Source organism: Somniosus microcephalus, chromosome 12 (assembly GCF_052327205.1).
Source record: "Somniosus microcephalus isolate GS21.2 chromosome 12, FLI_Smic_1.0, whole genome shotgun sequence".
Taxonomy (NCBI): Eukaryota; Metazoa; Chordata; class Chondrichthyes; order Squaliformes; family Somniosidae; genus Somniosus; species Somniosus microcephalus.
In genome coordinates, this window is record NC_140998.1 from 219,102,765 (window position 1) to 219,155,264 (window position 52,500).

General features: G+C 52.7%; 1 protein-coding gene and 1 gene segment (V, D, J or C); one reads left to right on the forward strand and one right to left on the reverse strand.

The window, feature by feature from the left end:
* LOC147110137 (T-cell receptor alpha chain V region 2B4-like) overlaps positions 1–2,042 on the reverse strand; it is a 47,352-nt gene extending 45,310 nt beyond the window's left edge. The window contains exon 1 of the V gene segment in view: positions 1,960–2,042.
* A 2,978-nt stretch (positions 2,043–5,020) lies between these two features.
* LOC147110138 (uncharacterized) lies at positions 5,021–29,500 on the forward strand. 3 transcript variants are annotated; one of them, XM_086004071.1, is made up of 8 exons: positions 5,021–7,074; positions 8,753–8,788; positions 9,858–10,118; positions 12,590–12,739; positions 19,138–19,198; positions 21,866–21,901; positions 23,511–23,552; positions 23,732–29,500. In XM_086004071.1, exons 1-8 carry the CDS (start codon positions 6,435–6,437, stop codon positions 23,826–23,828), a joined length of 1,323 nt encoding a protein of 440 aa, XP_085860197.1. In that variant the 5' UTR covers positions 5,021–6,434; the 3' UTR covers positions 23,829–29,500. The 3 variants fall into 3 exon arrangements, with proteins under 3 accessions (XP_085860197.1, XP_085860198.1, XP_085860199.1); XM_086004072.1 differs by lacking the exon at positions 19,138–19,198 and having other exon boundaries at positions 5,024–7,074; XM_086004073.1 differs by lacking the exons at positions 19,138–19,198; positions 21,866–21,901; positions 23,511–23,552; positions 23,732–29,500 and adding an exon at positions 14,598–16,558 and having other exon boundaries at positions 5,024–7,074.
* The last annotated feature ends 23,000 nt before the right edge of the window (positions 29,501–52,500 follow it).

Here is a 52,500-nt window from a genome sequence, read left to right on the forward strand (position 1 = left end):
TCTAAGGAGAACAGCCCCAGCTTCTCCAGTCTCTCCATGTAACTGAAGTCCCTCACCCCTGGAACCATTCTGGTCAATCTCCTCCTTAACCTTCACTGCTCTAAGGAGAACAATCCCAGCTTCTCCAGTCTCTCCATGTAACTGAAGTCCCTCACCCCTGGAACCATTCTGGTCAATCTCCTCCTTAACCTTCCCTGCTCGAAGGAGAACAACCCCAGCTTCTCCCGTCTCTCCACGTTACTGAAGTCCCTCATCCCTCGAACCATTCTGGTCAATCTCCTCCGCACCCGCTCCAAAAAAGGAGGCACTTGTATTTCAGTCGCGCCCTTCACGACCTCAAGACGTCCCAAAGCGCTTTGCAGAAGTGCTTTTTTTGAAGTGTAGTCGCTGGTGAATTGTAGGAAACGCGGCAGCCAATTTGCGCACAGCAAGCTCCCACAAACAGCAACGGGGTAAATGAGCAGTTCATGTTTTTTTTAGTGAATGCGAGTTGCTGCTGTGTTAACTCTGCAGTTGATTAGAAACGTTCGCTTGTTCGCAGTATCGCACCTATTGTGTCAAGACAGCTCGATGTGTAAATACATCGCACCCCTTGGTGTGTAAACAACATCGCAAAAGCACTTCACACCCCCAAACTGAATTTTGAAGTGGATTGTGTGGTCCTTTCTGCATTCGCAACACCCTGCAAACAGCGACAACAACAATTTACATTTATATAGCGCCTTTAACGTAGTAAAACGCTTCACAGGAGCGATTATCAAACAATATTTGACACCGAGCCACATAAGGAGATATTAGGACAGGTGACCAAAAGCTGGGTCAAAGAGGTCGGTTTTCAAGGAGCGTCTTAAAGGAGGAGAGAGGCAGAGAGGTTTAGGGAGGGAATTCGACAGGGACAGGAGGAGGCCATTCAGCCCCTTAGAAACATAGAAGATAGGAGCAGGAGTAGGCCATTCGGCCCCTCGAGCCTGCTCCGCCATTCAATGAGATCATGGCTGATCATCCAAATTCAGTACCCTGTCCCTGCCTTCTCCCCATATCCCTTGATCCCTTTAGCCTTAAGAAATATATCCAACTCCTTCTTGAATATATTTAATGAATTGGCCTCAACTGCCTTCTGTGGTAGAGAATTCCACAGGTTCACCACTCTCTGGGTGAAGAAATTCCTCCTCATCTCAGTCCTAAATGGCTTACCCCTTATCCTTAGACTGTGGCCCCTGGTTCTGGACTCCCCCGCCATCGGGAACATCCTTCCAGCATCTAGTCTGTCCAGTCCTGTTAGAATTTTATAAGTTTCAATGAGATCCCCTCTCATTCTTCTAAACTCCAGCGAATATAAGCCCAATCGACCCAATCTCTCCTCATACGTCATTCCTGCCATCCCAGGTGAATCTTCGCTGCACTCCTTCCATGGCAAGAACATCCTTCCTCAGATAAGGCAACCAAAACTGCACACAATACTCAAGATGTGGTCTCACCAAGGCCCTGTACAACTGCAGCAAGACATCCTTGCTCCTGTTCTCAAACCCTCTCGCTATTTCGAGCCTCGAGCCTGTTCCGCCATTCAATAAGATCATGGCTGATGTGCGACCTAACTCCATCCAGCCGCCTTTGCCCCGTGTCCCTCAATACCTTTGGTGAACAAAAATCTCAGATTTAACATTAACAATTGACCCCGGCATCGATTGCCGTTTGCGGAAGAGAGTTCCAAACTTCTACCGTCCTTTGTGTGTCGAAGGGTTTCCTCACTTCACTCCTGAAAGGTCTGGCTCTAACTTTTAGACACTGCCCCCTAGTCCGAGACTCCCCAACCAGCAGAAATAGTTTTTGGGGGAACTGGGCAGCTGAAGGCACGGCTGCCAATGGGGGAGCGATGGAAAGATCAGGGGAAGCAAGTTGTTGAGCTGCCCAAACGCACTCCGCGATCATGCTTAAGCGTCTCCAGAGGACCTCTGTTACCTGCTGCAGTTTCCCCTGGGTTCTGGTCGGTCAGTGAGAGTTGCAGTCGCAAGCTGGCTCTCGATGGAGTTCGGAATCTTAGAGAGGCAATAAAGGATTCAAGTGTACAGGGTTTGATCACAGAAAACAGGAAGCGCGAAGACGACCAAAATAACAACGGGTAGTTTCCTGTCCACAGTAACCCTCATTGGTTTCAGCCTGACTCGGGGTGGCACGCTCGTTTCTGAGTCAGAGGTTTGTGGGCTGGAGTCCTCACTCCAGAGACCCGAGCCCCATAATCCAGGCCGACACTCCCCAGTGTCAGTCCTGAGGGAGGGCCGCACTGTCGGAGGGGCAGTACTGAGGGAGCGCCGCACTGTCGGAGGGGCAGTACTGAGGGAGCGCCGCACTGTCGGAGGGGCAGTACTGAGGGAGCGCCGCACTGTCGGAGGGGCAGTACTGAGGGAGCGCCGCACTGTCGGAGGGGCAGTACTGAGGGAGCGCCGCACTGTCGGAGGGGCAGTACTGAGGGAGCGCCGCACTGTCGGAGGGGCAGTACTGAGGGAGCGCCGCACTGTCGGAGGGTCAGTACTGAGGGAGCGCCGCACTGTCGGAGGGGCAGTACTGAGGGAGCGCCGCACTGTCGGAGGGGCAGTACTGAGGGAGCGCCGCACTGTCGGAGGGGCAGTACTGAGGGAGCGCTGCACTGTCGGAGGGGCGGTACTGAGGGAGCGCCGCACTGTCGGAGGGGCGGCACTGAGGGAGCGCCGCACTGTCGGAGGGGCGGCACTGAGGGAGCGCCGCACTGTCGGAGGGACAGTACTGAGGGAGCCCCGCACGGTCGGAGATGCCGTCTTTTGGATGAGACGTTAAACCGAGGCCCCGTCTGCCCCCTCAGGTGGACGTAAAAGATCGCACGGCCACTATTTTGAAGAAGAGCAGGGGGGAGTTCCACACGGTGTCCTGGGTACCAACATCACTAAAAACAGATGATCTGGTCATTATCACAATGCTGGTTGTGGGAGCTTGCTGTGCGCAAATTGTCTGCCGTGTCGTCCACATTACAACAGTGACCACACTTCAAAAAAAGTCCTTCATTGGCTGTGAAGCGCTTTGGGACGTCCTGAGGTGGTGAAAGGTGTGGGAGAAATGTGAGTCTTTTGTCTATATGTAAGGACTTAATGTTTACAGCACAGGAGGCCGTTCAGCCCGTGCTGGCTCTCTGCAGGAGCAGTTCAGCCAATCGTTCTCCCCGCAGCCCTACAAATTCTTTCCCCTGCAGGTGCTTATCCAACTCCCTTTTGAAAGAAATGACTTTTGAACTGCAGTAACAACAGAAAATGCTGGAGATACACAGCAGGTCAGGCAGCATCGAGGAGAGAGAGAAACAGAGTTAACGTTTCAGGTCGAGGACCCTTCGTCAGTACTGGCCCCTGCCCTCTCACCTGTCCTCAGGCCCCTCCGTCTAACCTGTCCTCAGGAGCCCGCCCCCTCACCTGTCCTCAGGAGCCCGCCCCCTCACCTGTCCTCAGGCCCCCGCCCCCTCACCTGTCCTCAGGCCCCCGCCCTCTCACCTGTCCTCAGGCCCCTCCGTCTAACCTGTCCTCAGGAGCCCGCCCCCTCACCTGTCCTCAGGAGCCCGCCCTCTCACCTGTCCTCAGGCCCCCGCCCCCTCACCTGTCCTCAGGAGCCCGCCCCCTCACCTGTCCTCAGGCCCCCGCCCCCTCACCTGTCCTCAAGCCCCCGCCCCCTCACCTGTCCTCAGGCCCCCGCCCCCTCACCTGTCCTCAGGAGCCTGCCCCCTCACCTGTCCTCAGGCCCCCGCCCCCTCACCTGTCCTCAGGCCCCCGCCCCCTCACCTGTCCTCAGGCCCCCGCCCCCTCACCTGTCCTCAGGAGCCCGCCCCCTCACCTGTCCTCAGGAGCCCGCCCCCTCACCTGTCCTCAGGCCCCCGCCCCCTCACCTGTCCTCAGGCCCCCGCCCTCTCACCTGTCCTCAGGAGCCCGCCCTCTCACCTGTCCTCAGGAGCCCGCCCCCTCACCTGTCCTCAGTCCCCCGCCCCCTCACCTGTCCTCAGTCCCCGCCCTCTCACCTGTCCTCAGGAGCCCGCCCCCTCACCTGTCCTCAGGAGCCCGCCCCCTCACCTGTCCTCAGGCCCCCGCCCCCTCACCTGTCCTCAGGAGCCCGCCCCCTCACCTGTCCTCAGGAGCCCGCCCCCTCACCTGTCCTCAGGCCCCCGCCCCCTCACCTGTCCTCAGTCCCCGCCCTCTCACCTGTCCTCAGGAGCCCGCCCCCTCACCTGTCCTCAGGAGCCCGCCCACTCACCTGTCCTCAGGAGCCCGCCCCCTCACCTGTCCTCAGGCCCCCGCCCCCTCACCTGTCCTCAGGAGCCCGCCCCCTCACCTGTCCTCAGGCCCCCGCCCCCTCACCTGTCCTCAGTCCCCGCCCCCTCACCTGTCCTCAGTCCCCGCCCCCTCACCTGTCCTCAGTCCCCCGCCCCCTCACCTGTCCTCAGTCCCCGCCCCCTCACCTGTCCTCAGTCCCCGCCCTCTCACCTGTCCTCAGGAGCCCGCCCCCTCACCTGTCCTCAGGCCCCCGCCCCCTCACCTGTCCTCAGTCCCCGCCCTCTCACCTGTCCTCAGGACCCTCCCCCTCATCTGTCCTCAGGACCCTCTCCTCACCTGTCCTCAGGACCCTCGGTCTCACCTGAGCCCTCACCTGTCCTCAGGACCCTCGGTCTCACCTGAGCCCTCACCTGTCCTCAGGACCCTCGGTCTCACCTGAGCCCTCACCTGTCCTCAGGACCCTCCCCCTCATCTGTCCTCAGGCCCCTCCCCCTCACCTGAGACCACACCTGTCCTCAGGACCCTCGGTCTCACCTGAGCCCTCACCTGTCCTCAGGACCCTCGGTCTCACCTGAGCCCTCACTTGTCCTCAGGCCCCAAGCCCCTCCCTCCCACTCAGGCCCCGCCCCCTCTCTGAAGCCCCTCCCTCCCCCTCAGGCCCCGGCCCCTCTCTGAAGCCCCTCCCTCCCCCTCAGGCCCCGCCCTCCCCTCTCTCCACAGCCGGTGGACCACAGGTGGGTGCGCGGAGCGGAGCGGCGCGGCTTTTTTCGGCTTCTCACTGTCCCCGGGGCCCCGCGCTCACTCTCCCCGCTCCCCCCCCCGTGTACCCGCGGTCAGTGTCCCCCCGGGGCCCGGTTCACCCCGCCCTCGACCCGCGGTCTCTCTCTGTTTCTCTCACCGGGGAAACACGCGGGATGAGCGGCGCCGGTAGGCCGGAGGCTCTCTCACTCTCTCTCTCTCGGCTCCCCCGGCTCTCTCTCTCCCACAGTCTGTCCCCCGCTGGCCGGCCGGTCGGTCCGGGTAATCCCCCCCGCGGGCCCCCGCTCTCTCTCTCTCCCCTCCCCGGGCTCTCCTCACAATCCATGGCCGGGCTGACCGGCCACATTGCCCCTTTAGCGCCGCCCTCTGACCCCGGCGCACACAGCGCCCGGCGGTGACTGGGAGGAGAGGGAGAGGCAGCCCAATATTACCGCCCCGCCCAAGATTACAGCCCCGCGCCCCGCCCAAGATTACAGCCCCGCGCCCCGCCCAAGATTACAGCCCCGCGCCCCGCCCAAGATTACAGCCCCGCGCCCCGCCCAAGATTACAGCCCCGCGCCCCGCCCAAGATTACAGCCCCGCGCACTGCCGCCCCATATTACAGCCCCGCGCGAAGCCGCCCCATATTACAGCCCCGCGCGAAGCCGCCCCATATTACAGCCCCGCGCGAAGCCGCCCCATATTACAGCCCCGCGCGAAGCCGCCCCATATTACAGCCCCGCGCGAAGCCGCCCCATATTACAGCCCCGCGCGAAGCCGCCCCATATTACAGCCCCGCGCGAAGCCGCCCCATATTACAGCCCCGCGCGAAGCCGCCCCATATTACAGCCCCGCGCGAAGCCGCCCCATATTACAGCCCCGCGCGAAGCCGCCCCATATTACAGCCCCGCGCGAAGCCGCCCCATATTACAGCCCCGCGCGAAGCCGCCCCATATTACAGCCCCGCGCGAAGCCGCCCCATATTACAGCCCCGCGCGAAGCCGCCCCATATTACAGCCCCGCGCGAAGCCGCCCCATATTACCGCCGCGCGCGCCACCGCCCAATATTACAGCCCCCGCGCACCGCCCAATATTACAGCCCCCGCACACCGCCCAATATTACAGCCCTGTGCCACCGGCCAATATTACAGCTCCGCGTACCGCCCAATATTACAGCCCCGCGCACCGCCCAATATTACAGCCCCGCGCACCGCCCAATAATACAGCCCCGCGCACTGCCGCCCAATATTACCGCCCCGTGCCACCGCCCAATATTACCGCCCCGTGCCACCGCCCTATATTACCGCCCCGTGCCACTGCCCAATATTACAGCCCTGCGCACCGCCGCCCAATATTACCGCCCCGCGAACCGCCGCCCAATATTACAGCCCCGGGCCGCTGAATATTACCGCCATGCGGAGCCGCCCCCTATTACCGCCGGGTGGAACCACCCGATATTACTGCCGGGCGGAGCCGTCCCATATTACCGCCGAGCGGAACCACCCAATATTACCGCCCCGTGCCACCGCCCTATATTACCGCCCCGTGCCACTGCCCAATACTACAGCCCTGCGCACCGCCGCCCAATATTACCGCCCCGCGAACCGCCGCCCAATATTACAGCCCCGGGCCGCTGTCTTCTGTGACCATTACCTCTCTTGCCAATGGTGCTGTCTTCCTTCTGACTCTTTCCCCGCACCCCCCCCCTCAGTTCCAAATATATGGTCCCAACATCCTGTTCCACCTCTCTCTCTGTCCGAACCTTTTGCACCCTCTGCTGCTCTGTGTCAGGCTCTCACGCTCTCTCCCAGGACATCGAAACAGTGGAACTCCTCCCCTGAGCTGCTTTCCTTCTACAAGCTTACAGGCTTTGGCATCGCTATCTTGTGGGCACCTCCGTGCCAATTTCTGGCGCTGCCCTGCACTCTGGACTGTGAGCTCTCTCCTAAAAAGACAACGTGTGTTTCTCTCCCTACGTTTAGGAGTCTCGCCGTCTTCCCTATGCTTAGCATTCTCGCCTTCTTCACGATCTTGTGCTTTGCCGGTGCCTCTGGTAAGTACAAAGTCAAGAAACTGGGGGAACAAACGGGAGATCTCCCGGAGCTTTGCGGGATCATCCTACTTCTGCGCGTCTAGGGGGCGGACTGGGAGCGATGTCCGGTGACGCTCACTCTCTCGTCTCTGTGTCTCTGCCTGGCTCTCTCTCTCACTGGCTGCCTGTCTCTCTCTCTCTCTCGCTGGCTGCCTGGCTCTCTCTCTCTCTCTCTCTCTCTCTCTGTCTCTCTGTCTCTCTCTCTCTCTGTCTCTCTCTCTCTCTCTCTCTCTCTCTCTCTGTCTCTCTCTCTCTCTCTCTCTCTCTGTCTCTCTGTCTCTCTCTCTCTCTCTCTGTCTCTCTGTCTCTGTCTCTCTCTGTCTCTCTCTCTCTCTGTCTCTCGCGCTCTCTCTCTCTGTCTCTCTCTCTCTCTCTCTCTCTCTCTCTCCCTCTCTGCCTCTCTCTCTGCCTCTCTCTCTGTCTCTCTCTCTCTCTCTCTCTCTGTCTCTCTCTCTCTTTCCAATTCCAATTCCAATTCAAATGCTTTATTGGCACGAAAGTTTACAGAGAACCATATTGCCAAAGCTTACATAGCAAAAAGGTACAGTTTTCCAACATTCTGTAGGTGTCAATCGATTTGACATTTGTTGGGTACATACAATATTACTTTTAAACAATATTAATTTTAAACAGTCTTTGTACTTCATTTGGTACGTTCAATACTAATTTTAAACAGTCTTAATTTTAAACAGTCCTCAGGTTGTGACATGTTGTTACATATTTGGCCCCAAGGTATGGTCTGTCTCCTTCTCCTAGGACTAATCTCAATTTTGACAGGTCATCCAATTCCTTGAAATCTGGGGTTGTTTGGCTTAGCTTGTTGAATAATATGTTTCTTGATGTGTTGAATTTTTCGCATTTTAGGAGGAAATGCATCTCTGTTTCAACCTCGCCGGCCAGACATTGATCGCATATTCTATTCTCTCTAGGCTGCCAGGATTTCTTGTATCTGCCTTTTTCAATTTCCAGTTGGTGGTCGCTTAGTCTGTACCTGGTGAGGGTCTGTCTCTCTCTCGCTCACTCTCTCTCTCGCTCTCTCTCGCTCTCGCTCTCGCTCTCGCTCTCTCGCTCTCGCTCTCGCTCTCGCTCTCTCTCTCTCTGGCTCTCTCTCTCTCTGGCTCTCTGTCTCTGTCTCTCGCTCTGTCTCTGGCTCTCTCTCTCTGTCTCTGTCTCTCGCTCTCTCTCTGTCTCTCGCTCTGTCTCTCGCTCTCTCTCTCTCGCTCTCTCTCTCTCTCTCTGGCTCTCTCTCTCTGTCTCTCTCTCTCTGTCTCTCTCTCTGTCTCTGTCTCTCTCTCTCGCTCTCTCTCGCTCGCTCTCTCGCTCTCTCTCGCTCTCTCTCTCTCTCGCTCTCGCTCTCGCTCTCTCGCTCTCTCGCTCTCTCGCTCTCTCTCACTCTATCGCTCTCTCTCACTCTCTCCCTCTTGTCGCTGTCTCCGGTGTAGCAGCAGAATATTTCTGTATCTGTGTCGCTCGCATCGCGATCAAACAAGTTCTGCCGAAGGGTCACCGACCTGAAACGTTGACTCGGTTCCTCTCTCCGCTAATGCTGCCCTGACGTGCTGAGTGTTTGCAGCATTTTCTGTTTCATATCAAACCATTATCAGGCTTCTCATTAATGCTTGTTTCTATTTACTGTTAGCTGACACTGGAGGAAATAAGACACCGAGACATATCGGTAAGACATTTATCACTAACTTAATCCACCCTGGGCTTATAGATATCGATGTAGGCCAATGTGAGGAGCAGAAACAGATAAAACAGGGCATTTTCTAAATGGTGAAAGCTAAAAACAGTGGAGGTCCAAAGAGACTTGGGGGTTGCATTGGAGGCAGTTCAGAGACGGTTCATGAGGTTAATTCCTGAGATGAGGGGGTTGTCCTATGTGGAAAGGTTGAGCAGGTTGGGCCTATACTCATCGGAGTTTAGAAGAATGAGAGGTGATCTTATTGAAACATATAAGATACTGAGGGGGCTCGACAGGGTAGATGCAGAGAGGATGTTTCCCCTCGTGGGGAAATCTAGAACTCGGGGGCATAGTTTCAGAATAAAGGGTCACCCTTTTAGAACTGAGATGAGGAGGAATTTCTTCTCTGAGGGTCGTAAATCTGTGGAATTCTCTGCCCCAGAGAGCTGTGGAGGCTGGGTCATTAAATATATTTAAGGTGGAGATAGACAAATATTTGCAAGATAAGGGAGTGAATGTTGAAGGTGGTGGATGGGGTGCCGATCAAGCGGGCTGCTTTGTCCTGGATGGTGTCGAGCTTCTTGAGTATTGTTGGAGCTGCACTCATCCAGGCAAGTGGAGAGTGTTCCATCACACTCCTGACTTGTGCCTTGTAGATGGTGGAAAGGCTTTGGGGAGTCAGGAGGTGAGACACTCGCCGCAGAATACCCAGCCTCTGACCTGCTCTTGTTACCACAGTATTTATGTGGCTGGTCCAGTTAAGTTTCTGGTCAATGGGGACCCCCAGGATGTTGATGGTGGGGGATTCGGTGATGGTAATGCTGTTGAATGTCAAGGGGCGGTGGTTAGACGCTCGCTTGTTGGAGATAGTCATTGCCTGGCACTTGTGTGGCGTGAATGTTACCTGTCACTAATCAGCCCAAGCCTGAACGTTGTCCAGGTCTTGTTGCATGCGGGCATGGACTGCTTCATTATCTGAGGAGTTGTGAATGGTGCTGAACAACTTCGACCTCCACAGCCCCATACGTAGAAACATTTTTCTGTAACTTTTTTCTTACAGCGCCGCACTGCAAGTTTGATGAGGTGAATCTGACATGTGAGTGTAGTCCACAGCCCAATGGTTGCCTCTCCATTCGCGATCCCTCAAGAGACCATCTTCATGTTCAGTGCTTCGCACCTCAAGGGAACACCCTCGTCTGCAGCAAAAACATGACTGGTTCCATCACGAAGGATCCCATCACGAAGGATTACATCACTATCAAGCATAATGGGATTTTAAACAGCGGTTCCTACTCCTGCGAACTCCATCAGTGCCCCTCGGGTAACTCGCTTCACTTTGCTGCGCTGTGTTTGTAGGGAGGGTGTGACAAACTGCGCACTTTACTCTGTATCTAACCCGTGCTGTACCTGCCCTGGGAGTGTTTGACGGGACAGTGTAGAGGGAGCTTTACTCTGTATCTAACCCGTGCTGTACCTGCCCTGGGAGTGTTTGATGGGACAGTGTAGAGGGAGCTTTACTCTGTATCTAACCCGTGCTGTACCTGCCCTGGGAGTGTTTGATGGGACAGTGTAGAGGGAGCTTTACTCTGTATCTAACCCGTGCTGTACCTGCCCTGGGAGTGTTTGATGGGGACAGTGTAGAGGGAGCTTTACTCTGTATCTAACCCCGTGCTGTACCTGCCCTGGGAGTGTTTGATGGGACAGTGTAGAGGGAGCTTTACTCTGTATCTAACCCGTGCTGTACCTGCCCTGGGAGTGTTTGATGGGACAGTGTAGAGGGAGCTTTACTCTGTATCTAACCCGTGCTGTACCTGCCCTGGGAGTGTTTGATGGGACAGTGTAGAGGGAGCTTTACTCTGTATCTAACCCCGTGCTGTACCTGCCCTGGGAGTGTTTGATGGGACAGTGTAGAGGGAGATTTACTCTGTATCTAACCCGTGCTGTACCTGCCCTGGGAGTGTTTGATGGGACAGTGTAGAGGGAGATTTACTCTGTATCTAACCCGTGCTGTACCTGCCCTGGGAGTGTTCGATGGGACAGTGTAGAGGGAGCATTACTCTGTATCTAACCCGTGCTCTACCTGCCCCGGGAGTGTTTGATGGGACAGTGTAGAGGGAGCTTTACTCTGTATCTAACCCCGTGCTGTACCTGCCCTGGGAGTGTTTGATGGGGACAGTGTAGAGGGAGCTTTACTCTGTATCTAACCCCGTGCTGTACCTGCCCTGGGAGTGTTTGATGGGACAGTGTAGAGGGAGATTTACTCTGTATCTAACCCGTGCTGTACCTGCCCTGGGAGTGTTTGATGGGACAGTGTAGAGGGAGATTTACTCTCTATCTAACCCGTGCTGTACCTGCCCTGGGAGTGTTTGATGGGACAGTGTAGAGGGAGCTTTACTCTGTATCTAACCCGTGCTGTACCTGCCCTGGGAGTGTTTGATGGGACAGTGTAGAGGGAGCTTTACTCTGTATCTAACCCCGTGCTGTACCTGCCCTGGGAGTGTTTGATGGGGACAGTGTAGAGGGAGCTTTACTCTGTATCTAACCCGTGCTGTACCTGCCCTGGGAGTGTTTGATGGGACAGTGTAGAGGGAGCTTTACTCTGTATCTAACCTGTGCTGTACCTGCCCTGGGAGTGTTTGATGGGGACAGTGTAGAGGGAGCTTTACTCCGTATCTAACCCCGTGCTGTACCTGCCCTGGGAGTGTTTGATGGGACGGTGTAGAGGGAGCTTTACTCTGTATCTAACCCCGTGCTGTACCTGCCCTGGGAGTGTTTGATGGGACAGTGTAGAGGGAGCTTTGCTCTGTATCTAAACCATGCTGTACCTGCCCTGGGAGTATTTGATGGGACAGTGTAGAGGGAGCTTTACTCTGTATCTAACCCCGTGCTGTACCTGCCCTGGGAGTGTTTGATGGGACAGTGTAGAGGGAGCTTTACTCTGTATCTAACCCATGCTGTACCTGCCCTGGGAGTGTTTGATGGGGCAGTGTAGAGGGAGCTTTACTCTGTATCTAACCCATGCTGTACCTGCCTTGGGAGTGTTTGATGGGACAGTGTGGAGGGAGCTTTACTCTGTATCTAACCCATGCTGTACCTGCCCTGGGAGTGTTTGATGAGACAGTGTAGAGGGAGCTTTACTCTGTATCTAACCCGTGCTGTACCTGCCCTGGGAGTGTTTGATGGGACAGGGTAGAGGGAGCTTTACTCTGTATCTAACCCCGTGCTGTACCTGCCCTGGGAGTGTATGATGGGACAGTGTAGAGGGAGCTTTACTCTGTATCTAACCCGTGCTGTACCTGCCCTGGGAGTGTTTGATGGGACAGTGTAGAGGGAGCTTTACTCTGTATCTAACCCGTGCTGTACCTGCCCTGGGAGTGTTTGATGGGACAGTGTAGAGGGAGCTTTACTCTGTATCTAACCCCGTGCTGTACCTGCCCTGGGAGTGTTTGATGGGACAGTGTAGAGGGAGCTTTACTCTGTATCTAACCCGTGGTGCTGGCTCCTGCCCATTGTAGTGTGTTAGGTTTTCAATGTGTGTAGGTACCTGTGGGTGGAGCTGCATTGTATCCAGTCAGTACCTGAGGCAGGGAATGAGTTACAGTATCTTGCAGCACAGGGCTCTCACACCTTCTCCCCATATCCCTCAATCCCATCTTCTCCCCACATCCCTCAACCCCATCTTCTCCCCATATCCCTCAATCCCACCTTCTCCCCATATCCCTCAATCCCACCTTTATGTTTTCTTTCCCACCAATCCCTGTATTATTTTAATTTTGATTTTGTGACTTTCAGATGCAGGAGCTCGGGGACAGGAGGGAGACGGGAAAAGAACATCTGCTGCGCCGTCGATCATTACCACGCCACCAGGGAAAAGCAGGGATACCCTAACCAGTGCACATCCAATCCAGAACGACACCAAGAACGGGAGCAACACACACAGCGGTCAGTAAAATACACGCAGTTCGGTTTCTGTATCCAACGGTCCCTCAGTACTGCCCCTCCGACAGTGCAGCGCTCCCTCAGTACTGCCCCTCCGACAGTGCAGCGCTCCCTCAGTACTGCCCCTCCGACAGTGCGGCGCTCCCTCAGTACTGCCCCTCCGACAGTGCAGCGCTCCCTCAGTACTGCCCCTCCGACAGTGCGGCGCTCCCTCAGTACTGCCCCTCCGACAGTGCGGCGCTCCCTCAGTACTGCTCCTCCGACAGTGCGGCGCTCCCTCAGTACTGCCCCTCCGACAGTGCAGCGCTCCCTCAGTACTGCCCCTCCGACAGTGCGGCGCTCCCTCAGTACTGCCCCTCCGACTGCGGCGCTCCCTCAGTACTGCCCCTCCGACAGTGCGGCGCTCCCTCAGTACTGCCCCTCCGACAGTGCGGCGCTCCCTCAGTACTGCTCCTCCGACAGTGCGGCGCTCCCTCAGTACTGCCCCTCCGACAGTGCGGCGCTCCCTCAGTACTGCCCCTCCGACAGTGCAGCGCTCCCTCAGTACTGCCCCTCCGACAGTGCGGCGCTCCCTCAGTACTGTCCCTCCGACAGTGCGGCGCTCCCTCAGCACTGCCCCTCCGACAGTGCGGCGCTCCCTCAGCACTGCCCCTCCGACAGTGCGGCGCTCCCTCAGTACTGTCCCTCCGACAGTGCGGCGCTCCCTCAGCACTGCCCCTCCGACAGTGCGACGCTCCCTCAGCACTGCCCCTCCGACAGTGCGGCGCTCCCTCAGTACTGCCCCTCCGACAGTGCGGCGCTCCCTCAGTACTGCCCCTCCGAATGTGCGGCACTCCCTCAGTACTGCCCCTCTTGAGAAGCTGAATGTCCCTCCTCCTGTTCCTAGTGTAACATGCTCGAGGGGCTGAATGGGCCTCCTCCTGTTCCTGTGTAACAGGCTCGAGGGACTGAATGGGCCTCCTCCTGTTCCTGTGTAACAGGCTCGAGGGACTGAATGGGCCTCCTCCTGTTTCTGTGTAACAGGCTCGAGGGGCTGAATGGGCCTCCTCCTGTTTCTGTGTAACAGGCTCGAGGTGCTGAATGGGCCTCCTCCTGTTCCTGTGTAACAGGCTCGAGGGGGCTGAATGGGCCTCCTCCTGTTCCTGTGTAACAGGCTCGAGGGACTGAATGGGCCTCCTCCTGTTCCTGTGTAACAAGCTCGAGGGGCTGAATGGGCCTCCTCCTGTTCCTCTGTAACAGGCTCGAGGGACTGAATGAGCCTCCTCCTGTTCCCAATGTAACAGGCTCGCGGGACTGAATGAGCCTCCTCCTGTTCCCAATGTAACAGGCTCAAGGGGCTGAATGAGCCTCCTCCTGTTCCTGTGTAACAGGCTCGAGGGACTGAATGGGCCTCCTCCTGATCCTCTGTAACAGGCTCGAGAGACTGAATGAGCCTCATGTGGCGGTACCACTGGTTGTCCCTTACATTGAGACACATAATTCCCTTTAACTTACCTTTTGGGGCCGTTGCCCTTTTAACTTAGCTGTTAGGGCCATTGCCCTTTTAAGGCGCGCCTTAGCGCGCTGACGTCACGTCACGTACAATGTGATGTGCGTGCGCCGGCACAGCCCGGCCTCCCGACTTCGGCCTCAACGGCCAACGACGCGCATCACGTGACGCCCTAAGCACGGGAAACGCAAACAACGTGATGACGTCATCACGCTCCCCACAGGACTGCGAACTCAGTCCTCGTGGAGTCCCCGCTGGGACAAGACCTACAGCACGGTGCTCCTAGTCAGCCATCTTGCCTGCTGTAATTAGCCTGTTCCTGTAAATAAACAACTTATTTATAGTTCGTCGAAGTCAAACTCTCTTATTTAGTGGCGACCTACACGAACCGCTACATTGGTGACCCAACGACGTGAGTACGGGAGCTCATCAATTCCAACGCTACAATTGGTGAACCCGTATCCGTGAACGATTTTCACGGTAGCAACGCGCAGCCTGACCCTCGTCTTCCCACGAGACGACCAACGCACAACCACGGAACAGCAACCGCCTAACACCGATTCCACCACAAGCGACCCCGTCTTTGCGAACGTCTTCGCAACGGAAGCGCAGCTTGGAGGTGAGCCCGTTTTTCACGAACGATTTCACAGAGGTAGAGCACGACCAACGGCAACCGTCATCCACCAGCGCTACAATTGGTGGGTTTGTGAACGTCTTTCACAAACGAAGCACGCTATGGAAGCATAAGCCGTTCTGCTCTTGCTACCGCAATCCAAGGAGCCACGGTCTCCCTCATGCTTTATGCAGGTAGAAGCCCTGTTCGCCGAGAACATCGATGCGGCACAGACCACGCACGTGCTCACGGTCTCCGTATTCGACTCTTCTACCGCCACACGGATCGTCCGCCTCTACGTCCAAAGCAACAGCAAGTATACATCTCTCCAAGCGCGGGGTACAGCATGTTCGGGCCCACAAGATCGGAGCGCGCCCCGCGGGGATACCACGAGGACTCACCCCCGCAAAACACGAGGACGCACTCCTCGCGCACGAGGACACATCCCTCGTGAACACCGACGACGCACCAGCCCTTCAGCCTGCTGGTTGTGTTACCTACTACACGATTCGGCCTGAACAAAAGCGTGCCGCCCTCCCGGCTGTTTTCTCCTAAATCTACAACAGTTTCAAGTGTTGCCGCCCTCCAGGCAGAGTTTACCCCGCCCGAAAGCAACAACAACCTGGACCGTTGCTGCCCTTTATCCAGGTTTCCCATTAACAAACGCAAATGTCTACTGAAGCTGCACACGTCGAGGACGGGTCCAACGGGCATCCTGCGGCCGCGATCAGCCACGTGAAAGTTGCTGGCCTCACCGATCACTGATCAACGCAGCAGCTCTTCACCCTCCGTTGTGTTATCGTCGTAGCACTATGGCACGCACCGTTCCGTGCGTTCCAGCCTCCCGAAGGTTTCGCTCACCTGTCGGCGAGTTCACCGACCTCACCAGTCAAGTCCTCCTGGATCGCCCGTCTGCGTTCCTGCAGATTTCGTCGGAACAAGGACTTGTTTCAACATCAACGGAGACATCGCCCGCGTCCGCCCAACCTGCCCGTCACTCTGACAAGGCCTGCTGTTTCACACGTCTCCACGGTCCTTCGCCTGACGGATACGTTTTATTCGCCACGACGCGCGTAAGGATCCGCTCACGAGCAGCATCTTCAGACCTCACCTACCAAGTCGAGACAGCACGACCGCCGTGACCACCAGCTCGTCAGACCATCTCATCCTTGGACTTTCATTAAAGCGAATTCTGGGGGGGCCTATGTGGCGGTACTACTGGTTGTCCCTTACATATAGACACATAATTCCCTTTAACTTACCTTTTGGGGCCGTTGCCCTTTTAACTTACCTGTTGGGGCCATTGCCCCTTTAAGGCGCGCCCTAGCGCGCTGACGTCACGTCACATACAACGTGATGTGCGTGCGCCGGCACAGCCCGGCCCAGCGTCTTCGGCCTCAACGGCCAGCCGACGGGAGCGACGCGATCTTCCGCTCCCGCGGCAAGCACCGGCACAGCCCGGCCTCCCGACTTCGGCCTCAACGGCCAACGACGCGCATCACGTGACGCCCTAAGCGCGGGAAATGCGAGCAACGTGATGACGTCACAACACAAACGCGATGACGTCATCACGCTCCCCACAGGACTGCGAACTCAGTCCTCGTGGAGTCCCCGCTGGGACAAGACCTACAGCACGGTGCTCCTACAGTCAGCCATCTTACCTGCTATCTTACCTGATGTAATTAGCCTGTTCCTGTAAATAAACAACTTATTTATAGTTCGTCGAAGTCAAACTCTCTTATTTATGTGGCGATCTACACGAACCGCTACACTCCTCCTGTTCCCAATGTAACAGGCTCAAGGGGCTGAATGAGCCTCCTCCTGTTCCTGTGTAACAGGCTCGAGAGGCTGAATAGGCCTCCTCCTGTTCCTGTGTAATCGGCTCGAGGGGCTGAATGGGCCTCCTCCTGTTCCTGTGTAACAGGCTCGAGGGGACTGAATGGGCCTCCTCCTGTTCCTGTGTAACAGGCTCGAGGGGCTGAATGGGCCTCCTCCTGTTCCTGTGTAACAGGCTCGAGAGGCTGAATAGGCCTCCTCCTGTTCCTGTGTAATCGGCTCGAGGGGCTGAATGGGCCTCCTCCTGTTCCTGTGTAACAGGCTCGAGGGGCTGAATGGGCCTCCTCCTGTTCCTGTGTAACAGGCTCGAGGGGCTGAATGGGCCTCCTCCTGTTCCTGTGTAACAGGCTCGAGGGGCTGAATGGGCCTCCTCCTGTTCCTGTGTAACAGGCTCGAGGGGCTGAATGGGCCTCCTCCTGTTCCTGTGTAACAGGCTCAAGGGGCTGAATGGGCCTCCTCCTGTTCCTGTGTAACAGGCTCGAGGGGCTGAATGGGCCTCCTCCTGTTCCTGTGTAACAGGCTCGAAGGGCTGAATGGGTTACCCCTGTTCCTGTGTAACAGGTTCGAGGGGCTGAATGGGCCTCCTCCTGTTCCTGTGTGACAGGCTCGAGGGGGCTGAATGGGCCTCCTCCTGTTCCTGGGTAACAGGCTCGAGGGGCTGAATGGGCCTCCTCCTGTTCCTGTGTAACAGGCTCGAGGGGCTGAATGGGCCTCCTCCTGTTCCTGTGTAACAGGCTCGAGGGACTGAATGGGCCTCCTCCTGTTCCTGTGTAACAGGCTCGAGGGGCTGAATGGGCCTCCTCCTGTTCCTGTGTAACAGGCTCGAGGGGCTGAATGGGCCTCCTCCTGTTCCTGTGTAACAGGCTCGAAGGGCTGAATGGGTTACCCCTGTTCCTGTGTAACAGGTTCGAGGGGCTGAATGGGCCTCCTCCTGTTCCTGTGTGACAGGCTCGAGGGGGCTGAATGGGCCTCCTCCTGTTCCTGGGTAACAGGCTCGAGGGGCTGAATGGGCCTCCTCCTGTTCCTGTGTAACAGGCTCGAGGGGCTGAATGGGCCTCCTCCTGTTCCTGTGTAACAGGCTCGAGGGGGCTGAATGGGCCTCCTCCTGTTCCTGTGTAACAGGCTCGAGGGGCTGAATGGGCCTCCTCCTGTTCCTGTGCAACAGGCTCGAGGGGCTGAATGGGCCTCTTCCTGTTCCTGTGTAACAGGCTCGAGGGGCTGAATGGGCCTCCTCCTGTTCCTGTGGAACAGGTTCGAGGGGCTGAATGGGCCTCCTCCTGTTCCTGTGTAACCGGCTCGAGGGGCTGAATGGGCCTCCTCCTGTTCTTGTGTAACAGGCTCGAGGGGCTGAATGGGCCTCCTCCTGTTCCTGTGTAACAGGCTCAAGGGGGCTGAATGGGCCTCCTCCTGTTCCTGTGCAACAGGCTCAAGGGGGCTGAATGGGCCTCCTCCTGTTCCTGTGCAACAGGCTCAAGGGGGCTGAATGGGCCTCCTCCTGTTCCTGTGTAACAGGCTCAAGGGGGCTGAATGGGCCTCCTCCTGTTCCTGTGTAACAGGCTCGAGGGGCTGAATGGGCCTCCTCCTGTTCCTGTGTAACAGGCTCGAGGGGCTGAATGGGCCTCTTCCTGTTCCTGTGTAACAGGCTCGAGGGGCTGAATGGGCCTCCTCCTGTTCCTGTGTAACAGGCTCAAGGGGGCTGAATGGGCCTCCTCCTGTTCCTGTGTAACAGGCTCGAGGGGCTGAATGGGCCTCTTCCTGTTCCTGTGTAACAGGCTCGAGGGGCTGAATGGGCCTCCTCCTGTTCCTGTGTAACAGGCTCGAGGGGCTGAATGGGCCTCCTCCTGTTCCTGTGTAACAGGCTCGAGGGGCTGAATGGGCCTCTTCCTGTTCCTGTGTAACAGGCTCGAGGGGCTGAATGGGCCTCTTCCTGTTCCTGTGTAACAGGCTCGAGGGGCTGAATGGGCCTCTTCCTGTTCCTGTGTAACAGGCTCGAGGGGCTGAATGGGCCTCTTCCTGTTCCTGTGTAACAGGCTCGAGGGGCTGAATGGGCCTCCTCCTGTTCCTGTGTAACAGGCTCGAGGGGCTGAATGGGCCTCCTCCTGTTCCTGTGTAACAGGCTCGAGGGGCTGAATGGGCCTCTTCCTGTTCCTGTGTAACAGGCTCGAGGGGCTGAATGGGCCTCTTCCTGTTCCTGTGTAACAGGCTCGAGGGGGCTGAATGGGCCTCTTCCTGTTCCTGTGTAACAGGCTCGAGGGGCTGAATGGGCCTCCTCCTGTTCCTGTGTAACAGGCTCGAGGGGCTGAATGGGCCTCTTCCTGTTCCTGTGTAACAGGCTCGAGGGGCTGAATGGGCCTCTTCCTGTTCCTGTGTAACAGGCTCGAGGGGGCTGAATGGGCCTCTTCCTGTTCATAGTGTTACTGGAAGATCTTTTCAATGACTGATTGTTACTCTTTGTAATTACAGATGTTGATATGCATGTTGCTATTGCTGCCGTTGCTGTTGCTTTTTCTGCTTTTATAATATGGTAAGCCCTCTCTCCCTTTCATGGGTGTCTACATTGGTTTTAACGTAAACATCTGTTCCCGGTCTTCCAGCAGTCTCCTGGAATTCCGTGGGATCAGCACGTAGATTCTGCAAGGAGTTTCTGATATTACTCCTCGGGTCTGGCGAAGCCTCGATTTTGAAACTCATCCTCGTGTTCAAATCCCTCCTCGCTCCCTCCCTATCTCTGTAACCTCCTCCAGCCCCTACAACCCTCCCTATCTCTGTAACCTCCTCCAGCCCCCTACAACCCCCCCTATCTCTGTAACCTCCTCCAGCCCCCTACACCCCTCCCTATCTCTGTAACCTCCTCTAGCCCCTACAACCCTCCCTATCTCTGTCACCTCCTCCAGCCCCTACAACCCCCCCTATCTCTGTAACATCCACCAGCCCCTACAACCCTCCCTATCTCTGTAACCTCCTCCAGCCCCTACAACCCTCCCTATCTCTGTAACCTCCTCCAGCCCCTACAACCCTCCCGATCTCTGTAACCTCCTCCAGCCCCTACAACCCTCCCTATCTCTGTAACCTCCACCAGCCCCAACAACCCTCCCTATCTCTGTAACCTCCTCCTGCCCCTACAACCCTCCCTATCTCTGTAACCTCCTCCAGCCCCTACAACCCTCCCTATCTCTGTAACCTCCTCCAGCCCCTACAACCCTCCCTATCTCTGTAACCTCCTCCAGCCCCTACAACCCTCCCTATCACTGTATCCTCCAGCCCCTACAACCCTCCCTATCACTGTAACCTCCTCCAGCCCTTACAACCCTCCCTATCACTGTAACCTCCTCCAGCCCTTACACCGCTCCCTATCACTGTAACCTCCTCCAGCCCCCTACACCCCTCCCTATCTCTGTAACCTCCTCCAGCCCACTACAACCCTCCCTATCACTGTAACCTCCTCCAGCCCCCTACAACCCTCCCTATCTCTGTAACCACCTCCTGCCCCTACAACCCCCCCTATCTCTGTAACCTCCTCCAGCCCCTACAACCCTCCCTCTCTCTCTAACCTCCTCCAGCCCCTACAACCCTCCCTATCTCTGTAACCTCCTCCAGCCCCTACAACCCTCCCTATCTCTGTAACCTCCTCCAGCCCCTACAACCCTCCCTATCTCTGTAACCTCCTCCAGCCCCTACATCCCTCCCTATCTCTGTAACCTCCTCCAGCCCCTACAACCCTCTCTATCTCTGTAACCTCCACCAGCCCCGACAACCCTCCTTATCTCTGTAACCTCCTCCTGCCCCTACAACCCTCCCTATCTCTGTAACCTCCTCCAGCCCCTACAACCCTCCCTATCTCTGTAACCTCCTCCAGCCCCTACAACCCTCCCTATCACTGTAACCTCCTCCAGCCCTTACAACCCTCCCTATCACTGTAACCTCCTCCAGCCCTTACACCGCTCCCTATCACTGTAACCTCCTCCAGCCCACTACAACCCTCCCTATCACTGTAACCTCCTCCAGCCCCCTACAACCCTCCCTATCACTGTAACCTCCTCCAGCCCCCTACAACCCTCCCTATCTCTGTAACCTCTTCCAGCCCTTACACCCCTCCCTATCACTGTAACCTCCTCCAGCCCCCTACACCCCTCCCTAGCTCTGTAACCTCCTCCTGCCCCTACAACCCTCCCTATCTCTGTAACCTCCTCCAGCCCACTACAACCCTCCCTATCACTGTAACCTCCTCCAGCCCCCTACAACCCTCCCTATCTCTGTAACCTCCCCCAGCCCCTACAACCCTCCCTATCTCTGTAACCTCCTCCAGCCCCTACAACCCTCCCTATCTCTGTAACCTCCTCCAGCCCCTACAACCCTCCCTATCTCTGTAACCTCCTCCAGCCCCTACACCCCTCCCTATCTCTGTAACCTCCTCCAGCCCCTACAACCCTCCCTATCTCTGTAACCTCCTCCAGCCCCTACAACCCTCCCTATCTCTGTAACCTCCTCCAGCCCCTACAACCCTCCCTATCTCTGTAACCTCCTCCAGCCCCCTACAACCCTCCCTATCTCTGTAACCTCCTCCAGCCCCTTACAACCCTCCCTATCTCTGTAACCTCCCCCAGCCCCTACACCCCTCCCTATCTCTGTAACCTCCTCCAGCCCCTACAACACTCCCTATCTCTGTAACCTCCTCCAGCCCCCTACAACCCTCCCTATCTCTGTAACCTCCTCCAGCCCCTACAACCCTCCCTATCTCTGTAACCTCCTCCAGCCCCTACAACCCTCCCTATCTCTGTAACCACCTCCAGCCCCTACAACCCTCCCTATCTCTGTAACCTCCTCGAGCCCCCTACAACCCTCCCTATCTCTGTAACCTCCTCCAGCCCCTACAACCCTCCCAGATCTCTGCACTCCACCAATTCGGGCCTCTCGCACATCCCCCGATTTCCATCGCTCCACCATTGGCGGCCGTGCCTTCAGCCGCCTGGGCCCCGAGCTCTGGAATTCCCTCCCTAAACCTCTCCGCCTCTCTCTCCTCCTTTAAGACACTCCTTAAAACCGACCTCTTTGACCCAGCTTTTTGTCGCCTGTCCTAATATCTCCTGATGTGGCTCGGGGTCAGATGTTGTTCGTTAACGTTCCTGTGAAGCGCCGAGCGCGTGCCGAGTATTGATGCCTTCACTGATGTTTGTTTCTATATTAATCTCAGGTGCTGCTGGAAGAAAAAAGCCTGGATTGACAAACAGTAAGTTTAATTTTGTTACGTCAAACGTGCTGGATCAATGCCTGTCTGCTGGATCCCACAGGCAGATGCGTACAGCATGATCCCACAAGCAGCAATGACAAGATAATCTGTTTTAGTCATGTTTAACATCCACCTGAGACGGGGCCTCGCTATGAAGTCTCATCAAAAGACTGCCCCTCCGACAGTGCGGCGCTCCCTCAGTACTGCCCCTCCGACAGTGCGGCGCTCCCTCAGTACTGCCCCTCCGACAGTGCGGCGCTCCCTCAGTACTGCCCCTCCGACAGTGCGGCGCTCCCTCAGTACTGCCCCTCCGACAGTGCGGCGCTCCCTCAGTACTGCCCCTCTGACAGTGCGGCGCTCCCTCAGTACTGCCCCTCCGACAGTGCGGCGCTCCCTCAGTACTGCCCCTCTGACAGTGCGGCGCTCCCTCAGTACTGCCTCTCTGACAGTGCGGCGCTCCCTCAGTACTGCCCCTCCGACAGTGTAGCGCACCCTCAGTACTGCCCCTCCGACAGTGCGGCGCTCCCTCAGTACTGCCCCTCCGACAGTGCGGCGCTCCCTCAGTACTGCCCCTCCGACAGTGCGGCGCTCCCTCAGTACAGCCCCTCCGACAGTGCGGCGCTCCCTCAGTACTGACCCTCCGACAGTGCTGCGCTCCCTCAGTACCGCCCCTCCGACAGTGCGGCGCTCCCTCAGTACTGCCCCTCCGACATTGCGGCGCTCCCTCAGTACTGCCCCTCCGACAGTGCGGCGCTCCCTCAGTACCGCCCCTCCAACAGTGCTGCGCTCCCTCAGTACTGCCCCTCCGACAGTGCGGCGCTCCCTCAGTACTGTCCCTCCGACAGTGCGGCGCTCCCTCAGTACTGACCCTCCGACTGTGCGGCGCTCCCTCAGTACTGCCCCTCCGACAGTGCGGCGCTCCCTCAGTACTGACCCTCTGACAGTGCTGCGCTCCCTCAGTACTGCCCCTCCCTCAGTGCGGCGCTCCCTCAGTACTGACCCTCCGACAGTGCTGCGCTCCCTCAGTACTGCCCCTCCGACAGTGCGGCGCTCCCTCAGTACTGCCCCTCCTTCAGTGCGGCGCTCCCTCAGTACTGCCCCTCCGACAGTGCGGCACTCCCTCTGTACTGCCCCTCCGACAGTGTGGCGCTCCCTCAGTACTGCCCCTCCGACAGTGCGGCACGCCCTCTGTACTGCCCCTCCGACAGTGCGGCGCTCCCTCAGTCCTGCCCCTCCGACAGTGCGGCGCTCCCTCAGTACCGCCCCTCCGACAGTGCGGCGCTCCCTCAGTACTGCCCCTCCGACAGTGCGGCGCTCCCTCAGTACTGCCCTCCGACAGTGCGGCGCTCCCTCAGTACTGCCCTCCGACAGTGCGGCGCTCCCTCAGTATCGCCCCTCCGACAGTGCGGCGCTCCCTCAGTACTGGACTGGGAGTGTCGTCCTGGATTCTGGGGTTCGAGTCTCTGAGTGGGGTCTCGAAGCCGCGACCTTCTGACTTGGAGACGAGAGTTTTGGGACTGCCTGAGGTTGTGAACGGTGCTATATCAATATACGTTTGCTCTTTCTCTCTTTCCCTGCTGCTGTCAGTGATGTTGGTTCTACATTTAAGTTTTAGGAGCCTGCGGAGGAATGCAGCCAGGAACCCTGACCGGTGAGCTTAATCGCATTTACCTTCTTCAGTTGTTTAATATTGTTCGTCACCAGCACTGCCCGCCCCTCCCCGTGTGTCGTTGTCTGGTTGTTGAATGTGTGTGAGATGTGTAGCCTGATTTGGGGGGTCACTGGAACCTGCTAAGTTTAGTGACTGATACTTGACGTCTTCTCTCTCAGTTCGAATGCAGAGAACGGGTTAGCGCGGAATCGGAGCACCGATGTGGACCATGAACTCGAACAGGGAGACTCGTTAATGCCCGACACGTCCGTTTAACTTTTCAGCCCTGTGTAAATTAATATTTATGATCGGAGTGGTGCTTGCAATGCTTTTTAAGGGAGTGTGTGCCTCTCCCCTCACCTCTTCCTGACTGTTCCCCTCCTCGCCTCGCACCCCACCCACGCCAAAAAAAACAGCCCAACCTCATAGAAACCCTGCCCCCTGACTTTCACACACATAGAAACATAGAAGATAGGAGCAGGAGTAGGCCATTCGGCCCCTCGAGCCTGCTCCACCATTCAATGCGATCATGGCTGATCATCCAAATTCAGTACCCTGTCCCTGCTTTCTCCCCATATCCCTTGATCCCTTTAGCCTTAAGAAATATATCCAACTCCTTCTTGAATATATTTAATGAATTGGCCTCTATGGCCTTGTGTGGTAGAGAATTCCACAGGTTCACCACTCTCTGGGTGAAGAAATTCCTCCTCATTTCAGTCCTAAACGGCTTACCCCTTTATCCTTAGACTATGACCCCTGGTTCTGGACTCCCCGGCCATCGGAAACATCCTGCATCTCGTCTGTCCAGGCCTGACAGAATTTTATAAGTTTCAATGAGATCCCCTCTCAATCTTCTAAACTCCAGCGAGTATAAGCCCAATCGACACAATCTCTCCTCATACGTCACTCCTGCCATCCCAGGTATCAGCCTGGTGAATCTTCGCTGCACTCCCTCCATGGCAAGAACATCCTTCCTCAGATAAGGCGACCAAAACTGCACACAATACTCAAGGTGTGGTCTCACCAAGGCCCTGTGCAACTGCAGCAAGACATCCTTGCTCCTGTACTCGAACCCTCTCGCTACGAAGGCCAACATACCATTTGCCTTCTTAACCGCCTGCTGCACCTGCATGCTTACCTTCAGTGACTGGTGCACAAGAACACCCAGGTCTCGTTGCACTTCCCCTTCTCCCAATCTATTGGCCCAGAACTTGGTGTCGGGGGCTTGCTGCGCGTGCAAGCCCCCGATGTGCACTTACCCGGCGCGCCGACATCTGAAACCTGGCCCGCAGTGGATTTCCTGTCAGTGGCCCGGTTCTGATGTCGGCGCGCTGTGCTAACCTGACCCAGCGGCGTAGTTAGTGCGATGTGCCGGCTGGGATCAGGTGAGCACTGTTCAGCCAATCAGGGGAGGGGAAACTTCATTCATAAGTTTGAGAGTAAGAACTGTCAAACTCATGAGAAGTACTGCACCCCAAAACACTACTTAAACTTTAAATAAAATTTTAAAAAACATCCCAATCATTACGTATAAATAAGTTAAAAAAAATAATTTGAACAATAATTTTTTTTTTGAAAAAAATAAATTTTTAATAAAAAGGGTCTAAAACTAAACTTACCTTATTGTAGATTGTTTAAAATAATAAACCTGTGGGGGAAAAAAAAATTCTAAATTGCACTAAAACACCACTTACCTGTAAAAATAAATACTTACGTGTGCTTTTTACAAGCGTAAAGACCGGAGGCCTTTAGACATGCGCAAATCCCCCAAAACAGAGGAAATCCAAGACGCAGGCGCTGCCCCCTACAGCGCACGCGCTAGCCTCTTCACCTCTTGGGTTAGAGGAGAGGAAATGCCGGTTTTCAGCGCATGCGCTGTGCATGCTAAAAACCGGCATTTCCTCCGGCCAGACATGTGAGTACCCTTTCCGTACTCACACGTTTGGGGAGGAATTACTGCCCCATTGCCATTCAAATAATAATCTGCCTTCCTGTTTTTGCCACCAAAGTGGATAACCTCACATTTATCCACATTATAGTGCGTTTGCCATGTTTCTGCCCAATCACCCAACCTGTCCAAATCGTACTGGAGTTTCACGACATCCTCCTCACAGCATACCCTCCCACCCAGCTTTGTGTTGTCTGCAGATTTGGAGATATTACATCCAATTCCCTCGTCCAGATCATTAATATATATTGTGAACAGCTGGGGTCCTAGGACCGAGCCTTGCGGTCCCCCACTAGTCACTGCCTGCCACTCGGAAACCGATCCGTTTATTCCAACTCTTTGCTTTCTGTCCGCCAACCAGTTCTCTATCCAAGTCAATACCTTGCCCCCAATCCCATGTGCCTTAATTTTGCACGCTAATCTCTTATGCGGGACCTTATCGAAAGCCTTCTGAAAGTCCAAATACACCACATCCACTGGTTCTCCCTTAACTATTTTACCAGTTACATCCTCAAAAAATTCCAGTAGATTAGTCAAGCATGATTTACCTTTTGTAAATCCATGTTGATTTTGTCCGATCCTGTCACTGCTTACCAAGTGCTCTGCTATTACATCTTTCATAATAGAGTCTAGCATTTTCCCCACGACCGATGTCAGGCTTACCGGTCTATAATTCCCCACTTTTTCTCTACCACCTTTTTTGAATTGTGAGGTAACATTAGCTATCCTCCAATCCATGGGTACTGTTCCAGAGTCTATCGAGTTCTGGAAGATGACCAGCAATGCATCTACTATTTCTAGGGCCGCTTCCTTAAGTACCCTAGGATGTAGATTATCAGGCCCTGGGGATTTATCGGCCTTCAGTCCCATCAATTTTCCTAACACCATTTCCCTACAAATACTGATTTTTTTCAGTTCCACCCTTTCATCAGACCCTATGTTCCCCGGCATCTCTGGGAGGTTATTTGTGTCCTCCTTTGTGAAGACAGAACCAAAATATGTATTTAGTTGATCTGCCATTTCTTTGTTCCCCATTATAAATACCCCTGATTCTGACTGCAAGGGACCTACGCTTGACTTCACCAATCTTTTTCTCTTCACATATCTATAAAAACTTTTACAGTCAGTTTTTATGTTCCTTGCAAGCTTACTCTCATATTCTATTTTCCCCTTCTTAATTAATCCCTTTGTTCTCCTTTGTTGAATCCTAAACTGCTTCCAATCCTCAGGATTATTGCTTTTTCTGGCCAATTTATAAGTGCTCTCCTTGGATCTTATGCTATCCCTAATTTCCCTTGTTAGCCACGGTTGAGTCACCTTTTTTTATTTTTATGCCAAACTGGGATGAACAAATTCTGCAGTTCGTCCATTCGGTCTTTGAATGTTTGCCATTGCCTATCCACCGTCAACCCTTTGAGTGACATTCCCCAATCAATCCTACCCAACTCGCTCCTCAGACCATCGTAGTTTCCTTTATTTAAATTTAGGACCCTAGTCTCTGAGTCAACTACTTCATTCTCCATCTTAATGAAGAATTCGATCATATTATGATCGCTCCGACCCAAGGGGCCTCGTACAACAAGATTGCTAATTAATCCTTTCTTGTTACATAATACCCAGTCTAAGATGGCCTGATCTCTGGTTGGTTCCGCGACATATTGGTCCAGGAAACCATCCCGTAAACACTCCAGGAATTCCTCCTCCACAGTATTGTTACTAATTTGGTTAGCCCAATCTATATGTAGATTAAAGTCACCCATGATGACTGCTGTGCCCTTATTGCACGCTTCTTTAATTTCCCTTTTAATGCCATCCCCAACCTCCGCCTTACTGTTTGGAGGTCTATATACCACTCCCACTAACGTTTTCTGCCCCTTAGTATTTCTCAATTCTACCCATACAGATTCCACATCATCAGAGCTAATATCCTTCCTTACAATTGTGTTAATCCCTCCTTTAACCAGTAATGCTACCCCACCTCCCTTTTCTTTTTGCCTATCTTTCCTGAATATCGATACCCCTGGATGTTGAGTTCCCAGTCTTGGCCATCCTTGAGCCACGTTTCCGTAATCCCAACCAAATCATATTCGTTTACCTCTATTTGTGCAGCCAATTCATCCACCTTATTACGAATGTTCCTCGCATTAAGACACAAAGCCTTCAGGCTTGTTTTTTTAACGCTCTTAGACCTATTAGAATTATTATTTACTGTGGCCATGTTTGATTTAAACCGTTGATTTCTCTGACTGCTACTTTTGTTTTTCTCCTTATCTTTTGCTTTTATCCTTGTTTCCCGTTCCTCTGTCTCCCTGCTCAGGTTCCCAACCCCCTGCCATTTTAGTTTAAACCCTCCCCCAGAGCACTAGCAAACACTCCCCCTAGGACATCGGTTCCAGCCCTGCCCAGGTGCAAACCATCCTGTTTGAACTGGTCCCACCTCCCCCAGAACCGGTTCCAATGTCCCAGGAACTTGAATCCCTCCTCCTGGCACCATTCCTCTAGCCACGTATTCATCTGATATATCCTCCTATTTCTACTCTGACTAGCACGTGGCACTGGTAGCAATCCTGAGATTACTACCTTTGAGGTCCTATTTTTTAATTTATCTCCTAACTCCCTATATTCCGCTTTTAGGACCTCATCCCGTTTTTTACTTATATCGTTGGTACCTATATGCACCACGACAACTGGCTGTTCACCCTCCCCTTCCAAAATGTTCTGCAGCCGCTCCGAGACATCCTTGACCCTTGCACCAGGGAGGCAACACACCATCCTGGAGTCTCGTTTGCGGCCGCAGAAACGCCTATCTATTCCCCTTACAATAGAATCCCCTGTTACTATAGCTCTACCACTCTTTTTCCTCCCATTCTGTGCAGCAGAGCCACCCCTGGCGCCAGGAAGTTGGCTGCTGCTGCCTTCCTCTGATAAGCCATCCCACCCATCAGTATTCAAAGTGGTATATCTGTTGGAGAGGGGGATGGCCACAGGGGACCCCTGCACTACCTGCCTGCACCTACTACTCTGTCTGTTGGTCACCCCTTCCCTTTCTGCCTGTCCAACCTTTGCCTGCGGTGTGACCAAGTGCTCAAACGTGTTATCCACGAATTCCTCAGCATCGCGAATGGTCCAGTGTGTATCCAATCGCAGCTCCAGCACCGCAATGCGGTCTGCCAGTAGCTGCAGCTGGATACACTTCCTGGACACCTGGTTGTCAGGGACACAGGAAGTGTCCCTGAGTTCCCACATAGCGCAGGAGGAGCATGCCATGAGGCCGAGCTCTCCTGCCATGACTTACCCTTTAATTAATTGAAATTAAATTAAACAAATGAATCCCACCAATTACACTACAGTTAAATGATATACTTAAGGGGCCTGGTTTACCAACAGTCCCCGCTGCACCACAGAGACCTTAAAAACTATAAACCACAGAGTTAATGTTTAAAAAGAGAGAAATACTCACCAACCAATCACTTACCTGCTTCCTGGTGACGTCACACTTTGATTACTTTTTACTTCCCTCCCTCTGAGCTCGGAGACTGGTAGGCCTCTCGAGCCTCGCTGCCGCTTTTATTTACTTTACCTCCGGTGCTGCTTTTATTTACCTCCGGTGCTGCCTCGCTCCAATCAGGTCGGCGATGGGGCCTCTCAAGCCTCGCCGCCGCTTTTATTTACCTCCGGTGCTGCCTCGCTCCAATCAGGTCGGCGATGGGGCCTCTCAAGCCTCGCCGCCGCTTTTATTTACCTCCGGTGCTGCCTCGCTCCAATCAGGTCCGCGATGGGGCCTCTCGAGCCTCGCCGCCGCTTTTATTTACTTTACCTCTGGTGCCTCGCTCCAATAACATGGTTTTTATTGCTTATATATATTTTTTTATCGTGTTATTTGAACACTTGTACTGTATTTGCCAACCGCGGTTTTACTAAGCACGGGGATTCTCAGGGAACACGGTTGGGGAGGGATCACTGTGTTGTATATTTCAGCATTAATAAATTTGTCAGTTCATTTGTGCCTGAGTTTTCTATGGGTGGGTGGGTGGGGAGGGGGAGAATAAAAAAGCGCCCATTAAGTTAAAAAGATAACATTAAATCATACGGAGATTAGCAAAAAGACTGTCCCCCCCACACATTAAGCTGTAAAATGACATTGCTCCTAAGTCTGCCCCCTGAACTTAGTTGCATTGAAATGCACTATGGCGTAGTTAAAGAGAAAAAGCCACCGCCGCATTCAATCAGCGCCTTTACACACCGTCCTCCAAGGCACTTCACAGGAGCGGCAATCAGTCAAACATTGACCCCCTCAGCTGCAGAAAGCAGTAGATGCTGGGGTGGCGGGGTTGGGTCAATGTACCATTTTAAATCTGAACGCGGTAGAGCTTTGCGCAACGAGGGGTGTAGACGGGGAGACGGGCGGATGGAGTTCAGAGGCAGACCAGGTCTGATCTCGGTGAATGGCGGAACGGGCCCGAGCCGCACTTCCTCCTGTTCCTGCGTTTCCGAGGTCACGCTGGGCGCAGCACCCAGGAACCCGCGACCTCCGCCCGCCCGCCTGAAGGACCGAGGCAGCGGGCGCGTGGGAACGCAAGCTCCGCCTCCCAGCCGCGCGCACCATCCCGACTTTGGAGAGATACATCGGGCCGTTCCTTCGTCGTCGCCGGGTCAAAATCCCGGAACTCCTCTCTGGACCTCCGCTGTTCCGAGCTTCTCACCGTTTAAATAACACTCGGATCAAACCTGTTTTTGGTCCAAAATGGATGTCCTCACACTTGGCTGCGCTGAAATCCATCGGCCCCAGTTCCACCCGCTCACTTAATCTATCGATGTCTCGATGGCCCAGAAATTCGGGTCCCCACGGGTGAGTACGCGCTGGGTACTCACCCGTAAGCCCAACGGAAGTGCCGGTTTTGTGCATGCACTGCGCACGCGCGGGAAACCGGGACTTCCGTTACCTTGAAGGAAGGGGTTCACAGGTGGAACGCGTGCGCCGGAGAGGCAGCGCGTACGCCTGGAACTTACGTTTTTTTTGCAGGTTTCTCCGGGAGGGTAAGTCTCCAGGAGCTACGCTTTTAAAAAGCAGTCGCAAGGCCTGCTTTTAACAAGGTAAGTGGTGAATTAAGTAAAATTAAAACATTTTTTCCACAGGTTTATTATTTTTACATATACTGTAAAGAAAGGTAAGTTTATTTTTAGCCACGTCAGAAAATATAATTAATTTTTTCAAAAATTTAAATTATTGTTTAAAATAGTTATTTCATGTAATTTATAGTTTATTTAAAAAATGTGATTTAAAAAAAAACATTTATTTGAAGTTTTAGTGATGTTTTGGGGCTTATAGTATTTATAGGTTTGACAGCCCTTCCTGTCAAACTTATGAATGAAGCATTCCCTGCTACCATTGGCTCGCCATGGCCCACGTGATCCCAGGGGACGCTTCGAACTAACTGCGCCCCTGGGATACGCAAGCACTGCGCGCCGGCAGTTGGAGGAGGCCCAGGATCGGAATCCCACGCGGGCCCACAGCTCAACGGGCCGGCGCGCTAGGTAAGTGCAGGTCGGGGGCATGCACCCACGGGAAGCCCCCGACCCGAATTTCTGGGCCATTGTAAATTTACGCTCCCGTCTACACAACTTACTCTGCCACCAATCTTTGTGTCCTCGGCAAACTTGGACATACGGCTCTCTGTTGCATTATCTAAGTCATTAATAAATAGTGTGAATAGTTGAGGGACAGTTCCTTGTGGGACACCACTAGTCACTTCCTTCCAATTCCAGTACATACCCATTATCCCTGATCTCTGTCCTCTACCACCTCACCAACCTCCTAACCAGGTCAATAATTGGCCTTCAATTCCATGAGCTTAATTTTAGCCAGCAGTCTCTTACGTGGAACCTTATCAAATGCCTTCTGCAATGTACAACGACACAAAGCTGGGTGGGCGTGTGTGCTGTGAGGAGGATGCCGAGAAACTCCAGTATGATTTGGACAGGTTGGGTGATTGGGCAGATTCATGGCAGACGCAGTATAATGTGGATAAATGCGAGGTTATCCACTTTGGTGGCAAAAACAGGAAGGCAGATTATTATCTGAACGGCAATAGATTGGGAGAAGGGGAAGTGCAACAAGACCTGGGTGTCCTTGTGCACCAGTCGCTGAAGGTAAGCATGCAGGTATAGCAGGCGGTTAAGAAGGCAAATGGTATGTTGGCCTTCGTAGCGAGAGGGTTTGAGTACAGGAACAAGGATGTCTTGCTGCAGTTGTACAGGGCCTTGGTGAGACCACACCTTGAGCATTGTGTGCAGTTTTGGTCGCCTTATCTGAGGAAGGATGTTCTTGCCATGGAAGGAGTTCAGCGAAGATTCACCAGGCTGATACTTGGGATGGCAGGAATGACGTATGAGGAGAGATTGGGTCGATTAGGCTTATACTCGCTGGAGTTTAGAAGAATGAGAGGGGATTTCATTGAAACTTATAAAATTCTAACAGGACTAGACAGACTAGATGCAGGAAGGATGTTCCCGATGGCGGGGGAGTCCAGAACCAGGGCTAAGGATAAGGGGTAGGCCATTTAGGACAGAGATGAGGAGGAATTTCTTCACCCAGAGAGTGGTGAACCTGTGGAATTCTCTACCACAGAAGGCAGTGAAGGCCAATTCATTAAATATATTCAAGAAGGAGTTAGATATATTACTTAAGGCTAAAGGGATATGGGAAGAAGGCAGGGACCGGGTACTGAATTTGGATGATCAGCCATGATCTCATTGAATGGCGGCGCAAGCTCGAGGGGCCGAATGGCCGACTCCTGCTCCTATCTTCTATGGCCATAAAAACGACATCGATGGACAAGACAACTCACCAAGGCTTCTTCGGCAGCACCTCCCAAACCCGCGATCTCAACCACAGAAGGACAAGGGCAGCAGGCGTATGGGAACACCACCACCTCCAAGTCACACACACCATCCTGACTTGGAAATATATCGGCCGTTCCTTCATCGTCGCTGGGTCAAAATCCTGGAACTCCCTCCCTAACAGCGCTGTGGGAGTACCTTCGCCACACGGACTGCAGCGGTTCAAGAAGGCGGCTCACCACCACCTTCTCAAGGGGCGATAAATGCTGGGCCTGGCCAGCGAGGCCCACGTCCCAGGAACGATTAAAAAAAATTTTTAAAAATAAGATGTGGTCTAACCAACAACCTGATTTACAGCTGCTTGTCGAGCGGTGCCTCGGGCAGCTGAGCTGACGGAAGCTTTCCTTCCCGTCGTGCAGATTGCTATCGGCTGCTGTCGCTCTTGTTCTCACTCTTTGACGCTGTCTGCCTCTCGCCACTGACACACACACACACACACAAAACGTGGCTGCCGGCAGCTTCGAGCGCGGGGGGAGCTTCGAGCGAACCGAGGGAGCCTGGTCCGTCCGCTGATCAACTGCTCGTCCCCCCGAATTCGTCGCCGATTCGGTGGGCTGGAAAAGTCCGAATTTTATCGCTACGTTTGAAGCGACGGCAATTTAATTCCCGGGTCGCGTGCGTCGCTGGCGAGGCCGGCACCTTCCCGCCCGCCCCTTGAGAAGCTGGTGGTGGTGCGCAGCTATCTTCTGGAACCGCCGCGCGGTTGGCTCGACACGTCCGCCTCGCTCGGCCACTTCAGAAGGGGCAGTTCAGTCTCTAACCACTTTGCCGTGTGCGGACTGGAATCACCGCGGAGGCCCGGACGAGGTAAGGACGACATGTGGATTGTAAATAGTTGGGGCCCCAGCACTGATCCTTGCGGCACCCCACTAGTTAGCGTTTGCCAACAGGAAAATGACCCATTTATCCCGACTCTCTGCTTACTGTTAGCCAATTCTCTATCCGTGCTAATATATTACCCCCAACTCCGTGAGCTCTTATCTTGTGCAGTAACCTTTTACGTGGCACCTTATCGAATGCCTTCTGGAAATCCAAATCCACTGGCTCACCCTCGTCCACCCTGCTCATTACATCCTCAAAGAACTCCAGCAAATGTGTTAAACATGATCTCCCTTTCCTAAAACCAGGCTGACTCTGCTTGACTGCATTAATGATTTTCTAAATGCCCTGCTACTGCTTCCTTAATGAAGGACTCCAGCATTTTCCCCAACGACAGATGTTAGGCTAACTGGCCTATAGTTTCCTGCTTTCTGTCTCCCTTCTTATTGAAACATATAAGATACCGAGGGGGATTGACAGGGTAGATGCAGAGAGGATGTTTCCCCTCGTGTGGAAATCTAGAACTCGGGGGCAGAGTTTCAGAATAAAGGGTCGCCCTTTTAGAACTGAGATGAGGAATTTCTCAGAGTTATACAGCACAGCAAGAGGCCCTTCGGCCCATCGCGTCCGCGCCGGCCATCAAGCCCTGTCGATTCCAATCCCATTTTCCAGCACTTGGTCCGTAGCCTTGTATGCTATGGCGTTTCAAGTGCTCATCTAAATGCTTCTTGAATGTTGTGAGGGTTCCTGCCTCTACCACCCTTTCAGGCAGTGAGTTACAGATTCCAACCACCCTCTGGGTGAAAAAGTTTTTCCTCAAATCCCCTCTAAACCTCCTGCCCCTTACCTTGAAACTATGCCCCCTGGTTATTGACCCCTCTACTAAGGGGAGAAGTTCCTTTCTATCCACCCTATCTATGCCCCTCATAATTTTGTACACCTCAATCAGGTCCCCCCTCAGCCTTCTCTGCTCCAAGGAAAACAACCCCAGCCTGTCCAGTCTTTCTTCATAGCTGAAGCGCTCCAGCCCAGGTAACATCCTGGTGAATCTCCTCTGCACCCTCTCCAATGCAATCACATCCCTCCTATAGTGTGGCGACCAGAACTGCACACACTATTCTCTCAGAGGGTCGTAAATCTGTGGAATCCTCTGCCCCAGAGAGCTGTGGAGGCTGGGTCATTAAATACATTTAAGGTGGAGATAGACAGATTATTCAAGATAAGGGAGCGAAGGGTTACGGGGAAGCGGGCGGGGAAGTGTCTTTGAGCCCAAGATCAGCCATGATCTTATTGAATGGCGGAGCAGGCTCGAGGGACAAAATGGCCGACTCCTGCGCCTATTTCTTACGGTCTTATGTTCCCTTCCCTCGTCGACGTTGGGCGAACTTAATTTATCCTTTTGAGTTTGGGAAGAGACTTAATTATCTTTAACATTCATTCTCAGCATTTATTGCCCGTCCCTCGTCGCCCCTTGAGAAGGTGGCGAGGGAGAGGGCAATAAATGCCACGTCGGCGTGTGCGGACTGGAGTCCCCTCTAGGCCCCAGACCAGGTGAGGATGATGGGTTTCCTTCCCCTAAAAGGCGCATTCGTGAACTGCTTGTGGGGTTTTTTTTTAACCACAATCCGACAGCTTCACACCGAGACTGGCGAAGCTGGGATTTGAACCTAAATTCTGTGAATCTTCGCTCTGTTTATATTCTCCTCACCACCTCCCGTCTTCCCCTCTCAATATCATCTTGTGGTCCGAGCGATTCTTCAGGATATTAAGGAGTGCCAGAACTGAGGGTAACTGGCCTTGGTATTTGAACGGCCGCAAGCCAATTGGAGCAGCAGATTATTATTATTAAATACGCCGACATTCTTTGCTCACGCACTCGCATTCCTGGCGACCATTACACGTTCGCCTAAGAATCAACAGAAGGCCGATTAAAACTTGTTCCCTCTCCCGAAATGCCCTGTGTTTGCACCCAGCCCTCTCGTTACACATTATCCCAATTAATCCCCAAGCTAGGGTGGTTCTCCTTAGAAGCAGAGCAGGTTAAGAGGAGATTTAATAGAGGCGTTCACAATGGTGAGGGTTCCGATGGAGTAAATAAGGAGAAACTGTTTCTAGTGGCAGGAGGGTCGGTAACCAGCGGACACAGATTGAAGATAATCGGTAAAAGAACCAGAGGGGAGATGAGGAGAATTTTTTTTACGCAGCGAGTTGTTGTGGTCTGGAATGCGCTGCCAGTTACGTGGAGAGACTGGAGAAGCTGGGGGTGTTCTCCTTAGAGCAGAGAAGGTTAAGAGGAGATTGACCAGAATGGTCCCAGGGATGAGGGACTTCAGTGATGTGGAGAGACTGGAGAAGCTGGGGTTGTTCTCCTTAGAGCAGAGAAGGTTGAGGGGAGATTGACCAGAATGGTCCCAGGGATGAGGGACTTCAGTGATGTGGAGAGACTGGAGAAGCTGGGGTTGTTCTCCTTAGAGCAGAGAAGGTTAAGAGGAGATTGACCAGAATGGTCCCAGGGATGAGGGACTGCAGTGATCTGGAGAAGCTGGGGTTGTTCTCCTTAGAGCAGAGAAGGTTAAGAGGAGATTTAATAGAGGTGTTCAAAATCACGAGGGGTTTTGATGGAGTAAATAAGGAGAAACTGTTTCCAGTGGCAGGAGGGTCGGTAACCAGAGGACACAGATTGAAGATAATCGGTAAAAGAACCAGAGGGGGAGATGAGGAGAATTGTTTTTCGGCAGCGAGTTGTTGTGACCTGGAACGCGCTGCCTGAAAGGGCGGTGGGAGCAGATTCAATAGTAACTTTCAAAAGGGGAATTGGAGAAATACTTGAAGGGGAAAAATTCACAGAGCTGTGGGGAAAGAGCGAGGGGGAAGTGGGTCTAATTGGAGAGCTCGTTCAAAGAGCTGGCACAGGCACGATGGGCCGAATGGCCTCCTGCTGTGCAGTGAGATTCGATGATTATCTGGACAGGTTGAGAGATCGACTTGCGGGGAAGGAGTTAGTGGGCCAAACGGAGAGGGTGTGCTGGCTCAGGGACCTCTTCCTCCACACACACTGCACGGTGACTTGGGTGGGAGAGGAGAAAGATCGAAAGACCGACCTTGCATTTCTCCAGCACCTTTCCCCACCTCAGGACGTCCCAAAGTGTTTCACACCCAATGAAGTACTGTTTTTGAAGTGTGCTCACTGTTGTAATGTAGGATACGCGGCAGCCAATTTGCGCACAGCAAGCTCCCACACACAGCAATGTGATAAATGACCAGATCATCTGTTTTAGTGATGTTGGTTGAGGGATAAAGATTGGCCCCGGGACACCGGGGAGAACTCCCCCCTGCTCTTCTTCCAATAGTGGCCGTGGGATCTTTTACGTCCACCTGAGAGAGCAGACGGGGCCTCGGTTTAACGTCTCATCCGAAAGACGGCACCTCCGACAGTGCGCAGGAACAGGAGGAGGCCCATTCAGCCCCTCGAGCCTGTTACACAGGAACAGGAGGAGGCCCATTCAGCCCCTCGAGTCTGTTACACAGGAACAGGAGGAGGCCCATTCAGCCTCTTGAGCCTGTTACACAGGAACAGGAGGAGGCCCATTCAGCCCCTTGAGCCTGTTACACAGGAACAGGAGGAGGCCCATTCAGCCCCTCGAGTCTGTTACACAGGAACAGGAGGAGGCCCATTCAGCCCCTTGAGCCTGTTACACAGGAACGGGAGGAGGCCCATTCAGCCCCTCGTGCCTGTTACACAGGAACAGGAGGAGGCCAATTCAGGCCCCTCGAGCCTGTTACACAGGAACAGGAGGAGGCCAATTCAGCCCCTCGTGCCTGTTACACAAAAACAGGAGGAGGCCCATTCAGCCCCTCGATCCTGTTACACAGGAACAGGAGGAGGCCCATTCAGGCCCCTCGAGTCTGTTACACAGGAACAGGAGGAGGCCAATTCAGGCCCCTCGAGTCTGTTACACAGGAACAGGAGGAGGCCCATTCAGCCCCTCGAGCCTGTTACACAGGAACAGGAGGAGGCCCATTCAACCCCTCGAGCCTGTTCCACCATTCAATGAGATCGTGTCTGATCTGTGATCTAACTCCATCCCACCCGCCTTTGCCCCGTATCCCTCAATACCTTTGGTTACCAAAAATCTATAATTCTTAGATTTAAAATTAACAACTGACCCAAGCATCAATTGCCGTTTGCGGAGGAGAGTTCCAAACTTCGACCACCCTTTGTGTGTAGAAATGTTCCGGAACTTCACGGAAAAGCCTGGCTCTAATTTTTAGACTCTGTCCCCAAGTCCCAGACTCCCCAACCAGCGGAAATTGTTTGTCTCTATCTGCCCCATCAGTTCAGGCTGAGATGAAGAGGAATTTCTTCACTCAGAGGGTTGTGAATCTTTGGAATTCTCTCCCCCAGAGGGCTGTGGAGGCTCAGTCGTTGAGTATATTCAAGGCCGAGATCGATAGATTCTTGGACACTCAGCAAGTCAAGGGATCGGGGCGGGAAAGTGGAGTTGAGGTCGAAGATCAGTTGTGATCTCGTTGAACGGCGGAGCAGGCTCGAGGGGCCGAATGGCCTCCTATGCTCCTATTTTTTCTGTCCTTGTGTTTTAAGGTCTCGGAGACGGATTGCCTCCAATTTTGAGTCATTCACAGAATCACAGAAACCCCACAGGGCAGATAGAGGCCATTTCAGCCCATCGAGCCTGCACCGACACATATCCCACCCGATCCCCGTGTGGTAAACCACTGTTTGTATTCCTGTTTGTCCTGTTTGTATTCCACTGTGTACATGCCTGGACATGCCTCGGCTGACTCCTCCCACAGGTCCTAGTATAAAGGTGACTGCTCCCCAGCCCTTAGATCCTGGACCGGTCGACCACTCGAGGCAGACCTCCATTCTGTTGTTAATAAAAGCCTTTAGTTACTCTTCTAACTCTCGGTCTTTTATGAGTAATTGATAGCGCATCACCCCGTAACCCCTACACCACCACATATCCCCCCCTATGCTCGTAACCCCACGTATTTAATCCCCCTAACACTAAGGGTCAATTTATCATAGCCAATCAACCTAACCCGCACATCTTTGGACTGTGGGAGGAAACCGGATCACCCGGAGGAAACCCACGCAAACACGGGGAGGATGTGCAAACTCCACACAGACAGTCACCCGAGGCCGGATTCGAACCCGGGTCCCTGGTGCTGTGAGGCAACAGTGCTCCGAACAGCTTTGCCTTCTAAGATCGAGCGGCGCGTTTGTTAAACTTTCTCTTTCGAGACCAGAGTCTGGCTGTCGAGTGCGGGGGCCTGCGTAACATTTCAACTCGAGTGTTTAAAGTAAATTCGGTTCATTAAATTAAAAAATACTAACCGGGGCGAAAGTAAAGCAGCAACTGTGACGGACTCAAAACAGAAACCATATTTTAGTATTAAATGTTTTATTTATATACGTTTTTATTGATAAAATATTTTTACAAAACTTTTTGTTTCCAAAACCTAAATGATATTTTTTAATTCAATATTTTATTTCAGAACCCAACCATTTTTAATTTTTAAAATAGAATATTTGCACAGCTTTAATTTAAAAAATGTTAGCAGTTTTTTAAGTGTCTTTTCTTCACCCATTTAAGAATTTTAAACAGGCTTAAAGATTTTTTTATTTTTACCCAGCGAGTTGTGATCTGGAATGCGCGGCCTGAAAGGGCGGTGGAAGCAGATTCAATAGTAACTTTCAAAAGTTGAACTGGATAAATATTTGAATCGTGCAGTGGTTGAAGCACAGATGGAGGCCATTCGGCCTGTCGAGCCCGTGCCGGCTCTGTGCGAGAGGACTTCAGCTAGACCCACTCCCCCGCCCTTTCCCCGTAGCACTGTGAATTTTTTCCCCCTTCAGGTACTAATCCAACTCCCTTTTGAAAGCCACGATTGAATCTGCCTCCACCACCCTTTCATGCAGCGCGTTCCAGATCCTAATCACTCGCTGCGTAAAAACAAAGTTTACATCGAAGATAGGAGCAGGAGTCGGCCATTCGGCCCCTCGAGCCTGCTCCGCCATTCAATGAGATCATGGCTGATCATCCAAATTCAGTACCCGGTCCCTGCCTTCTCCCCATATCCCTTGATCCCTTTAGCCTCAAGAAATATATCCAACTCCTTCTTGAATATATTTAATGAATTAGCCTTTTGTGGTAGAGAATTCCACAGGTTCACCACTCTCTGGGTGAAGAAATTCCTCCTCATCTCTGTCCTAAATGGCTTACCCCTTATCCTTAGACTGTGACCCCTGGTTCTGGACTCCCCCGCCATCGGGAACATCCTTCCTGCATCTAGTCTGTCTAGTCCTGTTAGAATTTTATAAGCTTCAATGAGATCCCCTCTCAATCTTCTAAACTCCAGCGAGTATAAGCCCAATCGACCCAATCTCTCCTCATACTTCATTCCTGCCATCCCAGGTATCAGTCTGGTGAATCTTCGCTGCACTCCCTCCATGGCAAGAACGTCCTTCCTCAGATAAGGCGACCAAAACTGCACACAATACTCAAGGTGCGGTCTCACCAAGGCCCTGTACAACTGTAGCAAGACATCCTTATTCCTGTACTCGAACCCTCTTGCTACGAAGGCCAACATACCATTTGCCTTCTTAACCGCCTGCTGCACCTGCATGCTTACCTTCAGCGACTGGTGCATAAGGACACCCAGGTGTCGTTGCACTTCCCCTTCACCTAATCTATTGCCATTCAAATAATAATCTGCTTTCCTGTTTTTGCCTCCAAAGTGGATAACCTCACATTTATCCACGTTATATTGCATTTGCAATGTTTCTGCCCAATCACCCAACCTATCCAAATCGTACTGGAGTTTCACGACATCCTCCTCACAGCATACCCTCCCACCCAGCATTGTGTCGTCTGCAAATTTGGAGATATTACATCCAATTCCCTCGTTCAGATCATAAACATATATTGTGAACAGCTGGGGTCCTAGGACCGATCCTTGCGGTATTGAACTAGGTATTGAAGAAAACAATCAATATTTAACAGATTCCACGCTACCCGATTTCTGTTGCCATCTCGCTTCAAAGCGAAATGTTTTACTGACGAGCTTGGCCGGGGAGGCAAGGGCGTGAAACTCTCAGCAGATTGTAAATACAGTAACAAGGAGACTGGCGTCATCCATGAATCCTTTCCCCTGCGCACCCCCACCCACCCCCTCCACTAACAGGAGAGCAAATCAGTCCTATGTATGACGATAGCAAAATACTGCGGATGCAAGAAATCCGAAATAACAACAGAAAACGCGGGAAAAACTCAGCAAGCCAGGGCAACATCCGTGGAGAGAGAAACAGTGTCAACGTTTCAGGTCTGGGACCCTTTAGTCAGAACAGTTTCTCCCCCCATGTCGCCTTTACCCAGGCGCAGCTGATAAAAGTGACGGAATAACCTCGCAGTTTCCTCAAATGTTTTTTCTATGTATAGATTTTCATCTATTGGCGGCGCTGGGCGTGTGGGTGTCGGAGAGAGATAGACACAGAGATACAGGCCCAGGAAATGATCAGAAATCGGCAAGCTCAGAATCTTACAGGTCCCTCGGAATGTTCCAAAGCAATGCCGCCTGCATTGCAAGTTCGCCCCGTTCCCCGTGCGCACCATGGACCTCGCTGCTGACAAATCTCAGGAAACAATCAACAACAACATCTTGCATTTATCCAGCGCCTTTAACGTAGTAAAACCTCCCAGGGCGCTTCACAAGAGCGTAAATCAGACAAAACTCGACCCCGAGCCACATCAGGAGATATTAGGACAGGCGACCAAAAGCTGGGTCAAAGAGGTCGGTTTTAAGGAGCGTCTTAAAGGAGGAGAGAGAGGCGGAGAGGTTTAGGGAGGGAATTCCAGAGCTCGGGGCCCAGGCGGCTGAAGGCACGGCCGCCAATGGTGGAGCGATGGAAATCGGGGGGATGGACAAGAGGCCGGAATTGGAGGAGCGCCGAGATCTCAGGAGGGTTGTAGGGGCTGGAGGAGGTTACAGAGATAGGGAGGGTTGTCGGGGCTGGAGGAGGTTACAGAGATAGGGAGGGTTGTAGAGGTTGGAGGAGGTTACAGAGATAGGGAGGGTTGTAGAGGTTGGAGGAGGTTACAGAGATAGGAAGGGTTGTAGGGGTTGGAGGAGGTTACAGAGATAGGGGGGGTTGGACGAGGTTACAGAGATAGGGAGGGTTGTAGGGGCTGGAGGAGGTTACAGAGATAGGGAGGGTTGTAGGGGCTGGAGGAGGTTACAGAGATAGGGAGGGTTGTAGGGGGATGGAGGAGGTTACAGAGATAGGGAGGGTTGTAGGGATTGGAGGAGGTTACAGAGATAGGGAGGGTTGTAGGGGCTGGAGGAGGTTGCAGAGATAGGGAGGGTTGTAGGGGGCTGGAGGAGGTTACAGAGATAGGGAGGGTTGTAGGGGGCTGGAGGAGGTTACAGAGATAGGGAAGGTTGTAGGGGCTGGAGGAGGTTACAGAGATAAGGAGGGTTGTAGGGGGATGGAGGATGTTACAGAGATAGGGAGGGTTGTAGGGGCTGGAGGAGGTTACAGAGATAGGGAGGGTTGTAGGGGGATGGAGGATGTTACAGAGATAGGGAGGGTTGTAGGGGCTGGAGGACATTACAGAGATAGGGAGGGTTGTAGGGGCTGGAGGAGGTTACAGAGATAGGGAGGGTTGTAGGGGGCTGGAGGAGGTTACAGAGATAGGGAGGGTTGTAGGGGCTGGAGGAGGTTACAGAGATCTGGGAGGGTTGGAGGGGCTGGAAGAGATTGCAGAGATAGGGAGGGTTGTAGGGGGCTGGAGGAGGTTACAGAGATAGGGGGAGTTGTAGGGTGCTGGAGGAGGTTACAGAGATAGGGAGGGTTGTAGGGGGCTGGAGGAGGTTACAGAGATAGGGAGGGTTGTAGGGGCAGGAGGAGGTTACAGAGATAGGGAGGGTTGTAGGGGCAGGAGGAGGTTACAGAGATAGGGAGGGGTGTAGGGGCTGGAGCAGGTTACAGAGATAGGGAGGGTTGTAGGGTCTGGAGGAGGTTACAGAGATAGGGAGGGTTGTAGGGGCTGGAGGATGTTACAGAGATAGGGAGGGTTGTAGGGGCTGGAGGAGGTTACAGAGATAGGGAGGGTTGTAGGGGGCTGGAGGAGGTTACAGAGATAGGGAGGGTTGTAGGGGGCTGGAGGAGGTTACAGAGATAGGGAGGGTTGTCGGGGGCTGGAGGAGGTTACAGAGACAGAGAGGGGGACGAGGCGGCCGCAGAGGGATTTGAAAACGATGAGAATTTTAAAATCGATGCGTTGCCGGACTGAGAGCCAATGTAGGTCAGCGAGTGACAAGGGGGGCGGGGGGTGAAAGTCTTTTTACGGTAAAATTAATATCACCTTCCTGTACTTTGTTCCAGCTTTAAACAATTTTCTTGATGTTTAAACAAAAATTCTCATATTTCTGTTTGTGACAAAGGCAGTTTGAATCCATCCGCAGACAGATTTTTTTTAATATATTCATTCTCGGGACGTGGGCGTCACTGGCGAGACCGGCATTTATTGCCCATCCCTCGTTGCCCTTGAGAAGGTGGTGGTGAGCCGCCTTGAACCGCTGCAGTCCGTGTGGTGAAGGTACTCCCACAGTGCTGTTAGGGAGGGAGTTCCAGGATTTTGACCCAGCGACGATGAAGGATCGGCCGATATATTTCCAAGTCAGGATGGTGTGTGTGACTTGGAGGGGGACTTGGAGGTGGTGGTGTTCCTGTGCGCCTGCTGCCCTTGTCCTTCTAGGTGGAAGAGGCGGCGGGTTTGGGAGGTGCTGCCGAAGAATCCTTGGCCAGTTGCTGCAGTGCATCTTGTAGATGGAACACACTGCAGCCACGGTACGCCGGTGGTGGAGGGAGTGAATGTTTAAGGTGGGGGATGGGGTGCCAATCAAGCGGGCTGCTTTGTCCTGGATGGTGTCGAGCTTCTTGAGTGTTGTTGGAGCTGCACTCATCCAGGCAAGTGGAGAGTATTCCATCACACTCCTGACTTGTGCCTTGTAGATGGTGGAAAGGCTTTGGGGAGTCAGGAGGTGAGACACTCGCCGCAGAATACCCAGCCTCTGACGCGCTCTTGTTGCCACAGTATTTATGTGGCTGGTCCAGTTAAGTTTCTGGTCAATGGTGACCCTAGGATGTTGATGGTGGGGGATTCGCCGATGGTAATGCCATTGAACGTTCTAATTGGCCTGTCGAAAGCGAGGTGCCTTGACATTTCCAAAAATATAAACCCGATGCCAGAATTCTGATTTTCAAAAGTAAGCTCCCGTTTTAATCACCTTTTATGTTGTTACGGTTTTTATTATTAACTTCCATCAGCAACAAGACAAAAACCATAAACCCACATTCCGGAGCAATATTGGATTTATTAAAAAGTAGCAAATTTAAAGTATTGGTTGAAAGCCTCATCTTACAAACTCTCCTGCTGTGGGATCATTTTTATTTTAAAGAGCGGATTGACGTGCACCTCAAAACTCGCGCAAACCCGTTTCCCGTTTCCCCTGCTGAAACCGGTCACTGCCATCCGACAGCAAGTTAGTCACTTCTTACTCACCTGTCGCGGGTAAAGCTCGCCGACTCCCTCACCTGTAACAGGTTCAATAAGGTGAGGTACACGTGGTCATGGAGTCATCGATTTATACAGCACAGAAAGAGGCCCTTCGGCCCATCGTGTCCGTGCCAGCCATCAAGCCCTCTCTATTCTAATCCCATTTTACATAGAAACATAGAAGATAGGAGCAGGAGTAGGCCATTCGGCCCCTCGAGCCTGCTCCGCCATTCAATGCGATCATGGCTGATCATCCAAATTCAGTACCCTGTCCCTGCTTTCTCCTCATATCCCTTGATGCCTTTAGCCTTAAGAAATATATCTAACTCCTTCTTGAATATATTTAATAAGTTGGCCTCAACTGCCTTGTGTGGTAGAGAATTCCACAGGTTCACCACTCTCTGGGTGAAGAAATTCCTCCTCATCTCAGTCCTAAATGGCTTACCCCTTATCCTTAGACTGTGACCCCTGGTTCTGGACTCCCCGGCCATCGGGAACGTCCTTCCTGCATCTAGTCTGTCTAGTCCTGTTAAAATTTTATAAGTTTCGATGAGATCCCCTCTCATTCTTCTAAACTCCAGCGAATATAAGCCCAATCGACCCAATCTTCATACATCATTCCTGCCATCCCAGGTATCAGCCTGGTGAATCTTCGCTGCACTCCCTCCATGGCAAGAACATCCTTCTTCAGATAAGGCGACCAAAACTGCACACAATACTCAAGGTGTGGTCTCACCAAGGCCCTGTACAACTGCAGCAAGACATCCTTGCTCCTGTACTCAAATGCCTTCGCTATGAAGGCCAACCTTGTAAAGTCTGTGGGTTATATGGTGAATTAATACACAGACTACAAGAGTAACTTTAACAGGACTTTACTATTCGAAGGTCAGGGCGAATCTGCCCAATAAATCCTTACACAGCACTTATATACCGGTGTGGTCACTCCCGGTATTACAGTATACAGCAGCCAAGATAAAGTAGTGCAACACCTAAAATAGTTCTCTTAAAGGTGGACGGTTACATACAATAGTTCTCTTAAAGGTAGAACGGTTACATACACTACAATCCTCCCTTTTTAGCTTACAACATACTTATTCCCCATTAAACATAACATATATCCAACTTCATGTAAAAACAGTTCACAGATGTAGTCTCTGCGGAAACAGTTCACAGATTCAGTCTCTGCGGGAAACAGTTCACAGATTCAGTCTCTGCGGAAAACAGTTCACAGATTCAGTCTCGGTGTAGTCGGTTCACGTTGCTGGAGTGACTCATCCAATAGTCCTTCACTGGACTTAACAGCTTGAACTTCCGTCACTTCTGAACCAGCATTGTTGACTTCTAAAAGCTTGAGTACCTTGGGAAGTTTTTCTACTTCCAAACTGATTTGGCTCCGTATGGAGAGACCACGTGCGTGACCTGGTAGAGGTGATAATGGTTCAGATGGTCATCATCTTCTGCTTCGTCTTTTCCTTTTCTGCTTCTTGGAGACTCTCTGGGCTCCACTGTCAGCTGCCAGCTGCATGCACCGTTCCTCCTTCTTGTCCTCCTTTTTCCGTAGTAGCGCCACCATCTCCCGATGTTCCTTAGACTTTAGGTGATTCTTCATGGTTTCTGCACTTTGGGAGTTTTCATCACAAGCTGGGCAGAGCAGGTCATCGTAATATTCGGTGTCGTCCAACAGGTCATGGTAATATTCGGTGTCGTCCTGAGCTAGGCCAGCGAGAGGGTCTTCTATTTCCTCCCTACCCAGCTGGACATTAGCCAGCTTTTGTTCCAAATCCAGACATCTTTCCTGAAGAGACTTCTTCATGCGTTCAGTTTCATCCAGCTTTTTCTGGGCTTCCTGCAAGTCTTTTACTAATGACCTCATTCGTGATTTCAATACTTCAACTTCATTGGGAGATTGATTGATTGTATTATTCAATCCCTCTACTGGAGGAGCTGTTTCAGCATTCTGTTGTTCAACATTGACGTGAATCAGCGTACTTTTGGCATCCAAGGTTTGCTCTGCTGCCATCTTCTCAGTCTGTGTTGCAACCTCAGCTATTCCAATAACTTATGGGAGCTCCAAACCCCTCTCCTTTGAAGATTTAGACTCATGTCCAATTTGTTCCCATTTCAGAGTCTTGTCCCTCAGCATATGAAGGAGTTGGCTGACCGTTAACTCTTCTGACCTCACCCGTTTCCCAGTAGCTGCAGGGCTGTTTATAACCTTGCCCTGGGGCTCCTTTGCTGTTTCTACTTCGCCATCATCCGCAGCCTCCACCATTCGAATTTCCACAAATGAATCGTCCGGTGATGCTGCACCCAACTTCAGTAGGAGCTCGGAATTCATGGCGACCAAATCAGCCTTTTCTGCCTGCAATCTGCTAACAAGCGCCTTCAGTTGCTGAACATCTTGCTCCACCAGATTAGAGCATGCACCTTCAGAACCCAAATCAGCTTTGATTCGTTTGGCCTCCTTGCGCAGACGGTTTGTGTGCTCCTGCTCCCTTTTCTCCCTCAGCTGTTTCTGTTGTCTTTCCAGATTCTCCCACTCTGTGTCAAAGAACGTTTTCATTGCTTTTATCTCTTGCTCGAGACGGCAACTCAATTGTTCTAATTGCTGTTGTAATTTGAAATGGAGTTGAGTTCGAGCCCGGTGTTCCTCAGACTTGTGCATGTCTGTAAACTGGACAGACTCAGAATTCTCTGCCAAACTATGTTGTTGTTGTTCAGTGGAATTCTGTTCTGAAACTTTGTTCTCCTTTGAAGCATTAGTATTTATGCACTCCTTCGTTTTTCCAACCTTAGTCAGCAAGTCCATTTTAGACTTGTCTTTCGCACCTGGGCTGGTCTTGTCGTCATCAGTTTCAGAGTCTGAGCTGATTGTCTTCACCGAGTTCTCACTCGTTATTGCTTTTAGGTAGTGCCATTCCATGTTTATTTCCCTGATCCACTCCCGTCCCAGAAGTGGTGGACCTCCCTCAGGTAGTACATATAAGTCCATTCCTTGGTGTTCTTTGCCCCTGTCTCTCACCTGGACTTGTATCTTTCCCATGGGGTATACTTTATGCCCCGTGTATGTCTGCAATATGATCTTGGTATCTCTCAAGGGTATATGTGAGAATAGCCGGTTGTAATCCCTTCGATTTATGACTGATAGGGCTGATCCTGTGTCCAATTCCATTTTCACTTGGACTCCGGCTACTTTTAGTGTGACCCAGATAGTTTGTAGGTCAGCTTCCTTACTCACATTGTAAATTCTCAGACTACCCAGCTCCTGGCCGTTTGGGTCTGAGTCTGAATTCTGTTCATCTGAACTCTTCTCAGCCACCTTGTGTACCTTGCTGTACTTTTCCTGCGGTGACTTTTTTCTGTTGTTGGTCTTCTTTCCTGACCGGCATACTTTAGCTATGTGAACAAGCTTGCCACATTTTCTACATTCCTGGTTTTTAAACCAGTATTGGTTCTGGTCGTATGTTGTCTTCCCACAACGATAACATTTTGTTGTACCCGAAGTCATTTGATCCACGCTGAGTACCGCTGCCTTCAGCTGCATTTCCGCAGTGCCTCTCGCGGCTGCTTCGTGCGATGCTGCAATAAGGAAGCCTTGTCAAGTGTAAGATCGTTCTCTTCGAGCAGTCGCTTTTGTGTTCCTTCCTTTGACAACCCGCACACGAACTTGTCTCTCAATGCCTCTGTCAGATTTTCCCCAAACTGGCAGTATTTCGCTAGTCTACGCAGTTCGACCAAGTATTCCGCGTTGCTTTCCCCTTTCCGTTGCGTTCTCGCATAAAATTTGAATCGTTCCGCCAACATCAGCGGTGTGGGGTTCAAATGATCCTTCAGGACAGCAACAATATCAGCGAAAGTCTGATCCGCCGGTCTAGCTGGTGATAGAAGATGCTTCAATAGCCCGTATGTCTTTGCCCCCATTGCGTTTAATAAGGTGAGAGCTTTATCATCATCTGCTATTTTATTGGCCTCACAATATATCTCGATGCGTTCTACGTACGTGAACCAATCTTCCACCTCGGAATCGAAGTTGTTGATGTTACCATGCTTAGGCATCTTCACTATCTTTTTGAGAAACCACAACGAATTTGTTCGTTACATTTTTTTTCCAAAAATGGCGGTTTCCCGCGCTTGTCTTCTTCCCCGCCCACTTTCAAAATGGCGGTTTCCCGCTTCTGTCTTCTTCCCTGCCTACTGGCGGCTTCCCGCGTTTCTTCCCCTGGCGGGAGGGGTAAGCTTTCCTTCGGGCGACGACCGCTGGCTTTCGGAGTTCGCAGCCTGCGCGCCGGCTTCAGTGCGTTCCTTGTTCCCTTTTCTCAGCAGGGCAACCGGCGCTGGGGACAACCCGTTGACGGCGAACAGTTCCAGCCGCTGGCTGGATCTCCTCGGTCTCCCTCGCTCGGCTCTGTCTCTCCCGCTCGCTCGGGCTCTGTCTCTCCCTCAGCGGCTTCCAATCGCGCCTCCCAGCCCTCTCGCAGTCCGGTCCTTTCCTCCCCCGGCTGCGGCTGAGTTCTCCGCGGTTTTATTTATTTTTATATCTTCCCGCGCCTTACGATCCCGGTCGCAGCGCCTTGTGGCCTCGGTAGCTGCCCGGCCTTTTTCGCCGGTCGCGGTCTAGCTGTCTCACGACGCTGTTGCGTCTCCCAGCCCGCTTGTAGCCCGGTCTCTCACACCGGCTGCGTTCCCGCTTGTAGCCCGGTCTCTCTCACCGGCTGCGTTCCCGCTTGTACCGCGGCTTCCGTGCCCTACGCTGCCCCGGTCGCAGCGCCTCTGGGCCCGACTTCTGTCCGGCTCCTTTCCCCCGACCGTGGTCGAGTTCACCGCCCTTATCCTCCGTTTCTTTTTATTTTCCCCCTACTCACAGTCAATGTGGCCGACTTGCTTCTCTTGGCTGATCGGCTCACTCACCGCCGTGGCAGAAGGGACAATAACAGCCTATTGCTGATGGAAGGCTTCGTGTCTGAATCCTTCCTTCTTCCTTGCTCTGCAGACTCGAGTCTTCTCTCAGCAGAACGACGAGGGCGGGTGCCTCTTCTCGACGCTCGTTAACTGCTTCGGGTGTGTCGCTGCCGCAGGGTAAGATCGAACCCGTCGCCACTGTAAAGTCTGTGGGTTATATGGTGAATTAATACACAGACTACAAGAGTAACTTTAACAGGACTTTACTATTCGAAGGTCAGGGCGAATCTGCCCAATAAATCCTTACACAGCACTTATATACCGGTGTGGTCACTCCCGGTATTACAGTATACAGCAGCCAAGATAAAGTAGTGCAACACCTAAAATAGTTCTCTTAAAGGTGGACGGTTACATACAATAGTTCTTTTAAAGGTAGAACGGTTACATACACTACAAACCTACCATTTGCCTTCTTAACCGCCTGCTACACCTGCATGCTTACCTTCAGCGACTGGTGCACAAGGACACCCAGGTCTCGTTGCACTTCCCCTTCTCCCAATCTATTGCCGTTCAGATAATAATCTGCCTTCCTATTTTTGCCACCAAAGTGGATAACCTCGCATTTATCCACGTTATAGTGCATCTGCCATGCTTCTGCCCAATCACCCAACCTGTCCAAATCATCCTGGAGTTTCTTGGCATCCTCCTCACAGCACACACGCCCACCCAGCTTTGTGTCATCTGCAATCTTGGAGATATTACATCTAGTTCCCTTGTCTAGATCATTTATATATATTGTGAATAGCTGGGGTCCAAAGACCGATCCCTGCGGTACCCCACCAGTCACTGCCTGCCACTCGGAAAAAGACCCGTTTATTCCAGCACTTGGTCCGTAGCCTTGTATGCTGTGGCATTTCAAGTGCTGATCTAAATGCTTCTTGAATGTTGTGAGGGTTCCTGCCTCTACCACCCTTTCAGGCAGTGAGTTCCAGATTCCAACCACCCTCTGGGTGAAAAGGTTTTTCCTCCAATCCCCTCTAAACCTCCTGCCCCATACCTTGAAACTATGCCCCCTGGTTATTGACCCCTCTACTAAGGGGAGAAGTTCCTTTCTATCCACCCTATCTATGCCCCTCATAATTTTGTACACCTCAATCAGGTCCCCCCTCAGCCTTCTCTGCTCTAAGGAAAACAACCCCAGCCTGTCCAGTCTCTCTTCATAGCTGAAGCGCTCCAGCCCAGGTAACATCCTGGTGAATCTCCTCTGCACCCTCTCCAATGCAATCACATCCTTCCTGTAGTGTGGCGACCAGAACTGCACACAGTATTCCAGCTGTGGCCTAACTAGCGTTTTGTACAGCTCCATCATAACCTCCCTGCTCTTGCCTTTATTAGCCGAGGCATAGAATATAAGTATCCCATATGCCTTTTTAACCACCTTATCTACCTGCCCTGCTGCCTTCAGGGATCTGTGTACATGCACACCAAGGTCCCTCTGATCCTCTGTCCTTCCTAGGGTCCTACCATTCATTGTGTATTCCCTTGCCTTGTTAGTCCTCCCAAAATGCATCACCTCACACTTTTCAGGGTTAAATTCCATTTGCCACTGTCCTGCCCATCTGACCAACCCGTCTATATCGTCCTGTAGCCTGAGGCTTCCCTCCTCGCTATTTACCACCCCACCAATATTCCTTGATTCCCTTAATATTCAAAAATCTATCGATCTCTCAGCCTGAAAGGGTGGTAGAGGCAGGAACCCTCACAGCATTCAAGAAGCATTTAGATGAGCACTTGAAACGCCATAGCATACAAGGCTACGGACCAAGTGCTGGAAAATGGGATCAGAATAGACAGGGCTTGATGGCCGGCGCGGACACGATGGGCCGAAGGGCCTTTTTCTGTGCTGTATAACTCTATGGCATTTAACTTGTAGTGCTGGCGAGGTCGGGGCGTGTCCGGGACCACACACCTGAGAGGGGACCATACTCCAGACCCCTCCTGATCTTGAACACCTCGATCAAATCTCCTCTCAGCCTTTAGTTGATTAACTCTGTGTGTGTTGGCGAGGAGTAATACTGAGCTGAAATCTCATATCTTAGAGCAACCATTAACGACTATGGTTGCTTTGGCACAGAGCGATAGCGACCTGTAATCTGATTCCATTCCGCAGCTGGAAGAAGGCTGGTTGCTGCACTGCTTCAGTACACAGCCGTGCGAGTGTTTGTAACTCTCGCCCCTCCACCCCTCCCACTGCTTTCTGGGGTTCGGATCTGCAGCACCGATCCTCTGTCCCAGTGTCAGTCTAGACAGACACACACACACACACTCACACTCACACTCGCACACACACACACTCGCGCGCACACACACTCGCGCACACACACACACACACACACACTCAGACACACACACACTCGCTCACACACACACACACTCACACTCACACACACACACTCACACTCACACTCGCACACACTCACACACACTCGCACACACTCACACTCACACACACACACACACTCGCACACACACACACTCGCACACACACACACACACACTCGCACACACTCGCACACACACACACACACACACTCGCACACACACACACACACGCACACACTCACACACACTCGCACACACTCGCGCACACACACACACTCGCACACACTCACACACACACACACACACACACACACTCGCACACACACACACACACACACTCACACACACACTCACACACACACTCGCACACACACACACACGCACACACTCACACACACTCGCACACACTCGCACACACACACACACACACACACACTCGCACACACTCACACACACACACACACACACTCGCACACACACACACACACACACACTCACACACACACTCACACACACTCGCACTCACACTCACACACACTCGCACTCACACTCGCACTCGCACACACACTTGCACACACACTTGCACACACACTTGCACACACACTTGCACACACACTCACACACACACACACACACTCACACACACACACAATCACACACACACTCACACACACACACACTCTCACACACACACACACTCACACACACACTCACACAGACTCGCACGCACACTCGCACACACACTCGCGCACACACTTGCACACACACTTGCACACACACTCACTCACACTCACACACACACACACACACACACACACACACAATTTTACAATTTTACAATTTAAATCGCTTTATTGGCATGATAAGTCACATCTTATGTTGCCAAAGCATCAAAATACATTTATGGTTTAGCACATAAACGCAGTTCTATTCATACAGTGTATAAACAGGTATATCCCTGAGTGTATAAACATACATTCGCATTGTCTATATATATTTTTTTCTTAGTTTACTGGTTGTCCCTCTGTTCATGGCAAGCTGTAACATAGTGCGCCGCCAGTGTTATACAGCTTCTCTCCTCTCCCAGTAGGAATGGGAGTTTTTGGTTGTCATTCAGATTTCTGAAATCAGGGCATATTTGTGAGAATTTTTGGTAGAAATTCTCCCTGATGCCCTGATATTTTCCACAAGCTGTGAGGAAGTGCATCTCTGTCTCCACCACTCCCTGACTGCAGTGAGAGCATATCCTGTCCTCTCTTGGCAGCCTGGTCTGCCTGTGTCTGCCTTTTTCGATCGTTAGGCTATGTTCGCTAAGTCTGTACCTTGTCAAGGTTCTTCTCAGTTTGTTATCCTTTACCATGGTCAGGTAATCAGCTATGTTGTATTGTCTGTTTAGGGCCAAGTAGCAATTGAGTTT

What these genes read in the sequence shown, in the direction of transcription:
- LOC147110138 (XM_086004071.1), top strand. Translation starts at nt 6,435, where the DNA reads ATGCGGAGCCGCCCCCTATTACCGCCGGGTGGAACCACCCGATATTAC. An exon ending in TTTTCTGCTTTTATAATATG is followed by an intron (nt 19,199 to 21,865) that starts GTAAGCCCTCTC and finishes TATTAATCTCAG; the next exon opens with GTGCTGCTGGAAGAAAAAAG. An exon ending in AAAGCCTGGATTGACAAACA is followed by an intron (nt 21,902 to 23,510) that starts GTAAGTTTAATT and finishes TCTACATTTAAG; the next exon opens with TTTTAGGAGCCTGCGGAGGA.